Raw genomic sequence first — 71,939 nt, forward strand, 5'->3', positions numbered from 1 at the left:
GAAATTGTTCAATGTTTTGTTTTCAAAATCAATCTTAATTCAATTTCTTAAACTGACTTTTAAATCCTTAGGTAGCTTAGAATCTTACTTTAACATATTTGTCTTTTAATCTAGTCTTAGATTGAAGGTCTACTAACTTTTAGTTAGTAGAGATACTCTTGCATGGTACATAATCTTAAGCTAGTCTTAGTTTAAGTAACCTTTCTTCGGTCTTAGAGTGATTTTTATCTCTAAATTATTATCATTTTTTAACATGGCGCAGTCGAAGGAATCGAACCTACAAAGGCTAGAGTTCTTTTGGAAGAACTCATCTAGCCATCAAGATAGGATGTCAATTGGAAATCGTAATCAATTCTTCACTGAAATATAAATCGATTCAGCCAGCCCAGTAGTTTTTATGAAAAAAGACCTACTCCACGAATTTAAAGTAAGGAACAGACTCCTAAGAATCAAAGCAGTGGACGAATACTCGAAAAGGGCTGATCAAGGTTTCTGAAGCACGATCAACATTATCGTGAAAGTCGCGGTAGGATCCAATCGAAAGAATGGTACTGTAAAAACTAGAATTTATATATCACTAAGGGTGCAGAAAAAAACTTGCTTAACATTGAAATCTTGCCAATTTTGGGGCTAAAGGTATCTCATGAGCAGGCCCAACTCGCACAATTTAAACCATGGGCATCTCCCAAGGAAACTCCTGTCGGGAGAGAAGTAAGCCAGATCAAGTTTGACTCAGACATTCCGTCAAGTTCAACAACCGACACACCTCAACAGCGTGAGTTTAAATTGTACATATCTAATACACCCCCAACCTTTTATTAGGAACAAGCAAACAAAAATTTTACTGTAAATAGATACTTCAACGAACCTTTAAAAGCGATACAGGTTATAAAAGGAAACGCAATCTTAGAGACCTACTGCCGAAAGTTAAACCCTGTATCGATCAATAACTAAACAACGGCCATGTAGAAAAACTCTCTAGATGTTCTTAAGAATGTTCTATATCCCAAATTGTCATAACAGCTAAAAGAGAGGGATCAATTCAACTAGCATTGAATTCGAAACTGCTAAATAAACAGATATTCCGCAATAGATATCAAATGCTTGACTTGTTCAACTAATTGATAATGTCGCCTTAACAATTAGTAGTCACAGGGAAAACCAAATCTGGAAAACCAAATCAAAGTGGATTTTATGGCCTAGGTGGCTGGGTTTTAAGATCAATGCAAAAAGGACCACTCCCTTGATCCTCAAATTTGATGTATTTTGTAGCCTAATAAAGATACAAATTGCATCGAAGACCTTAGATTGCTGATGGGTTCAATCAACCAAGCCAATAAACTTATTCCAAATGTAGCATCCCTATCTACACCGTTCAGAGAAATAATGAAAAAAAAGAAACAGTTTAAATGGTCAGACGTACATCTCACGGCGTTCGAGACAATTAAAAAAAGAAATCTGTAACTTGGTATCAAACCACCACTTCGACGTCAAACATAAAGAATGAGTAAAATGCAATGCATCTCACTTAGGTTTCGGCGCTTCCTTTGAGCAAAACCACTGAAGAGTTCGGAGAATGGTAGCGTTTGCCAGCTGCTTTTTAACATATCCGAATTTAAGCTTATCACCGACAAGCTCGAAAAATTGAAAAAAGTTTTTGATAGCCTCGTTATATCATATAAGTGTTCTCCTTGGTTTCAACAAAAAAATGATCCTTGCTTTTGACAATATAATGACGACAAAAAAAATCGTGATCGCTTTGGTAAATCATATTATTATTCCCCTTGGATTCGACAATATGATGTCTAGATATTCTCGTTCACCAATAAAAGAAAAGTTCTCACAGCAAATAAAATCATATGATCCAAAACACTGCAACTTGATTGGTCTATCGGATAACAAGTTAACAGCAAAAGAAATTGAGTTTTAGAATCGAACTGAGAATGCTGCAGTAATTTTGCAAGCTTTGTATGCGCATTGTAAAATTTCAGTGTGCCAAAGTTCTAACTTGCGCACAGAAGACTGCACTCCATAATGTCAAGCGTTTGATTCTTCCGCAAACTTCAAAATTTAAAAAAATTTCCCAATTAGATCGATTCAATAGAACAAATTCCTTCAGATTCATATAACTCCGCTGAAAACAAATCCCCTCCTACTGTACCCAGTACAAGCAATCTGACGGATACGACAAAAGATCAGATTACACATGACAAGAGCCCGAAACTCATAAAAAAGAAATCAATCCCATTGTCTTGGCTCGAAATTCTTGACACTGAATTCATGGCTCTGCTTACTAATTAAGATCTCGTTTTAAAGAAGATCCTTAAAGCATGAGACGAAGACCGAAAACAGGAATTTTTACAGAAGGGATGTTATTATAAATCTTAATATTATTATCAAAATAAACATTAACAACTTGCACGCCAATGAGGCGTGTCAGTATTTTGACGGAGGATTAGTGATTCCGGTGTGCCTGAGGACTACAATGCTTCGCCGACTACTTGAAGCTCACCTCGGTCATTTTACCTTCAAGAGTTTGGCTACAATGTGTACCTGGTGATTGAAGATCTTCCGCGAAATACAATTGCACGGAAAAAAATGGATTTAATGTGTAAAAGCAGGTAAAAATCTCATACCTTGAAACAAGGAGATCTCGTGAAATTCCCAACGGTCGTCGAACCAAACCAAGATATGGAGTTTAGACTTCGCCGGCCCGATACATCAACTTGGCGTACAAAAAATATGTACTCGTATGCTTACACCGATATTCGGAATTCCGCTTAGCTCAAATAATAACAAGCATATCTTCGAAGTCAGTCAAAAATATCCTTAGAAAAATATGTAGCGCTACACGGGATACCTAGAACTATTAGAATGGACCAAGAGTCGACTATCATCTTAAAAGAAGTTCGTGAGTTTTGTCAAGGACAAAAATTAAACGTTTTATATAGCCCAGTAAGTGACAACAGAGCCACAGGCTTAGTCCAAAGATTAATTAGAACCATCAAAAACGACTTATGGTCATGGCACTGCAAAAACCAAAACTTCCTCTAGAATGTGCAATTTTGAAAATCATAAAATGCATAAGAACCGTAACACAACAATCTCTAAACTGCTCATGCTCACCCTCCGACGCACAATTTGGTTGAACACCTAACATCATCTGGCATAATTTGGTGAAACACCCGTCCTCAAAAAATCTAGTTTGAAACTGTTAGGCCAAGACAGACTACACGAAATGTACGCTCCAGACGTCATCGAGAACGGACTTATCGACGAAGATTCGTCCTCATCAGACGACGTTGCTAAAGCAACAAATTATGTACCCTCCAGCTCGGGTTCTCCTGTCAAGGTCCTCTCGCATGCGGAGAAACGAAAGGTGTAAGGGGTAGTAAATCCCGTACTGAGTGTCCCAATGGGTAAGAACCTTTTTTATAGAAAAGTTCAAGATAGAAAAAAGGATGAACCGTACTATAAAGAACTTAAAGAAGAAATAGAGAGGGAATCAGATCATACTATAACTCTTAAGACTAATAATATATGAAGTAATCCATAAATTTGATTGAGCGGTGAAAAGATCAGCAGAAACAAAACAAGTGAGCCCTCGAAAAAAGCACCAGCTGATAAAGTTTTATGCCACAAAAGGGCTGAATAGGCTTATAGACCCAGGTAGAAACATTGGGTTTAAGACCTCGAAGACGATACAGAGAAAACGAAACCTTCAAGCCAACGTTGAACAACCTGGTCTTGCCAGACGAAATGCAGCCATGAAGAGCTCGATGGAGACCCTTCTGCGAGGAAGAAGAGCAGAGGAAGCGACTTCGTACTCCACTTGAAACAGAAAGCGACCGATCCCCATTGGGACAAGCCGACCAAAACTAAACGTCGGAGAATCCAGATACCTTCCAACCGTTCCCGAACATGTCGATGGAGACAGAGACAGATGATGAATTGAGCGATCTAATCTTATTAAAAGGCCTGAAGCCAACGACTCAATCTAATCCTAGACCAACTTTAGATAGATCATCAAACATACTCATGGAGATAAAGCCAGAAGAACTACACACTGTGGACCTAGAGACCAATATACATAAAATAAGACCCAGATTTGAGCTGGCCCTGAAACCACAACAAGCTCGAACACCGAACAATCCCCAATCCCATATGGGATTCTCCTTGATGGCCAGGAAAAGATGGATGACTGTCAAACCGGTAGCAGACGACAAACCGTTGATATTCTATATAAACTCAACATCCCCCAAAATACCAAAATCCCTGAAGCAAGTCCAGACCCAACAAACTCTAAAAAGCCCTCAACCAAGCCAGAGTTCATTCAATGCTCCTCAAAGATGAAACAAACGAGAATGGCCGAAAGAAAAACTTCGTCGCCATTGAAATCCCCACCACCACAAAATTTATCAAAAACACATATCAGACATAACACAAGACCTCTCCGAACTAGACAGCCAGCGCTCCTACTGGGTGAAGGAATCTTTACCAACTTTGGAGAAGAATCAGACGACAAGCCAGGAGAACATAGATCAACGTGCCTTAAAATCCAGCTTGGAGGCCGTAGCAGTTGAAGTGGAAAACCCGCCAGTAACTTTTGTAGACGTTACTCCCGACTCGTCACCATTGAGACATTCGACTCTTGCCTCTTCAAAACTGAACCGAGAAAACTGAGCTGGCAAAATAAAATTGTTCTCAATAAACTCTCCTACCTCTCCACACAGAGAAGTCAAAATCAACATCAGCCCAAGAACCCAAGAAAACCAGTATGACCCGACGGGCACCCCAAATGAACTTTCAATTCTGGATATCCCTGACTGGATAAACACTAAATCAATTTTCGATGCAATGGATCACCTGGGATGCTCAATGACTCTGGAGGTGCTTAGACTCTGGACCACAATTAAGGCAACTAAACGAGATGCCACTTAAAAGTTTAGAACTGAAACCCACCTGTTAAATGTTCCAGAAAATTCAGTAAAATTGTTATCTGCTATCTTTCGTCTATCAGAAAATTGTTTGTTCGAACACAAAAAACATACAATCAAAAGTTTGTTGTTATGTATGATCTTATTTATTTTGCGCTAACCAGTTTTATCATTCTCACTTTCATTTGGGTCTTAATTACTTTTCAGTTTAATGAAAGTTATCAAAAAGTTCTCATAAAGTAAGTTTTTCTTAAATTCCCTCCTCCGTGCTTATATCTAGTAAATTTAGACATTTTGTCGATATCTCTTTTGCCCATCGATCGTCTACCTTTGTACTCAGTCATAGGTGCTTTTGAGAAACTTCCAAGACAAATGTGAAATGTATGTAATAACTTCCTTCTAGTCTTATTTACGTTCTTAAGTGTGATTAAAATACCTGGCAAAAGCGCATCGTCTTTTGGATCTTTGTGACACTGTTCATTGTTCTTTCGAGATCATTCTTAAATCAACTTTTTTATCTGAGTTTTAAATCCTTATTTAGCTGAGAATTTAATTTTATCATAATTATAGTTTAACCTAGTCTTAGTTTAAAAGTCTACTAAATCTCAGTTAGTAGAGATACCCTTGCCTGTACATATTTCTAAACTAGTCTTAGTTTAAGTAACCTTTCATTTTCACACCGTGATTTATGTTTCCATGTTATTATCTTTTTTCAACATGCTGGTCCCTGTCTGAGATGCAGGATACAACCCCAGAAACCTAGAAGAACTTACAGACAGCGTTGAGCCTGTTACTCTCTCCGTTAGAACAAGCGTTTGCATTGAAAACTTCGTAAAAGAAATATTCCAGTCGAAATAAGATTTGCAATGAACTGTTTTGCAGAAGAGAAGCATAACACTCAAAAAACTAATTACAGATTTTATCAGCTCTTGAAATATTCGGCATGCTAAATATCACCAACGTTTCAATCGCACAAACTTGAAAATTCAAGATTCAAAAAGAGAAAATAATTAATCACCCTGACAACCCGTAAGAGACTTTCGAAATTTTTTGCAAAACAGCTTTATTGTTTATCAAAATTAGCTGCTGATACCTTTTTTCTCTCAACGCACAAAAAGATGAAATTGTTTTTAGACATGACACTACCCGAGTGACCATGATAACACTGTCGAATTTTCGAAGTCGGAAGTTCTTTTTCTTAAATCTTTTAATATGAACGCCATCAAGTGTCATTGTGCAAAATCTAGTAAAACTAAGGCAACTGGCTCATGGCATTCAGTTTTCTAGTTGTTTAAGTCAATTCAACTAATCAGTTTTGAGCTGAAGACTTTCTACAAAAAAGATGGTTAAAATAGGATCGTTTTATATTTCCATTGCGCGTTTCAGACACAATCAAAATTTTCGCACTAAAGCGCACCGCGAAAACTGTACGTTTTTACATTGAAATAAGACTTAACCTGATGACTGAGTTGTCATCTCCCGCAAACATTTTTGCGGCAGCAACGAGATAAAAAAACTTGCTGAACAATTGTTTTAAATTTGTTCAAATGTCAAATAAGGACAAGCATATACAAGAAATCCTCCAAGCACAACTTTTCAGCACAAAACATACAAAAGGATTAGATAATTTTCGAGGTTACCAGAAACTTACCGACCTTTTTTTGCTTTTTTCTCTCCCAACTAAACTTTATCTCCTTTTTCAACAAGTTTTTATTTGCTGTAAGCCAATTATAAAACACTTTCTGATTTACTTTTTTAATTTTAATTTGATTTTTTTGAAAACATGTAGGATCATTCTGCTATTGTATATCTTTCACAATTGAACATATTTCTTTTTCAGAAAATTAACCAAAATATCCTTTCGCAATACAAATAAGATGCAGATGCAGTAGTTTGAAATATATTTTTTGAAAATTTGCGTAAAACTTTTGTGTGTGTTAACACCATTTAAAAAACGTTGTTTATTTTTCAGTATGCAGGGTGAGAAAAACCAGAATGTGACTATTATAGAAACTTCATTCACCAGTAGCCAAAAAAAAACATGTTAATATTTTTAGCGTGATTTCAAGAATTTCAATTTAAAACATCGCTGAAAGAAATCAAAAATAAATTTTTTTTTCGTCAACTTGCTTGTTTAGTAGAAAAAGAGAAAGAAAAACAATTTTTATAAGCTAATTAGAGTTAATGTTTGTCTACTATTTATAAGAGAGGTTAGCCAGTAGAAACAAGGTTTGCTGTGAACTGTCGTGCAAAAAAGAAAACCCATCTCAGAAATACATAAATACTTTATCAACTTTTGAAATATTGGCAGGTTGTTCATCACAAACGCTTCCTTCGCACAAAATTCATAAATACAGAATCAAAAAAAAAGAAAAAAGAATCACACTCTCAACCAGTTAGTAACTTTCACACCTTTTCTCGAAAACTTCTTTGCACTGTATCAAAAAACGTTGCTGATACGTTTTTTTCCCTCAGCGCTCAAAGAATTTACATTGTTTAGCCATGACACTATCCGACTGACCAAAACAACATTTTCAAACCACCAAAGTCGACACCATGTACTAATACATCAAATTACAAGTTTTTCACGTATCTTTGTGCAAATTCCAGTAAAAACTAATACAATTGGCTCATCGCATTCAACTAAAGAAAATAACCACCAACTAAAAAATTTGATCGCCAATTTGAACGAAACACAGTCAAATGACTCAACACTAATAGTTGGAGACACAAATCTACCACAGATAGATTGGGAGGCCATGAGTACATTAAAAGATGAAAATAGCACTGAGTTCACCTTTATAGAGGCAATAAAAGACGCACTACTAACACAACATATCAAAGAGCCTACAAGACTAACTGGCAGAGACAAGGCATCACTGCTTGATGGTGTGATGTCAGATATAGTCTTAAAAGATCTAGACATCACGCTAGAGGCGCCAATCGGAAAAAGTGGCCACGTGCTTGTCAAGATAGATGTGCCAGTAAACAGGGTTAAATCGAAATGTAAAAACCGCAGAAAAAAGGGAGACTACCACGGGATGAGAAACCGTCTAGCTGACCCAAACGTTCAGTTAAATACATGGGAAAAACTGAAAAACTGCTTGAAAGAGTTAGTCGAAAAATTCGTGCCTTTAATTAAGATACGCAGCAGTGGCAACCAAATGCCGCTAGCAAGGGCGGTGCGCATGAAGATAAAAGAAAAAAAGAAAGCCTGGAAAACATTCAAAAATTATCAAACAGCCGACAATTTAACCAAATATAAAACCAAACGAAATGAAGTTAGATCTGCCACGCGATCGGAGGCACGCACACGCGAAAAAGAAATATCATCAGAAGTTAAAACTAATCCGAAAAAGTTCTGGAGTTACGTGCGCCAAAAAACTATCATAAGAGAAGCAATCCCCGTTTTAATAAAACCAAATGGTATGCTAACTGACACAGACGACGAAAAGGCAGAAGTGCTCTCAAACTTCTTTGCATCGGTTTTCTTTGACGAACTCCCGGGTAACTGGGAGATCAGCCCTCCACCAACCGCCAGCATTGATGACAACCTAGAGCTGACAATGAATGACATCCGAGAAGAACTCAATCGGTTAGACACTTCGAAGTCGCCTGGACCAGATGGAATTCAACCTAGGGTCCTATTCGAATTACGAGAATTCATCTTAAAACCACTTTTGATTATTTTCCAAACGTCTTGGGAGACAAACAAATTACACGAAGACTGGAAGTTGGCTAACATTTCTGCAATATTTAAAAAAGGTAAAAAATCGATGGCAGATAACTATAGACCGATCAGTTTAACATCAATATGTTGCAAGTTATTCGAAAAGTTCGTTCGAAAGCATTTAATGGATCATTTCAATGAAAAAGGGCTAATAACAAATGCGCAATACGGTTTTCGATCTGGACGTTCACTGAACTTACAACTGCTGAAAGTAATTGATGACTTCACCAGGGCAATGGACAAACATGAAAATGTCGACGTGATATACTTGGACTTCAGAAAAGCCTGCGATTCGGTACAACACAAAAGACTAATCGGAGTTCTTAGACAGTATGTAGTAACTGGAAGAACCTTGAACTGGATAACAGACTTTCTTTCGGGACGACAACAGAGAGTGGTAATCAACGATTCAAGATCCTCATGGCAGCCAGTAAAAAGTGGGATACCCCAGGGTTCAGTACTCGGCCCAGTACTGCTTTTGATATACATCAACACAATGCGGGACAAAATCGCGTCAAAAATATATCTGTTTGCTGACGATGCGAAATTATACCGTCAAATTGAAGACAAATCGGATGTAACACGCATACATGAAGATTTACAATCACTAGAAACTTGGTCAGGCCAAAGTCTTTTGTCCGTTAATATCGACAAATGTGTTCACATGACAATAGGAACCGAGAAATTGGATATGGAGAGGATTTATAAAACAATGGCGAACACATCAAAGAAGTGCAACTCGAAAAAGACCTGGGTATCTGGCTTGACAACAAACTGACATTCGAAACACACATCACTAAAAAAGCCAATAAGGCAAACGGCATGATAGCAGTTATTAAGAAAAGCTTCACTAAAGTCACCAAAACAAGTATTTTTAAACATCTACAAATGCTTCATACGGCCACACCTTGAATTTGCGAACTTAATCTGGCACCCAAGACTGATCAAGCATCAAAGGATCTTAGAAAACGTACAAAGAAGAGCGACGCGTCTAGTTAGTGGTATGAAAAATCTATCCTATTACGAACGCCTTAAAGAACTGAATCTATCATCGCTGGAATACAGAAGGAAAAGAGGTACAATGATAGAAATATATAAAGTCTGCTATGGTTTGTATGATAGGAATGCCACTGCGGGACTATTCGAGCGGAATGACAGGGATTCTAGAGGTAACGCATGTAAAGTAGTAGTACGTAAAGCAAATCTAGAAACGCGAAAAAATTTCTTCACGATAAGAGCACCTCTCGACTGGAACAATCTGCCACAGGAAACAGTGCAAAGCTAGACCATCGACGAATTCAAGTGGAAACTGGACAAACATTTGAAAGCGATTGGAATTGACATGTACGAATTCGAACGGCGATAGGAAAAAAAACATTTGAAATGACCTCAAGAGGCACTGCCTAATAGTCATAAAAACTTGACTTGACTTGACTTGACTAAAGCGTTTTTGTTCTTCTGAAAAAGTTTCTGTTTCTTAAGTCCATTTGATGTAATTTTGACTGTTAGCAAATATTATGAAAGTAAATAGTCGTGTAATTCAATGTAGAGGCAGCGAGGGAGAATAACGAGGGCTCCTAATCTTTCTCGGCGTCGAATGCCGAATTTAATATCCACTTGATAGCAAATTTTTGCAGTCTTTCAAGTTTGAGCATGATTGATCTGCACGTATACTTAGTTTCCTCTAATTTGATTCAAAGCTTTTAGGTTTTTTTTTATTCGGAAACTACAGTTTTCTGTCAATATAAAGATGCTTGAACCTAGAGTCCTTGATCTTTTAGCGTCTTTACTATTGACAAATAATGATCTTATAAGGTAGCCTGCTAGTTTCCTTTGCTGTTAAAAACATTTGATTATTCAAAATTAAGGAGTAATTTGATTTTCTTCGAGCCATTTCTCGATATTGTAGGCATTTTTAAGACCGTCCTGATAAAGTTGTTTCGCTTCAAAGTCATCCGGCTAACCGTAGCTAATCTATTTGAGGCAATTTGTCCGACAGATCATTTCAGGAAATTAGGAATAATAATCGCCCAATTAACGAGCCTTGTGGGATTACGCTGTTCACAACTCCTGAACTTGATATACTGTTTATTACTTTGACTAAGTGCTGTCTATCAGTTAGTTATAGCATAATAAGCTTCAGTAATTTTCATCCAATTCCATAATACTCAATTTGTCACGTTATGATGCGGGGCTCCATCGAAGGTCTTCGCAATATAAAGATATAGCGGTAAAAACGGCAGATCAATGTAAAATAAATTCCAGAAACGTTTTCGACATAAAAGTCATCATCAGCCAATCTAAAAAACAAAGCACCTGTAAAACCGGAATGGAAATGGATGTGTAGAAATTACAAAAAATGTATAAAAACTAACATTAAAAAGAATTTAAAAATAGCATCAGTTAAGAACCGAGTTAGTCATGTGACTAAAACAAACGGACTTAAAAAACCTCACAACTTGACTGTGAGGTACCGCTGCCGGTATTCCTCGCGCGTGTTGAGGGCAGGTCTTCTCCTCGAAATATAAAGCGCTTCTAAGGTCAAAAGTTTATTCGTGTCTAAGCATCTGTCTAAAATTCTCGCCTCAACTGCAGCCTTGTCTGCTCCGCATTCCTTTAGATGACTACCCACCGGGGCAGAGTCCCTAAGGTGTTCAATTTTTCGGGTGATCAGGTGTCGGACGGTCTGTCCAACATAGCAGGAATTGCATCCTGGACAACATATCTCATAAACCACCCTACTCGTCAAATACCTAGGGAAATCTGTTTTCAAAGTGGGAAGACAGGTTCTGAGTTTGCGGGTCGTGAATATTGTAGAAATACCACTGTTTTGCAGCCTTTTCGCGAAAATATCAGACACTTTTCTTCGATACTGGAGCCGGATAACTGGTTTCTCGATACTTTCAGGCTTTTTTGAATTGGTTGTTGCTTGTGTGGTCGTGTCCTGGTTTTCCTTGATTTTAAGAAGAGAATCTGTCACTATGGTTTCATAAAAAGCCGGAGAAAACTGATTTGCTTCCCAATCATTTTTTGCTTTCCTCAAACCTTTATCAAAGGCCTCCCAAGTGGAAGTGGAGTGATCAATTCTGTGCAAGGTGCCCTGAACAATGTTTCTCTTGTATTTTGTTGGCGCACAGGCGTGAAACCCAAGGGTGAGTCCAGTGTCTGTAGGTTTGCTGTACCATTCTGTGCTGATAGTACGGCCGGACTGTCTAATAGGCATATCGAGAAAAGGAAGCGTCCCATTGAGCTGTAATTCTATTGTGAACTCCATATAGCACTGAAAATTGTTATATTGATTCCTTGTTATATTCATATTTTTCATCGAGAAAGAGAAGTGACTGTACAGTTACTGATCTCCTTTTCCGAAAGCCATGTTGATTCTTATGTAACTTGTTTTTGACCAGCTCATACATTTCATCAAACAGAAGTTTGTCTTTATCAAACAGAAATTTTTGAGCAGCAGCAATGCAAGCTTATGGGACGATGACGTCACTTGACTGATCCTTCATGAGGCTGGATATTTTTATTTGGTTATTCAAGTTGAGAAGAGAGAATCAGGGGGTTTGTATAGCGTTTTGGGAGTTCTTTAGTATCAGCTATTCAATTTTTGCGCATTGATTTTTTGATTTTGATTGCTTGCTTTGCTTGATTGCATTTAAATCTGGACTTTTTGTTCCGACTTTCGATACAAAAGTAACGGAATATTTGTGCTCGGTGGGTTTTTTTTCTTCAGACAAATTTTGACTTTTTAACTAGCCATTTTTGACGCAATTTTTTATATCATTCAAAAGGTATTGTTGTCCTGAGCTCAAATTTGAAAAGATATTTCACCGTTGATCATTTTTCGTAAAGTTATGGGGGTTTAAAGATTGCCATTTTGGCCAATTTGGGACAATTAACGCGCGATATATTTCGCGCTATTAACGTGTAAGCGGAGAGTTAATCCGTCTTAAAATTGTTCCAAATTGGTTAAAAGAAGCTTATTTGCCATAATTGATTTGTTACAAGGAGCTAAATCTATCTTTTTGCATTTTAAATGGCGCATGGGGGGATGATTTTTATAAAAAATTTCAAATTTTAAAAAATGTGTGGGGGGGTATTTTTACAAAAAATCTAAATTTTTTTTATTTATTTTTTTTACTTTTAAATTTTTCATGTTATTACTGCTCCATAAAACGTTAAAAGGCAGTCGGAACATTCAGGGCTTTGCACTGATACGAGCAGTCTTGTTTTGTTTTATGTTCAAAGTTGTGGCTTTGAAGCCGGCACTTTTAGATTTTGGCTTCGAATTATGCTGACAAATTAATCGTTAAACATATCGCATATTTTTTGTTTTTTTATTATTGTTTCGTTCTGGTTGACAACTGGTGTTTTCCGGATGGAGTTTTTCAGTATCTGGCTAAAAGTACTGCTTCTGAGGATCTGTTCTTTAAGTCGTTCTCCATCGTGTGTGCTTTTTCTCTTTTTTTTTGATGGAGTTTCGTTAGTTTGGGTTGATAGTTGTGTGCTTGTTTCTTTGTTTAATGGCTTCATCAGATTCGAAGTAGAGCTAGTATTACATTGAGGGTGTTCGGCCGTGTGCTTCAAGTCGTGGAACATAGTCAGTTTTCAATTGACAAGTTGCGAGCTTCCCAATCTGCGTTCTTGAAAGCATATTGTAAATTTTTGAGGTTTCCCGAAGTGATATCTATCTATCTATACTATATTTAAATCTATCTATCTATCTATCTATATTCTATATACTATATTTAAATGCGAGAGACAGCTATCTCCCATGTTTAAGCAAATAATTTTGCATGTTTAACGAAAGAATTTTTTCATGTTTAAGCTATAGCATATATTGCAATGCTTAAGAAAATTTTTCAATTAGTTTTTCGCAAGGTCATTAATTTCTCAGTATTTTTTTCGAGGCCAAATTAAGTCTGTCTGTCTGTCTGTCTGTATGCCTGCTTTTTAAATTAATTTGATTATGTCTGTCTACCCGTCGCCTAATTTTTTAACTTTCATCTATTATCTATCTATCTATTATATATTTAATTGGGGGCATCACTATCTCGCCATGTTTAAGCTTTTTCAACGTATTATTTTTGCATGTTGAAGGTTTTTTTTTTCAATTTTCCAGTTTAAATTCAGTGTTTATTTCATCAAGTTTGAAATTAGCAACCCAATAGAAGGATATTGTTACTGTCTGAGTTTTCCCAGGTTTTGCGATTCTGGCCTCCATATATGAATAGCCAAATCCTTTTAGTTTACGTGATAGGCAATTTTCGAGACTTTTCAAAAATTTCTAGAGAATTAAATTTTAAAAAGTTTCTCAAAATCTAAAATTCCCATCCCTGTAGTTGGGTGCTGTCAGGGTACTCTCAGGGGTTGCGAACCTTGCCTCCAATTCTCACTTCTCAAATCCTTTAGTTTTCGATATATGATGGTTTTATGATTTTTCAAAAAGTTTTCAAAAACTTAGATTTTAAAAAATTCCAAAACGAAGATCTCAATCCTGTTGTTGGATATTGTGAGGGTACTCTCAGGGGTTGCGAATCTTGCCTCTGATTATGACTGCTCAAATCCTTGTAGTTTTCGAGATATGACGTTTTTTATGATTTTATCCGAAATTTGAAAAAAACTTAAATGTTAAAAAATTCCAAAACTTTAAAGATCTTAATCCTGTTATTGGAATCTGTGAGGGTACTCTCAGGAGGTTGCGAATCTTGCCTCTGAATATCGTTGCTCAAATTCTTGTAGTTTTCGAGATATGACGTTTTTTTAGAATTTTTTCAAAATTTTTCAGAAAACTTAATTATAAAAAATTTCACAAAACTTGAAATTACCATCTTTGTAGTGAGGCTCTGTCAGGGTACTCTCAGGTGTTGCGAATTTTGCCTCCCAATTTGACTGCTAAATTTTTTGGAATTTTCCAGATATGATGTTTTTTTAAATTTTTTTTTTCAAAATTTTTCAGAAAAGTTTATTATAAAAAATTTCGCAAAACTTGAAATTAATATCTCTGTAGTGAGGCTCTGTCGGGATACTCTCTGGAGTTGTGAATTTTGCCTCCAAATAGGACTGCTCAAAAATTGTGCAGCTTTCCAGATATTACGTTTTTTGTAATTTTTTCAAAAAAAACTCACGATTAAATTATTGTTTTTTTTCAAAGTTTGAAATTCCTAACCTGTAGTTGGGGGGCTGTCAGAGTAATCTCAGGGATTGCAAATTCGGCCTCCATTTAAGAATGCCCAAATCTTTTTTGGTTAAGAGATACGACGATTTGTGTGATTTTTTTTGGAAATTTTCAGAAAACTCAAATTACAAAATAATTCGTTAAAGTGAAATTCCCAACCCTGTAGTTGTCTACTTTCAAAGATTGCGAATATTGCCATCAAAAAAGACTACTCAAATATTGGTTGTTTTCGAGATTAGAAAACTTAAGGTGAAGTTTCTCAAAATTTGAATTTCCCAACGTTGTAGTTGGGTACTGTAAGAGTACTCTCAGGAGTTGCAAATCTTGCGTCCAAATGCGACTGCTCAATTGCTTTCAGTTTCCCAGATGTGACGTTTCTTAGTTAATTTTAAATTTTTCGAAGAACTTATAAAAAACTTCACAAAATTTTATGGTTCTTCAAAATTTTGCAAAATGGTTCTTCAAAACTTTGCAAAATTTTTAATTACGAACCACGTAATTGGGTGCTGTCAGAGTGCACTCAAACAATAGTTTTTTTGAGTTGTTGAAAATTTGAAGCACCGGAGGTGCGGTACACGCTAGTTATAATGCTTTTGAGTGGCAAATGCTCCAAAAATGGCTGATTGGTTTCAATGATGTTTGAAGTGCCGTATCAGTTTGAAGGCTTATGAGTTGTTCATTACATGTATAAAATATGACATCTAGTTGTCTAGATGCAAAATGTTTCTAGTTCGATTCAATCATATATTGAAGTATTTCATGTTCGAACTGGTTTTGAGATGACATTTTTTTTCCAATTTGGGCCGAGAAGTTGATATCACTAGTATTTCTCAGTCCAGTGTTCTGAGAGGAGCAGCTGAGATCTGTTGGTATGTTTTTGAGATCAGATAGTGTTCTTTGATATATATACTTGGATATGATGCATTGTACAGACAACATAGGATGACTGAATGCTCAAGTGATTTGATGTACTTGGATATGGTGCTTTTTTCAGCCAAGATATGATGACTGAATAGCAAAGTAATGACTAAATGCTCAAGAGAATTTTTCAGACTTGATGTTGTTACAAAATGCAATAAGCACTACCCCGTGCTTGGTTTTGTGACTTTGTCTTTTTTCTGTCTTTTCTTGATAATCAGGAAGTAAAATTGCGGTGAGAATTTTAAGTGTTAGCCATGTTTCAGTTCAACATTACATCGATATTGATTTGGTGATTTTGTTTGCGAAGGTCATTCTCATTTTGATATCAGCTAGACTTCTGAAGATAAAAATGAGGATTGACAGTGCATGTAGTCAATCCTTCTTGCTTGCGGAGCGACTATTTCTAAATGCAATTCAAGGATTGCTTTCAGAAACCTCTGTTTTGAGATTTGTCTTTCGTTCGCATGATTAATGTCCTTGCTTTGCTTGAGACAGTCGTTTTCTCTCTGTTTAATTCAGTATTTAGCTCAGGAATTCGATATACATACGACCTTGAAGAAATCCATGAAATCTTTAAATGTTTGATTGGAGTTCAGAATCAGGTCTCTGCTAATGCTGCTCTCGCTGTTGAAGAGAATGGTATGAGGGATACTTTTAATTATTCTGTTCTTGCCGACTCTGGTAGCTTTCGATAGTTTCCGGTGGTCAATGGATAGATGCTTCAGGATTTTAATGGCTGTCACGTCAGCTAGCTTTCTTTCATCGGCTCTTTTAGCATTCTTTCATCGGCTCGCAGAGAACGCATTTTCGCGTCTGTGTTAAAAACCGAGAGTTCGTCACAATTTCATCGCCTCTTTTGAGTTGATTGTTAAACAATTCATACTTGGCCTTTTTAGCACTGAATTTTAGGCACCGATCTGAAGTCGAAATTTTAAATGCTACTCGCAGAGTAATTGGACCCTGTTCGTTGCTTGCATTCGTGACATGTGCTGAGAATTTAAGAAAAATTATTTATAGTTAGTCAAGTCAAATTTTTGTCTGCATCCTTTTTTGATCAACGAATCTGAACCAAGTTATTTAAACTAAAACTAACCTGATTGGCGTCGGAAATTTTGTTTTCTCTAATTTCAGCCCAAAAAAACTGTCAGAAAATCTAGTTAACCTAAAAAGAACAGTTTTATGACCGATTAAATTGCTTGAAGTCTCTGATATTGCTAACAATTTGGCATTAACTATAAAAAAAGAACTTTTACGAAAACCCAAATATATTTTAATTATATATTTTCTGCTGTACGTTTTTTTGTCATCTTTTGGGGAAAAAGAGTTGTTGATCAGATTAAAAAGTTCAAGAAAGCAAATATATACTGGAATTGAATGATTATGAAATGAATACAAAAAGTCACTGATGATACTACATAAATCAAGAGTAGAACGTCAGAACGTTTTCTTGGTTGCCCCGCATAAGAATAGTTGGCGGAAGATTCTCCGATAGGGTCTCCAGCCAGCACATGTACTGATATTGGGCTTGATCGAGATTCCTCGGTAATGGCATGTTTATAATAACCATCGTGGACTTGCTAGAGTGCATTCTCACTAACTCCCCGATTCGAACGTTTCTCTTGGTTACTCTCAAGTTATTGGGGTCTTCTTTAGCTTTCGCTGATATATAGGCGTTCTTTTCGTCGTGCTCGGTCTCGAATTCTTTCTGCATAGCTTCGTATTTCTTCCATTCTTCTCTGCTTGGTTTGCTTTTCAACTCAGGAATCACTTTCAAAAACTTGACATTGATCCGAAACTTCTGCAGCATTTTAAGCATAACTCCGTGGTCGTCATCAAGTTTCGATCGGGACCCGCTGAAAAGTTAGGAATTTACGATGATATCTCTATGGCTATTTGTGAAGAAGGATCCGTGAAAATCCCTGTTATCGTGCAAAAAGGTATCCGCTACTTGGTTTAGTGCTCAATTATGCTTAAGTGTTATTTTTAGCATCTACTATTGAGCCAGTAATTTTCGACTAGAGCGAATAGAAGTTTTGTTCATACCTGATGAAAATTCTCAGTTGGCATCCTGACCATTTCCAATTGAGAGATATGAGATGAGGAATAAGAATGGATAGTCCACCATCGTCGTAGAGCCACCAGATATCAATAGTTCCCTTGGATTGACGGGCTCGGAAAATATTCTCGTGCTGGGTGGGGGTTGAAATTGAAATAGCTGTGTCCGGCTGATCATTTTCATCATCTTCCGTCTCATTAGTCTGCTCAATCAACTTCTGAATTTAAAATAGAACGACGGGTAACCTTTAAAGCATATCCATGCCTCTATATTCTTATTTGATAGTTTTTAAGGCATTACCGCAGTTTTCTTGGGTAAGCGCAGAATGCACACGGCGCAGTTGAAATCGAAAGTGTCGTAGATAACATTGACATAGTCCTCGACATCTTTTGGGTGCGCAAGTTTCCAGTTATATTTGTATCCTAAAATTCATTAATGAAACAGTAATGTATGGATTGGATGTTCTGGTGCCACGCACGTTAAATAAAACTCACCTAGAAACAGAATGTTGGGCCGGAACTTCCCGATCCCACAAGTTTGAAGTAGGCAAGATACTCCTTGTCGGAAGTTGCTGCAGAAAAAAGGACAGTAGAAGCTCTTGATCTTGTTGTCCATCAGCCAATCTTTCACCTCTTTGAACTCTGGTACTGATTTATTCGTATTTGCTTTGTCGATGATGTTCCCACATATCATCATGCTCGAGTTCTTTGTAATAGCGCTAGCTAAAATAAACCATTTCGTTTAAAAAGCCCGTACGTTTTAAGCCTCTTTCGCTGATTTGTTATAAGTCTTCTGATTTCGAATTATTAGTTCGAAATAAAACCAACCTAGAGTTACAAGTTCTTGGTGCTTTTTGGGATCCCCAGAAACTGCTAAAATCTGAGGTCGGTAAGTCTTCACGTGGTCTGCGCTGTTCTGAAGTTTGAGTATGGAATGCAACGTGCTCAGATAGGCGAATGCAGACGTTGATGTACCCCAATTAACGTTCGGATCTCTCACAACAAGGTAAACAAACAGAGCACCGATGACGAAGTAGCTGATTAAGGCTGTGAAGTAGTCAATCATGAACATAATTGAGGAACAACTGAGGAATCCTATGAGAGCGAGCCACTTGTTGTAGAATCGGAAGCTGGGTCTCCAGCTAGGGGCTTTGCTGACAGATCCCATGAAACATGCTCCGTTAATGAGGGCATAACTGACCAGAAAGAAGTTGGAGATCAAAGGGGCAATTACATTCAATTCTCCAACAGCTACAAACGCCAGGCCTGAAAACGAGAATTGTTAATTAACTTATATCTGTTTTGTTGCGTTATAATACTGATTAAATGTTTAACCATACCTATGAGTGCCGTCAAAATATATCCACGTCTTGGTTCGTCGTCTTTAGGCGATCCTTTTCCGATTGCGCCGACGTAGGGAAATAGATGGTCTTTGCAGATAGCTTGGAACACTTTGGGGGCGCCCACTAAACTGGCTATAGCACTGGATAGAGACGCAGCGACTATTCCACCCACTAGGATGACATATGTGAAAGAGATGTTAGCCATTACTTGACTGTCTAGGTTTTTGAGTCCCTGGATCATACCATCTGATTCCAATTCTCGCACCATGACAGCTCCACAAAGGAAACTAAGGAAACAATGTTTTTTTTTAAATGGAGACTGAGCTTAAGTTGACTCTGTTGTCAACATTATGAGAGCTTTTTATGATTGTGACAAACATGAAGAAAATTTTCCCGGCCCATCTTTTTAAGATTTAAATTAATTGTTTTGCCACATTTTTTAATGGTCCTTTTATAGAGATTTAGATGAGCTTTCGATAGTTTCAGGTTTTTGTATCAAATATTCGAGATGTGAAACTGACGGATAAAATAAATGGAAGCGATAGAATCTCTGAGAATGAAAGTAGAGGAAAATAAATCTATCTGCGAAAACACGCGACGCCTTATTATTCTGATAGAAGCCAAGAAAGCTCAGAGTCGACCAGTTCAGCAGGAGATCGAAGGCTTCGCTCAAAGTTCAGATGCAAGTATAAATGGAAGTTTAGATAGGAATGCGACTAATTCAAATTCGGAAGCAGGCGAAAGTTATGAAGAAATTGATAGTTTGGACCAAGATTCAGAATTGGAGGATTTGTCAGAGTCAAACGAGCGTTATTTCATTCCGAATATTAAAACTTTCAGGCCGCAAAAACCCTTGTTTGTATCCTTTAAGCGAAAAGACGTGAAAGAGCTCAAAAAGGATTTTGGTAACTGCGAGAAACTAATGTGTGCTGCTCTCAATTCCAATTGTCATTTGAAGCTGGCGCTTTTGGTTGAAGAAGTCAATTTTAGTGAAGATATTAAAGAGCATTTTGGTTCAGAATTGCAGCTCCATCTAAATTCTGACCACCTGAAACAAAAACTAAAACCATCGTCGTTTGCCAAATGTGTTCATTTCGCCTTGGAGTCGTTGAGTGACGCTAGCCATGGATCGAGTAAACTAAACGAAAACCCAAATGGGAAGCTCTTGTCAGTTCTGGAAGTTAAACCAGACGCAGAATCAAGTGTAACAGTTTTCAGGCACCTCGACAAAGTTTGTTTTGTGGACTTCGAAAACGATACTGTTTCCACTTTTGATGACACATCCAAAAACAAAGTTGCATCAGGTCTGGCGTCCATAGCGAATTACCAATTTATTGACATTCTATCTGGTGTCAAATGGGCTCGGTCCTGTAAAACAGGATTTTGAAGCCTGCCTAAACATAACCTTTTTATTTTCATGTCACTATTAGTTTTCATTCTTCGATTCCCTCTATCTCGACTTTTGGTCTGTTCCTATTTTGATCTGAACTATTTTTGCAGATCTGAAATGAGTTCATCTGATTTGATGCATCCGAGAAGTGTGTTTCGGACCAAGCCAAACTTCGCTTTGCTAGCTGAGAAATATCCCGAATTCAAAGAGTTCTGCTCACTGAACATCAAGAACAAATTGAAGTACGATTTCAAGAATCGTGAAGCTATGCGGGTTCTAAGTCAAACATTACTAGAACACTACTTTGGACTGAAAACATGCATACCTAGTAATAAACTAATTCCGACAGTGCCTCTGAGGCTAAATTATATTTTGTGGATTGAAGATCTGATAAACTTATTACCGAATGAGTCAAATTCTGAGAATAGACAAGTTCGGGGAATTGACATTGGATGTGGCTCTTGTGCCATTTATATGCTACTAGGAGCTAAAGTTCATAAATGGAAGTTTTTGGGTCTTTGTTTGGAATCGGACTACGAAAATGTTCACTCATCTTTGGAAAATATATCACTGAATGACCTAAACGATAGAATTGAAGTTCAAAGAGTCGAAAATGGTTACGCATTGTCTGATATATTGGATCCATCTTCAACATGGACTTTCTGCTTAACGAATCCTCCGTTTTACGATACAGATACTTCTTCAGAAGCAGGATCTGCGAACGAATGTTCAACTCCGGGTGGAGAAACGTCAGTTATTTCGACCTTAATCGACCACAGTCTGATAGTTGGACCTCGAGTACAATGGTATACTGCATTGGTCGGAATCAAAAAGAACCTGGCGCCACTTAAACAAAGACTGAGTGCAATTGAAGCGGTGAGAAGAGTTGAAACGACTGAGTTTAGACAAGGGAAGACGTGGCGATGGGGACTCGCGTGGACCTTCTGCGACAACGTCAGTGCTCCTTTGCCGAACTACTCTTCGAAAAAACGAAATGCAATTAAACCTAATGATAAAAGTGTATGCAAACCAGTCGAATGGTCAATTGCTGTAAATGAGTTTGCAAACCTCATGCATTTAGACAAGGATTTGGAGAAGTTTCAATCAATTTCACAAATGGCACAAGAATTGCTGAAAGATTTGAGTGATGTGGTTGTTGAAAGTATATCAGATATACCATCTTGTCTGAAATTGAAATTAGTTGCGAAAAAAGTGACATGGATTCATAGTCGCCGGCAAAGGCGCGCCAACAAAAAATCAAAAGAGTCTCCAGAAAAGATGGAACAGGAGCTAGACAAAGATTTCCCTACTGGAAATGAGGAATCATGTTTGATAAACAATCGAAAATTGAAAAGGAGCTTAATCGGTGTTGATCATTTAAGTGTTTCTACTGACGTCTCTTTTCATCCACCTGTGAGTAAAGTGCGCAGACTTGAAGACGAGAATGTCGCGGAAGATTTAGATTCTGGCATCAGTTTCGAAACCTCAAAAGGAACAAACGCAGACAGCTCTTCATCACCGAAAGAACAAATTTCTTCTCCAAGTTTTTCAGACACAAGTTTTTTCTCGGATGAGAAAGAGATCGCAAAAGATGTTAATGAAGAAATGGTTGATGAAGATGCCCTGAGTTGTTCAATTGTTTTCAAGCTAGCTAAGCAAAGTTTCGTGATGACCTTCTCGACTGTACATACGAACCAGAAGGAAAGCTTGAACTCATTGATGCTGTATGTAAAAGGAGCTATAAACAGATATAAAGATGAACGTGCATAAATTGTGTTTGTTTAGTTTAAATAACGTTTAAAATTCATTCAAAAATATGTCTATTCTCATTTAAACCTGAACTTAACTTATTGAGAACAATATTTTTTATGTTTTTTTTTACCTGAGAGCGATGTAAGTGAAAGTACTGATGACAATAGCAAGCAGAGTTCCTTTTGGAATAGCTTTTTCTGGATCCTTGAGGTTCCCAGATATGTTCGCTCCTGCCAGTATTCCAGTAGCAGCAGGAAAGAAGATAGCAAATACTGTAAAGTAATTTTCCTTCTGTCCATAATCGGACATAAGATTGGTAGAAAACGTAGTGTAGTTGTATCCCGTGAATCCATATTTAGTTCGGTCATCTCTCCATGGAGGAGATACAAAGGATCCTAAAGTGACGTCCAAAATGGCAACGATGAGAAGAACTAGAAGAGAGAGTTGTACTTTGACAACCAGTGAGAGGCTGAGAAGAGCAACGGCTAAGATGACGATACAGGTCACTAGTCCAATCAGCCGGATATCCCATAGGTCCCAGTCGGCTGCCAGAAGTCCTTGCTCAACTGAAATGTCCAAAAGTTAGTTTACATTTCAACCCTGTTTGGCATTGTTTTCCTGTTCTGTGTTTAAAATCAAGCTTTGTAAAACCTTTCGCAGCTTTTGAAATGATCAGTGGTTTTTACAGTAGCTATTGCTTGCTCAGAACTGTTTGCTTTCGGACTGTTTTTCCATTCATTTTTCTGGCTTTGTTGTTAGACTGGTTTGTCTGGAGCTGTTTGTTTTGTACAGACACGAAAGTTCATTAGGTACCACTTACTTAGAACACCTCTAACTGTTTCTGCGAAACCCACGATGTACATTGCAACTGCAACTGCATTAGCAAATGCAAACATTATGCCGACAGCTCCTCCAATTTCGGGACCCAAACTGCGCGAGATGAGGTAGTAAGCGCCGCCTCCTTTGATGAATCCATTAGTGCAAATAGCTGACATTGATAGAGTAGTGATGATGGTGACTACTGTTGAAAGTAAGATGATACTAGTCATTTCCAGGATGCCAGCGTGGCCGACGCACCAGGGAATTCGTAAGAAGATCATGACACCCCAGATGTTCAGGAGACATCTGGCTAGCACCCCTCTGACCCAGTCGAATTTCTCAGGTTCGGACGTGGGCGGAATCGAGTTGACAATTTTAAGTTTGATGTCAACGCTTGAATCTGAAAAACATCATTTTTTATTACTAAGTCTTAATTAGATCATTTACCGGCGAGGAAAAGGACCAAAAAATGAGCTGTTAAGTGGATGGTTGAACATTCTTTCTGCATTAGGAAATGCAACTTTCGGCTGTGTTTTTGAACCTGTCGAGGTTTCACTCAAAATTCAAGGTTAATAGCTTTCATTGACAAGAATCTCTATGGTTGGAAATATAGATAAAAGATGATGATTTTTCAAAAAAGATTTTAGTCGCTTTGAAATTTTGTCGAGTATCTAAATACTTACTGCCACTGTTGTCTCTGATGTATTTCACACTATCTCCATTTTTGATGCTACCTGGCTTCCCCTTATCCGTTTGATCCTTTTCCTCATCTTCTGCCGCCTCCTCATTTTCTGACTCATCCGTATGAAGATTCTCTTCACCTTGGTGCAGGAGCTGCCGAAGAGACGGTCGATTACCGATGTCAGTGTAGTTGTCCTCTAGAGGTCGGATCTCTTTGGTTCCATAGGTGAAGCTGAATTGACTCCAAGTTGACCCGGTCGTATCGATTCGCCCTCGGAACTCTTCGTCAACCCCAAGACGAGACCATTGGCTTGCCGAACGTGCTCGGTGTGATTTAACGTTAGCGGCGAACGAGATTCGTCTGTTTTTACCCGACTGCTGCGAGTCGCCTAGACCACTGTGGCTATCTTCGTCGCTGAAACATAAATATTCGTCTACCGATAAATAGTTTTGATTACTTACCTAGGTTTAAGAAAAGGTTCCGGGCGATATTTTGTTTCCAGCAAATTAAGATGAATGATTTAAACGAAGTCTAAGGGTTTTTGTTGTTGAAAAAAAAGTGATACAATTTACATTTTGTTTCAGAAGAATGAATAAATTGTTGTCAAGAAGCAAATTAAACGGTCTTGCTAAGCGGAGCTTCACTCCTTTCGGAGCTTCTCTGCCAAATTTATGCCAGCAGCACAGATCAAGGATTTCACAATCAGCCATTTTGAGTTTTCACTTAACTCATGACAGATATATTATTGGTTGCTGCCTTCAGAGACGGCTACAAGGTACATCTACTTCTGATGGTGGTCAGAAATTAGGTCAGATTAGTGGCAAACTGGCAATTTCTTTTACATGCAAAGTGTGTGGAACAAGAAGTGAGATGAAAATGATGTCGAAAAGAGCGTACACTGAAGGTGTGGTCATTATTAAGTGTGAGAAGTGCGAGAACAACCATCTAATTGCCGACAATCTGGGCTGGTTTTCGGAAAAGGGAAAGACTATTAACGTGGAAACGCTCATGAAAGAAAAAGGAGAAATAGTGAGAAAGGATTCCCTTAAAGAGAAGATACAGATTTTATGATCAAATATAAATTGTGCAGATGACGATATGGCTGGAATATTAAACCAGTGGTGAAAGTTCAGGGCTCTAGCTTCGAGATGTGGAGCTTGAGAAGATATGCTGCGGAAAACAAAGTGTCTAGCATGCATAATTTGTTGACATTTTAAAAGGTCCTCCGCTCTTGAAAAATTATTTGAACTATATCTCGTTTTCAACTAATGGTTTTTACTTTTATTGAATATTGAAATAGTGCTCAACCATTATGATGTTGAACAAGAGCTACTTTTCTGGTTAAAAAACTCCTTTTAATCTACTATTTAGCACTTATTTTCTTGCAATAAAACGCCAATTTTGAGAATTTTTAAGGTTTTGACAAATTGAAAGGAGTGCGAGTGCATGCATTTGAGGTGATCCAGTTGTAAACTAGCAATACTTACAATCTAACCGAGTGAGACTTTTTAATCTCAGTCGTTTTCTGCTGGCATCCCACCGAGTGACTCTTCATATACTTGGGCGTATCAGACATTTCGGATTACTCGTTAAGAAGGCTGACTGTAACCAATTCTAACTTATTTATCCAGAAGTAACTCTGTGTAATGGGTTGTTTACAACTTTCAGATATTTACTGAGGCAGTTAGCCTTATTTCAAGGAGATTTTAAAAGTACGCCAGATCAGTGTTCAGTTACAATTACACCAGTTTTTACTAGACAACTAGGAGTTTGATTGACGTTTTTGGCGGAAACAATAATGGCTAGAACTAAGCAGACTGCGCGGAAGTCGACTGGAGGAAAAGCCCCCAGGAAACAACTGGCAACTAAGGCAGCCAGGAAGAGCGCGCCGGCTATTGGGGGAGTGAAGAAACCTCACAGGTACCGCCCAGGGACAGTAGCTTTGAGGGAAATAAGACGCTACCAGAAATCGACCGAGTTGCTGATCAGAAAACTGCCGTTCCAGAGGTAAGTTGTAAACAAAAACTTGTGTTAAGGGATCGTTAAATAATTTGATTCTTCTGTGGGTTGAGAGTCCAAAACAATCATTCAAACTTTGCAGTTGCAAATTATATTTGAAACTGGATTTTACAGGAATTAAGCAAATATTTTCTGAAACGCTATAGCCATTTAAGGGTCTGTTTTGAGCGAGCAATTTGCGGAAAGTTAACAGCCTAGTAAGCGTGCTGTAGTCTGAAATGAAATATTTTCGGTAACTCTAGGGATTAATTCAATAAATGTATCCTAGTTCAATTGCAAAAGTTAATGCAACGTATGGAAATACTTGTGGGTTTTATTTCTCAGCTAACGATAACAGTTTTAGAAACGGGCTGAAGGGTATTTTTAAGTCCGCCTTCTTATCTTGTCCGAGGAAGAAAAAATTTTATTAAAGAGGAAAAGACGAGCAACAACGGACAAAAATGTAGTGTTGCGAATCGAAATCTAATCATTTCACCCCTTAGGCCCAGCCAATATTTAGAGCAATTGAAGGCTGTTTGACATCAATTCTCATATTGAAGATGAATGAGAGTTCTTCTCCATTAAAAAAGTATAAAGAGAAATCGCTGCTATTAAAATTGAAATGGGGTTTCCCGTCTGATGCGTTCATTTGAACTCGCTTTGAAGACAAGGTTGTAAGAATAGCATGTTAAACTCAAAAAGAAGGTTGATTTTAATTTTTAAGAGTAACGAACGTAATGAAAACTCTTACACAGGTCTTGCTGATTTTTTTTCGTTTTTTTTCAGGAAAAAGTCTCAAAATTTGTTCACGCTCAATTTTGATTTTTCGCGGTTTGACTTGTGATTTCTTTTTAAGTTCAGTGCATTTCTATTGTTAAAAGGAAAGCAAACGCCACTATCGAACAGCCAAATAGTAAAGGTCACGAAAAACCTTAATTATCAGATTTCCCAGCGAATTAAAAGTTTTACCTATTGATCCAGTTTTCTCAAATTGGGTTAAGCTTAACAAAAAAGTGTCCATCATAAATTGTTCTACAAATTCGAAGAGCTTTAAGGCCATCCAATTTTAATTCGAAATTCAAAAGTTGAAGATTTTTGAAAAAAAAAGTCGTTTTTTTTTCAGTTTCCTTGCGTTCATTACTCTTTTTCAACTGTCAGTTGGCTATGTTTAAATTGGCAGTGCTTCGATAAATCAAAATAATGCCAGAAGTGTTCAGGGTATTTGTTCAGGATTGGGTTTTGAAGCCTTTTTACTCACACCGGCAACTGGTTGTCACCTCCAGGTCTTAAGGCGCGAGCTGGGATAGTATTTTGCGACATGCTCCTGGCTTTTACGTTGGAATAGACGGCCTTTTTAATGTTATACTCCGTTTTTCTGCCTTGCAAATAGTCAAATCGAATCAAAGTGAACCACCTTTTTGGTGATAAGTGAAGGGGAAACACATCAAAACGTTACCATTGAAGCAAAAAATTGTACGCATTTTTATTGTCTTTTTCATAGGGTCTGCAGGGCTTAAACTTGTGAAGTTTTCACGTCCTTTATTTGCATAAATGTTCAATTTTTAGACTGGTGAGGGAAATTGCACAGGATTTCAAGACTGACCTCAGGTTTCAAACAGCCGCTATCGGAGCACTTCAGGAAGCGGCCGAGGCATACCTTGTCGGACTATTCGAGGACACGAACCTCTGTGCAATTCACGCCAAACGCGTGACTATCATGCCCAAGGACATTCAACTTGCGCGCCGAATCAGAGGCGAAAGGGCATAAACTAATCGCACAACATAAAGTGGCATATATTGGGCAGCGGGAAAATGAGACAAGCTAGCCAATTATATATAAACTTCAATCTATGCTGTTTTGTAAGACTGAACGGAATCAAAACTAAGCTTATTGATCTTTTGCGCTTTTCAAGGTCTTTTAAGACCGATAATATTTTTTTATTTTTTTTCAAGTCCATTTTTGAATTTTCTTCTAAAGCTGATTTAGAGAAAAAATTAGTGAAAGTGTTGTTGTTTTCGAGAAACATTTGAAGTGTAGTAAAAAAATATATAGCAGATCCAAGATGCTTAGTTCAGTTTTTGAAACCTTCAAGCAGTTTTGTGCAATTCTCCTCGGAAGTTTTAATGTTCCATTGTTGCATTCTCTATTCAGTGTTTCCTATTGAATTTATTATTTTATACTGAAATGCAATTTTGATTTTAGATATATTTTGATGTGTTTTCACTAATAGTTTTCCAATGTTGAATTGAATTTTTTCGTTTCAATGAGGAGCTTCTGATATTTTTAATTTAATTTTTTGTTGATGTAATTGAAAGTTAGCTCCTCAATGAGTGATCAGTCGTTTAATTTTAGAAGTTAGTTATGATAACTGTATTTTAATCAGGTTTTTGATTTCCATTTTCACCGATTGTGTATCTGATTCTTTTATGACAATAGATTGACCGGGTGTTATGTATTACTACGTTTGTGCATTATGCTTCTCCTCAAAACGTAATTTACTTTTTGGGCTGATTTTTTGCGGCTGCATACTCCAGATTATGAACTTAGTTGAAGATTTCTTCTTGCCGACTATAATAAAACTAAGTGTAAAACAAAATGAAAAAACCTGGCCTTACCTCTCAGTTAGTTCTTGAAGCCAACTTGTCAATTCTAGGTTAAAAACATTCGAAGCTATTTTTTTCATAGCCTCACATGAATAGAATGTAGAAAAAACGTCTTCATTTTGTTGCTGAGGCAAACTTAAAAAGCAAAGTTTTCTGATAGTTGTACTGAGTGTTTAAGACTTTTCGGGACTAACGAATGGTTTTCATGACAACAATTTCTCACGTTTTTGTTTAAAAAAATTCTCAGGATTGCCAAAAAAGCTTAAAAAAATAGATATTATAGTTCAAATTTTTAAAGAAAACTATTTTGTTTTCGGTTCTATGGGAATTTACCCAAGTTTTAGCGCTCAATTGCCGCTTGATAACTGTTTTTGATTTTTCATTAAATGTCGTAGATTGTTTTTGGCCGCGAATACTTTCCGCGAATAAACATCATTCCAGGCAACATTTTGAAATTCTTTAGTTGTGGTTTTTTCGAAGTTAGTTCAGTTTTTTGGACTTAGTGGCTTTGTTCCCGTCCTGTCAACTAGCTTGCGATGCTATTTTGCTCTGGTATCGCAAGTGGTGCAAAGTTCCGCTTCGCCTCTGTCTGATGATTCATTCTCTGTATTGTAAGTTGTGCCAAGCGCCGCTGTGTAGCAAAAGCTAAAGTGAAACTTGTTTTTTGTTCCTTGAGTAGATTTAAGTTAAGTATCTGTCGGCTATGTTTCAAAGTTGAAATTTAATTGTGGGGAAGTGAAATAAGTTTACAGAAGTACGGTTCTCTTATAGTTTCCCTCCTGTTCGTAAACTTACCATATAAAGTTGTTAAAAAACCTTACATGTTGCATGTAGGAAATGTTTTAAAAATCTGTCCAATAGTTCACTTGTTTTTTTTTCTTCCACAGCAGTTCAAATTTTCCATTTGATTAGTTGTTTTGACCTATAATTATGGAAAATGCGTGATGTTACGATAAAAGTATGAAAAACAAATTTGTTAACAGAAATTGATTTGAAGCAAAATAATTTCCTTCCATCATGGCAACGTTAAGAGTTTAAAAACTTGAAGTTAAAGAGTTTAAAAACTTGAAATTTAAATTTTGGGAGAGAAGTGGGGAAAGGCCATTAACTTAAACACGCTAACAGTTAAGAATATCAAAAGTTATTTCAAATCCTAACAAGGCAATTTTTCCGCCTTCTGTGGCGACTGGTTTGCAAGGTTAACTATGAAGAGGTTAAGTATAATCTAGTTAGTTCGTGTCCAAGCTTTTATTATAACCGGGAATAGCGACCCAAAATTTTGCAGGCGAGAAAAATAAATCCCGAAACCAAATGTTTTTCAGGCCCAGCAATCTATTGAAATTGACAAATTCAGTCAGTTTGTTCATTACTCGAATTTAGGCGAATTTTTCAAAACAAAATGTCTGTTCACATTTCCGATTGTTATGAAAAATGACCTGCGGACTAATTAAGACGGGTCTAGTGCAAACATTCAATATTTCAAACATTCGAAATTATATAATAGCTATCAAGGATAGCCGGTTACTGTGCAAATACCACAGATTGTTCCCCACCACAGACCTATGAAAAATTTTAAAAAGTTGGTGTCGTTTTTTCCACAAGATTACAAAGTCTAAGCGAAAAATAGAATTTAGGCATATTTGAGAGTGATAAGTAAATAGGTCAATTGGAAAACAGTTTTAGAAGAAAAACACTGGAAAAACGAAAAAAAAAAAAAATAAAAGTTTTTTTTGCATTTTTTTTGAATTTTCAAGTTTTTGATTCTCAAATTTGCGCTAAAAACTCCAGAAACTACATTAATTTAATAAAATTAAACTTTCACGACTGAAATTAAGCACAAATAGGCTATTGTAAGCATTTACGTTCACCTTATCAGCTCGAAATTAGACCAACAATCAAAAAGTTCAAACCGGTTTTTCTCGACAATGTGACACACAATTTCTCATAGTTGTTATAAATGAGCTATTATAAACGGCGAAAATTAAGCATAAATAAGCGTGCTCGCTTGATTTACTCACTCGAGCTTAGAAGAAAAATCAAATTTCAAACCGGTTTTTCTCTTCACCGGAAGAATTTTTTGGAAAATTTTTGATGCCATTCGAACCACGACTGAAAGGGCTTTAATATGATATATCACTGAACCCAGTTCGATGATTATTTTTGGTGCCTGATTTTGCGTGGAAGGCAAAAAAAATAAAACACCCGAATACAAAGTTCCTTCCCATTTTCAATGGTCGGAACAATTACGTAATAAAATGACGTTAGAGTTTTAAATAAAAGGCGTAGACCAATTAGCCGATTCCAATATAGCAGACTCTCGGTTTAAGGTAGCCGGTGACCGCTACGCCCACATTGCCGCTTTGCTGCGATAACCGGCCCTAATTTTCATATAGAGATTTGCTGTTGGCAAGCTAGCAACAAGTTGACGCGATGGTGGCGGTCAGTAGTAAATCGGCCAGTATTGCATATTTTCAGCGAACGCTAGAAAGCGGATTTTTGGGCTCTTACTCATTCCCCTACCCCCATTTTTGATTTTCAACTTTGAAAATGTATTTTTACGTTAACAATTAAATTTTGCATGATGAACAACTTAATTGTGAACACATTTGTTCTTCATTGTTTACATCACGCATTCAGCCATAGTATCACGTGAAAAAACAAAAGAAATTTTTTAAAAATGTGTGTGCGGGAGTGGAAAAGAGCCGATCTTTGCGGATGTTAGACGTATCTATTTTTCGGATGTTAGACATCGGATGTTTGCCCATTACCCAATTAAAAGCCATGACAAGCATATTCGGTCTTCTTACTAAACCTTTTAAAATCGCTTATTAAGCCACAAAACTGATGCTCATATGAGGTAGAGGGAGGGGGATCCTCATATGTAAATATGAACATTTCAAAATGTCAGCAAAAGAGAACATGTCTGACAATTTTTCTAGCATAAGACATGGGTGTAAAATGTGTTTTTTGACCAATTTATCTTGGTGATTGGGAAACTGGCTAAGAGCTTAATCGTATAACTACAGCGTTTCACATCGCCTTAGCTCCTCCACATTAGCTAATTTTTGGATATCAAAACATGGTGATTAGTTATCGAAGTAGGGGAACTGTAATGCGACGTCTAACTATGAAGTCCTAGTTGCAACTAGGTTGTCTTCTTTGACTTTTATGTCACAACATGGAGTTTTACCGCCACAAGAAGTCTTGGAAAATGAGTCATAAATAATTTTATAGCAGCTTCAGACGATCTATTATTTATTCAACTAAAAGGTAAAGTTTTCCTAATTTCATTTCCTTAAGAGACTTTGGGATGCGAATCTCTCACAAGTAATTAATATTGCATCTGTCTGTTTAGGTGTTGTTTTCATAAAGCCCTGAGTTGTTAATTAATTTGAACCAAAATGCGAGAAATTGTTCACATTCAAGCAGGCCAGTGTGGAAACCAAATTGGAGCCAAGGTTAAATTTTTTATTTGCCTTAAATTATGCTTAATGTTGTTTTTTGGAAATTTTCAGCATAAGGAGTTTTTTTCTCAACCTCTAGCCCCGCAGCTTATTGATAACAGTTATAGGATCAGAGTAATGTGTCAAGTTTTCAGCACCACGGCTCACCTCAAAACTGGTTACATTTAATGGACAAAATGTTAATTACTAGACAGTTAAGTGATACTCGAGTGATAAACTGAAGATGTATGAAAATATGCTTTCTGAATGTCTAGTTCTGGGAAGTGATCTCCGATGAGCACGGAATTGACCCAACAGGAACTTATCACGGAGACTCCGATCTGCAGCTGGAGAGAATCAATGTGTACTACAACGAGGCTACTGGCGGCAAATATGTGCCTAGAGCTATTTTGGTCGACTTGGAACCAGGCACAATGGACTCGGTTAGATCGGGACCCTTCGGACAGATCTTCAGACCTGACAATTTTGTATTTGGTTAGATATTTTTGTAACAGGATTTAAAAAATGAAGTTTCGAGATAATTATGATTTGATTTTCAACAGGGCAATCTGGAGCAGGAAACAATTGGGCTAAAGGGCATTACACCGAAGGAGCCGAGTTGGTCGATTCAGTTTTGGACGTTGTTAGAAAAGAAGCCGAAAGCTGCGATTGCCTTCAAGGGTTCCAAATGACTCATTCTCTTGGAGGCGGAACCGGATCAGGCATGGGAACACTATTGATTGCCAAAATTCGCGAAGAGTACCCTGACAGAATAATGAACACCTTTTCGGTGGTACCTTCGCCTAAGGTATCCGATACAGTCGTAGAACCCTACAATGCTACCTTGTCCGTCCACCAGCTGGTCGAAAATACCGACGAAACTTACTGCATAGACAATGAAGCGCTGTATGACATCTGCTTCCGAACTTTGAAGCTCACCACTCCAACATACGGTGACCTGAATCATCTGGTGTCTGCTACAATGTCTGGAGTCACCACGTGTCTTCGATTCCCTGGTCAGCTGAATGCTGATTTGAGAAAACTGGCTGTCAATATGATCCCCTTCCCGCGACTACATTTCTTCATGCCAGGATTTGCGCCCTTGACCTCCCGAGGGTCTCAACAATACAGGGCTTTAACGGTTCCCGAACTGACTCAGCAGATGTTTGATGCTAAAAACATGATGGCAGCTTGTGATCCTCGTCATGGTAGATATCTCACAGTTGCAGCCATGTTTAGAGGTCGAATGTCAATGAAAGAGGTTGACGAACAGATGTTGAACGTGCAGAACAAGAACAGCAATTATTTCGTTGAGTGGATCCCGAATAATGTCAAGACTGCGGTGTGTGACATCCCTCCCCGAGGTCTGAAAATGTCAGCGACTTTCATCGGAAACAGTACCGCAATTCAGGAGCTCTTCAAGCGAATTAGTGAGCAATTTACAGCTATGTTTAGGCGAAAAGCGTTCTTGCATTGGTACACGGGAGAAGGTATGGATGAGATGGAATTCACAGAAGCTGAAAGCAACATGAATGATTTGGTCTCCGAGTACCAACAGTATCAGGACGCTTCGGCCGAAGAGGAGGGAGAATTTGAGGAAGGAGATGAAATGGAAGAAGAAGGCATGTAGGCATTGAAAGAGATATAACAAGATTTTCAACAAAACGAACGGAAATGTAACAAACAGACAGTAAAACTTAGGCTCTTAATAAGTTTGCTGAATTGGTATTACCTTGTTACCAAAGTGAAAATGAAGGTTTTATAACACTCTGTTTTGAGTTATAGTGGGTAATCTTCGAAAAAAAAACATATTATTTATTGCAAAACCATTGCATATTTAATCTACCATAGTGTAGTGGGGATATCCTTAAGATCGGCTCTTTTCCAGCCCCCCCCCCCAACCTTTCAAATTCAATTTTGAAAAGCTTATTTAGCGTTGTCATAATGCAATGAAATTTGGCGTGGTGAACAAATCGACAATTCTGAACAGATTTGTTCTTCATACTTAACAGCGTAACATCACGCATTTAGCCGTAATAGCACGTAAAACAAACATAAAACTCGGTATTTTGAAAGGGGGGAAACTGGAAAAGAGCCTTAAGATCCTAGTGTGGTGAGGCTACAATTTTTGTTGATATGGTGAGCGACTATAATGGGAAAGAACTGATAATTCAAAATCCTGGAAATCTGATTTTAGGTGAAAAAATACTACTTCTTACGCTTGTTGCTATTAGCAAGCATTACCAAATCGGAATAAAGACTTTTTTCAGGTATACAACTTTATTTCAAACTGAAAATGTTCCGTTTCCAAAAATAATTGAACTATCGTGTATCTGATCATGTTTTGTCGGCCTAGTTGTCCTCATCGCGGATATTTCCTGGTCTGAAAGATTTTTTTTCAATGTAGTTGCAAGTGTTTTCGATTTACTTGTGTTTGTAAATTTACTAGCCCTGACTTGGTATATTTTCATTTTTTTTTCGCTTGGAAGTTATGGTTTAATCTTATGGTTTAGACTTATGTTTAATCGGCTTAGTCATTTTAGTATCTTTTCCCCAATGCCACCCCCCTCCAGTTTGCTTTTCAAGTTGTGAAAACTATGTTAAATTTTTCAGAATTCAATGAACATTTGAATGGTGAACAAATCAAAAATTTTGAAGCGATTTTGTCTTCATGCTTTAAATCTTAATATAACTCATTTAGTCGTTATAACAAGTAAAACAATTGTGAAAATGAAAAATTTCCATTTTGGGAGAGGGGGTGAAAAGAGCCTCAACTTAATTTAGAGTCAAAAATTGGTTTCTGTTTTAAAATAATTCGGGTGTTTTAGTTGTAAAAGTTCTAAGTTTGAAAGTTAATAGCTCAAAATTTTTCTATAACAATAATTTCGTATGGCATTTTTTTTGTTTTTCCTAATGGGAGTGTACCTATGGCTCATCGGCTAAGTGACTGCACGGTAAAGGTTAAAACACAATATAATACTGTTTTCCTGAAATTGATATTTTTTCAAAATTCAAAACAAATTAAGTCATTTCCGTCTCATTTTCTATCACTAGGTTGCAATATATCGATTTTGAACTTTAAATGCAGCTGCAGCAATTTGTTTTCATATTGTCATATAGTTTGTTTTCACCGATACATGATGTACACGCATAATTATAACAGTCTTTAGACTTAAAAATTGTTTACGCTTGCGATAAGCAAGCGTTATCAAACTGGAATATAGACTTTTTTCGTGTTAACAACTAGTTTAACAGAATCATTCGAATCCTTTGGTGTCTTGGCTTATAATGAGTTCAAATTTCTGAGCGTCTCCGGCACATTTAGTCTGGAGGTAACGAATACGCCTGGGACAACAAATGTCCTGGGTTCGAAACTGACCGGACCTGTTTTTTTTTAAACTGGAAATAATCAGTTTCAAAAAAATAAACTGTCGGCTGATGATTGTCTGATGATCTTTTGTTGGCTTAGTTGCCAATTTGTATAGTTTTTTAAAGATTTTTCCACATTATAGTTGCTTACAGAGTTCTGATTTCACTCTGTTTGTGCTGTTTGTATTTAACTTGACCTCGTATATATATTTTCGTTTAAAAACTATTCTGCCGATATGATTTCGGTCTATTTTTTATCGGCTCAGTGACCTAGTTTTGAGTCGTTTCAACGCAAATACATTTTTAATGCTCATCACTGGATTGCACAAAATGCTAAATTTCTTATAGAATTATAGTTAAAGTTTTTCATGCTAACAATTTTAAACGACTTTTTTCGGCTTGATAGGTTTCTGCCTATAATTTGTCGGCTTATTGGCCTGATATTGGATCTTTCGACGAGCTAAAAAAAATTGTTTATGCGTGTCTGTGTTTTGAGGTTGAGAATGACTTTATAACTTTTTATTACTCTTAAATTATTATATATTTTTTTCGGCTGTTTTTATTTTCTTTTTTGGGCTTAAAATGTTTCAGCCTATATTTTACTAGCCTAGTGGGCTCATAATGTTTTATTTGACGAGCAAATAAAGTGTTTTGAGAGTGAAGTGGACTTATTAACTTTTCAGAAGTTTTGTTGATTTTTTTTTGTGACTTCGGACAAGGTTTCTGACGAGGTATTTTCGGTTTTGTTACCGCTAGGTACATTATCATCCGATGCTTTTTACACCTTCTTTTTGTCTTGGTATGTTTTTGTTTCAAAACTAGCTCTATTCATTTAATAGATCTAGTTTTTTTGATCTTTTCGATTTTTTAAAACTTTTTTCTTTTGTATCGGGGCTGTTATATCAATCCTGGGCTGTTATATTTTATTGCGAAAGCTTTAATTGTTGTTGCCTAATTCTGCTTACGCATGCGAGGGCAAGTGTGTGTAATCACCGGAATTAGACTTTTATCGGGCAAACAACTTTCTTCCAAGTCTCTTCAAAAAAAACTTGTGTTGTTCGGTTTAACTTCGATACTACTGACCTTTTTTCTGTTTTTAACCTTTCTTACTATAATTGGCAGTCGTCCTGTTATTTCGTCGTTTTACAATCTCGGGTTGTGATTTATTTTTTAAATTCTAATGGTTTCAACTAGTGGTGTTTTTCTTAGACAACTTATTGTGTAGTTTAAAAGGAAAAAAGTATTAATTTATTAAAGAATAATTCAGGACGGTTCTGATGCAAGTTTAAGTTTTAAAACTTAATCGCTCATTTTTTTGTGATAATATTTTGTTGTGGCGTTTTGTTGTTCTGACCATTTTTTTTGTTTTCCACGCAAAGTTGGATAACACAAATAATTATGGGAATGGGTCGAGTGATATATCATATTTAAGCTCTTTCAGTCGTGATTTGAACGACAATTAAAATTTTCCAAAAATTGGTCCCAGTATCGAGAAAAACAGGTTTGATTCAACGAAGCGTTAATCGATTGATCATTTTACAGGACTTTCAGTCATCGCTTAAACTTTTTGAAAAATTTAAATTGCTCGTTACTTGTTATAATTTGAAAATTAAGAGGTTCTATCAATGAAGGTGTTGAATGATTTTAAGTAAAGGCATAAAAACTGTCCATGATTTCGACATATTGCAAAGTGCCCTTCTGAACTGTGTTTTGTAATAAATACCTTTGTAATAAGCAAGGGTATTGCAACCGGGTACTAGTTTTTTTTTCTCTTAAACAACTTTGTCCACAGGACTCGTCTGGTTTCATCGCTACCTTGTTTCATGATGTATTCAACTTTCTTAGCGTTCACGGCTAATTTAGCCTGGAGGTAACGCATTTGCCTGCGACGGCAAAGGTCCTGGGTTCGAATCCTGGGATTCGACCAGGACCTATTTTTTTTTCAAACGGGAAATTTTCTGTTTCAAATAAAATTGTCTGCGAATTATGTGGCTGCTCATCTGTTGTCGGCTTAGTTGTCACATCTTGGAATTGTTTTGTTTTCTGCGCGGATTTCAAAAATTTAAGTTTTTCTCCAGCCTTTGAAAAGTTGTGGGGGAATATTTGAACCATGTTTTTGTTTTTTTTTCATTTTCTTGGAAACGACCCCTGTCAAAAATGAGTTTTTAGTTTTAATGAATTGAAATGCCTTAAGAAGTTTTACTGCATAAGTGGTTACGACCGTTTTTTTTTGTACATAAAGTTATGGCCCTAGAAATAGTCAAATTTTTGATTTTTGACCGTTTTGTGAATCTTTTTGCTTTTCTCGAAAAATAACCTCTCAAATCTGATTTGAGGTTTCAATGAGTTAACGGGTAGTGGAAAACTCCTCTGCATTATTGGTGCAAACAAAAAAAATGTTCACAAGAAGTTATCGCCTCTGAAAAGTCAAACTTTTGGTTTTTGGACCGTTTTTTAACTCAATGAATATTATCGAAAACCACCCTGTCATACCTGAGATTTTAGATTGAATTCTCCGAGCAGGATTCGGGTAGTTCATTTGCTTATGCGACTACGCCAAAACTTTTTTAATCCAAAAGTTTTGGCCCTCGCAAAAGATAACATTTTGATTTTGTGACCGTTTTTTGGACATTTTTGATTTTTCTCGAAAAATACTCTCCCAAATCTGAGATTTTGGGTTCAATCGGAAATAGAGGTTGCGCGAATCCCTTCTGCATAGCGTTTCTGCATAATTTTTTCTCATGAAAAGCTATGATTCGCAGATTCGTCAAATTTTTGATTTGTTGACCGTTTTTTGGTTTTTCTCTCTAAATATCCTGCTAAATCTGATATTATCGGTGCAATCGAATAAACAAATTGTTGAAAGTTTTTTTTTATAATTGGCCACGTCCAGTTTGTTTAAGAAAAAAGTTACGTCTTCAAACAACTCAAAGTTTTGAAACGTTGACTGTTTTTTTGGAAACTTATTGACTTAACGCGAAAACTACCGGGCCAATTCTCAGGTTGTATTTAATCGAGAAACCCGGCTTTGGAAATCTTCTCTGCTCAAGCGACCATCACCTGCTTTTAATATAAAACCGTTATGGATTTTGGAAAGTCTTGGCGTTTTTTAGAACTTTTTGAATTTTACTCAATCAAATCTGAGATGAAAAGTTCCATTGAAAGAATGGGCCGCGGCAATTGTTTCTGCAGAAGCGGCGATTCTTTATTTTCTTGGGAAATATGATTATCTCAAAACTTCTTACTTTTCTCACTTATTTTAGTTGAGAAACAACTAAGGTTTTTGGCAAGTCCAATTTTTGAAATCCCATTTTTCATGCTGCATCAGTATAGCAAGTTGATTCAATATCAACCACGTACCTGCAGCTTTAGCTGGGCCCGTAGTTGTTTTTTATCGAGACATACGAAAATTTTTGTTCACCTAGGTTTTTTCAGCATCTAAAACTTTTTTCGTCAAATGTTTTTTCATGTTTGTGTTGCATCGCAAATAGAGCGAAGCTCCGCTTCGCGTCTGTGTAATAATATGTCGGGAAAAAATTGAAAGTTCTAACCTGTTGCATTCCATGGAACTGAACTGGGGAATGCTACTATGGGATGTATTGATAGCTGTTGGCTTCAAAGAGGGTACCATATCTTTTTCTTCGTCCGCATAATTCGAGATCTTTCTGATCTTTTTCAGATCAGGAACTGTCTCTTCAGCTGGCTGTACCTCAAGGCCGAGATCAAGTTTCACTGGTGCTTCTGAGGAATTCATTTCTGTAAAATGTAATAATCAGGGATTGACTATTTGTCTGACAATTAGTCGTTTTCTAAAAAGTGAGTCAGTTTTAAATTGCGTCAAGTGGTAAGTTATGGATTGTTAGCTTGTCGAGAATAACGAGTATGGTCTGTTAATCAATTTGATGAACTTACAAATAATTTCAATTGTGTGGGACAATAAGTTGTTCAAATCAGCTAGCGTCTTAACAAAAAATGTCCGTAAAGGGAGTAAGGTCAAGCTCAGAATCGTACACCCTGCATAGCACGCTAATGATGATTTGAAGAATTCATAAATACAACAAGGATAGCAGGTTGTGGTTTAAGTGGCACAGAAAATTCAGTCCTCATCTATAAAAAAAAATTTAAAAAAAAATCACATTTTTCTTCCAAATTTTTTTTTTTTTTTGCGTGGTGTGATGAGAGAAAAAAGCTTTGAATTTATGTAAATCAATCAGATTCGACTACAGTTGTCTTCGAAAAAACTCGCTCGAAATTAGACTTGAAAGCAAAAATTTCAAAAGGTTTTTTCTGTTTTATCGATCGATTAACAAATAAAAAGGGCTTTGATATGATACATTCATTTTAATGATTGTTTGTGGTGTCTGATTTTGTGTGGAAAAAACTAAAACCGACGCACCCGAAGACAAAGTTCGTCCCCAGTTTCAGCAGTCGTAACAAAAAAATTAATCGCTAAAATTTTCTTAAAATGGTAGGAGCTAGAAATGGTAATCATAAATAGGATAGTGAATTTTTTGCGTTTCAATCATTCAGGTATGTCTAATATTACATTTAAAATCGCTTGCTTGCATAAAAACTAAATTTAAAAATTTGATGAAATTTTGTTGAACATTTTTTTCTCTTAAGATAGATGAGCTCGGAACATTTTGTGTCACTTGCACTGCAAGCTGCCATCCTGGATTTTCACTCAAACATTTTTGTGCGCTCGCACAGTAGAAATTTCTAGGCCCTTCATTAAACGTCAAATGAATCAATCTTGTTTAGTTTTATTCATTGACCTGACGGAAGACTTGAGATGAAATATTGACTGATGTTATCTACTTGAAAACATATTTTAGCCTAAAATGTAGGCTACAAATTTTACCCTTGTCAGATTTAAGTTTAGGATAAAATTTCCACTAGTGTGAGCAGACCCAAAAAGGGAAAAGAAAATTTTAGGTTACATTTTGTTCTTACAATTACCAGAAGTACAAAGCAATAAAACTGCGAGGGCGGAAATTTCAGTTGTCCTTATTGAATTTGTTACAGCTCATTTTTCAATTTGAAGTTGTAAAATAAGGTTGGATAGTTTAGACCTCCATTTGTTAATGCAATGTTGCCGCAAGTTTAATCCTACTTTAATTCATCATTCCGCGCTTGTGCTTGTCTACTTTTCTATCAGCATTTGAAATTCAAGCTCTGTGAACATTTCAAACCATTTTTCGCAGTGCTTTTATTTTTATTGAAAAAAAAAAAACGCCGATTAAAATGAATTTAGCCTAATTCGTTTGAACTTAGTCTACCTTTCTGTAGCTTTTAGAAAACAAACGTCAAATGAGTACTTACGGATGGTTTTGAAGTTGTTGGGTTATACGGATGAAAATTTAAGATGCCTAGAGCTATGCTTAATCCAACAAAGTTTAACTATTGAGGGTGAGGTTGGAGTATGAGTCTCGGGCTCCAATTTTGAAATAAATGAAAGTACGAAGAAATAAAATAGCGCGAGTTTAAATGTCCTAATGTTATAATGATTTGAAATCTGGTAGAATGCAATGTAAAATCTTTAAAAGCTGCGAGGAAAATAAGACTGGTGAACAATAATGACAAAGAAGACTAAGCCATAATTCAAACAGTCAATTCTGATATAAATTTGCGCATCTTACCTTGGAAAAGTGAACTTTGAATCTACACTGATAAGAGTTATGGCGACAACATGCTTCGAATCGACCTAGAAGCACCAATAATTTGTATTTTGATTGTCAAATTTTTTCTTTGCGTTGAATTAATCCTTTGTTTGTTGCCAATTTTATCTAAAATCAACCCCGAGAATAAATTTAAAAATCTTCAAAAGGGACCGGAAGTTGAATTATGACTTTATGGACGAAAATTTAGGTCCGCGATTAATTTGAAACTCTAGAATATTCATCTTCTTCGATTTGAAGTTCTTTTTATCTTTACAGTATTCTATTTGCATAGTAAAATCTTTGATTAATGAAATACTAAAGATAATTTATTGTTGTCTTAGCAGCTCAAAATCTAAATGTTTATACTTGAATTGGATAGTAAAACTAATGAATGAATCATTCAGAAAAATATTTTGTGCTCCAGATTCAGCTCAAAAAATGCCCCGCGTTTGTAAGGGAGCTATAGTGATTAGCTATTTGAAAATTCAGGATTTTGTGTCGTGGATACTCTGCAAACGCTAGTTGAGAAGAAAACGTTGTAACAAATAAGCACTGCTTTTTTTCTTGTTTAAATTGCCCTTGGAAATTTCATATAATATATGTTTATCATTGTGATGAACATAATTTTTTAATATAATTTTCAAGTCTTGTGACAAAACGATGGTCGCAAAATTGCAGCAAGATGCTATGTCAAACGGTTCTCCGCTTGATATGTTTAAGCAAAGGTAAACATTGTTTCAGTGGCGAAATGGTGAAAACGTTTGAAGTTGGACAGTGAACGGTTTGATTCCTAATCGGATTAATCTGTGTTTTCTTTCAATGCTGAGCAGCTCCATATTGATCTACCCACAGCCAGCTATTGTTCTGAAACATGTAGGATCTCAGCAATCGAATGAGTTGTCATCGCAGAATAAAAAACTTATGATTGACAGGTTTCCTCTTCAGTTGCATATTGGAATCGCTCTTAAAGAGGGAATCGTGATACATTACACCAAACAGAAGGGAGTAACATTGGATGAATCGTGGGTCAATTGCTGGGCCATTCCATCTAAACTATGTCCTGGCTTATCCAATGAAGTTTCAAAGGGAGCTCTAATTCACTTTTGCACAGAGTTGACTAAAAAAGAGAATCAGGATAAAGAAGGCAATCGAAAGTGGTCTCCCGAAATGTATGAAGAGTATGACCATAACTGTTTAGATTTTGTCCTTGATTGCCTCAAAAGAACTAGAATTTTAAATAATGAATTAACTAAATCTCAGTTCGCGGAGTTTTATATTTTACCTTTTTATGGTGATAAGTAACATGAATGACGATTAAAAATTTGGTAATAAATTAAAAGAAATTTAGTTTACATTCTTTTTATTCGACTTTCGAAGAAAGTGACTAAATTTTGATGCTTGTGAAGGTTTATCTTTTATTCAGACTAGTTTCAAGTTTTTTATTAACCGTTTCTTAAGAATGTTTGTCTACCATCTGAAAAGTTTAATGTTATGAAGCTCCAAATTAAAAAAATGTTTCACCTGCGACCCCTTTTCCTTAAGCTATGGAGGTTTAAAAATTGCCAACTTGGGATAATTGATCCGCGCTTTTTATAGTTTTCTGTTAGGGCGTAGCGTGAGCGGTGCTTAAAGTTGTTTCAAATAAAACTGAAGCAGCTTAATAGTTACAAATGGCTGGTTACTTCATTACACTTGCGAGATCAATTCTCTTGTAATCGGGAACAATTATTTTTCCCGTAAACAACTTTTCTTACAAATGTGTAAGAAATTGAACTTGATTTATTTTTGAACCTTAAGAATTTTTTGGCTCCCTCCCAGCCGCTTGGACCCTTTTACAGTTGTTAATTGGTTGTCAGACTTTCTTTTATCAGCTTAGGGTTTGTCGCTTGCCACATCGCGGATTTTTTGTGCTGTAAGCAATTTTTATTGTAGTTGCAATCTGTATCAATTTAGTCCTGTAACTTTTAAATTTACTAGTTTTGGCTTAGTATAGTTACTTTTTTCTGCTTAAAAGCTTTATGCGGCTTTAATGGTTTAAATTTTTTTTCAAATATTTTACTTAGTTATTTCCGTCTCATTTTTTATTGCTAGCTTGCACTACATGTTTTTTAAACTGTAAACGCAGCTGCAGCAGATCCGTAGAGTTCCGTGTAAAAAAACGGCCTATCGTTTATCTGAATCTGTTTTGTGGGCTTAATTGCCATGTCAAGGAATCCTATTGTGCAGTAAGCAATTTTAATAATTGTTGCAAAATGTCGTGATTTATTTCTGTAATTTGTAAAATTACTAGCCCTGACTTTGTATATTCTTTTTTTTGCTTGCAGCCTTATCCGGTCTGTTTTGTATCAGTTTATGTTTTATTAGCTCAAGTCAACATATTTAAAGCGCAAAAGTTTGTTTTTGTTTTTAAAAAAATTCAGGTGGTTCGTGGTGTAAAAGTTCAAAGTTAGAAATCTTAATTGCTGAAAATTTGTTCTATGACAAAATTTCTTAGGATTTTTTTAAACTGTGTTCATTTTTTTCAACTTAGTTACTCGGTCTCATTTTTTGTAATAAACGTTAAACGGAATTTTCTCACCATATGCTGAAAGATTGATCTCCTGATCACAAGCTTAAAAGAAATGTTAACTGTGATATTTTGAAGTTATGCGGGTTTGAGGATTGCAGTTTTTGCCAATTTGGAATTGTCAATGAACGTGAACATTTTTTTTATTAGCGCATAGGAAATTTTGCTTCTTAAGGCGGAAGCGAGTAGCGCTATTTGATCCAAATAACGTGTTAGTAATTGCGACAAATTTTTTCCTGTTCTTTACTTTGAGTGTGGATATAAGATTTTGCGAAAGCTAAACATTTTTTCAATAATTGTTCCTTAGAGGACAGTCGGATTCAGGGCTTCGCCCTTGTAGTAGTAGTAATCGTATTCAAAAATAGTTGCAGTAAAATAAAAAGCGTTTTTTAAGTCGTAAAAAATTTTCTTGATTCCGTAAAGCAAGTTTTCGAAGCTTCATTAGTCGATTTTTTGTTTCGGTTGATTCACTTTTTCCAGACATGTGTAATCGATTATGATTGGCTTAGTAAAGTTCCACGCTTTAAATTTTGTCTTCATTACATTGCGCACAAGTGACACAAATTTGAAAAAGTTTTTGTTGTGAATGTGTCGGAACTTTTGTCAAAGAATGAGAGGTGCCAAATGTATTTCATTCATAAGTCAAACAAGCCAATATAGGCCATGAATTTAAAAGCAAAAGCAAAAAGTGCAAATGGCGCTGACAAAACCGGGTTGATTGTGTTTCAAACGTGGATTTAATTTTTATATTTTCGTGCAGAATTAAAAATTTTTCTCAAATTGGGCTTTTTCTAGCAGCATTTGCGTCAGCCACGACTGATTTTTGAAATTCGCAGCGCTCTAACACTATGTTTTCTTCAAAAATGCTTTAAAAATTGTTTTTTTTTGTTTCCTGGAGTTAATTAATACTTTCCCAACTGTCTGCTGGTTCTATTCAGAAGAAGATTTTAAAATGCCAATTTTCTGACAACCAGGTGATGACTGGATAAGCTGATTTAAGTGCGACATAGGTGCGACACAATAGATGAAAAATTGTACGTGACAAAAGTTAATGTGAATTAATGTGAATTAAATCCAAATTTGAAAACATATTTTACCACAACCAAGTTTAGTATACTAGTTAAGTACGAAAGGTTAAATCAAAAAAAGAGTTTCTACTTTGCTGGCTCATTCACCAAGTACACTTTGTTGGATGACTCGACGTTTTTGGAACCTGTTTAAAACTAGTTTTTATAAACAATTATATTCTTGATAAAAACGATCTCTATAAAATATTTCTTACTAACCAATCATGATCAAAAACTAACACTGGCAATTATTTGTAGTGCTGAAAGTACTCGTAGTTTCAGCACCAGAACAATTTGAATATAACTTAGAAGACAGTTGTTCTCCTTTGGAACAGGTTTCAGAAATCTAACCCGCAAATACCAGTATACACTAGATCTATTGAGACTAGGAAAGATAAGAGTAAGATTAAGCAAAAAAAAGCTATTTAAATACGCAATTAATCAAGTGACACAAGGCGAATCTGAATCACAAGACATTGAATCAACAACTATAGTAGCTACACTTTACTCAAAAGCCCGAGCTACAACTCCAACAGGATATAAATTTACTGCGAAATTTTCAGAAAAAGAAAGTACATTGTTCACAAGTCTCGAAAAGCAATAAAAAGAGACTCGACCATGAATGCTTTTATCCAAGTAATTTCGAAAGACTTTTACATATTATTCCTGAAGTTTGCAAAAATGAACTGCAACGATTAAAAATAGTCACAAATAAAAGCTCAAATCGCAAATTGGTAAATTTTAAAGTCTTCTCAGACTCTGTACACCAAGCACAACTTGAATACCATCAAGGTCATATACAGCTAGACAAAAAATTCCCGTATTACGGCACACACGGTAGTTTAACATATAATTTACACAATAAAAACTGGATACCACACATCGGAATCAATAACCCATCAAATTGTAAAGCCGACACAAAAAACACAGGCTATCAAGAAATAATGTTTTTTGATTGGAAAATCGAATTAGAAAAAGTACAACTAACACGAGATTTAAAAGTTGATACCATATTGTATCAAGGAATACGCTTACTTTGTAAAAATGATCAAGAATATTGCGACCCCAGAACCCGAACACAGGCAACCACCGTGTACTATGTTCCATGTACTACATTTCAAGTCTCCAAAATTCATGCAAGAATGATAAAAGTTCACCAAATTTTTTTTTTACAGAATCTATACTTTTCGACAAAATTAACCGTAAGCGAGTTAAATCAAACCCAGAGAAAAATAGAAATATAGAAGCTATAGAAAATCAATTAACACGTTTTCAAATTTACCCTGAAACGGAAGAAGCATGTAAATAAACCAAAGCACTTTCCAAAACGCAATATTCAGAACTTCGTATTGAATACGACAAAAGTTTCGACATGAAAACAGGCAAATTGATTAATGAAACAGCCCACCCATATCAAAATTGAGAAGACAAAAAATCCTACATTCGAGTAACTTTTTACAAAAATGCAGGAAACACTGGCTGAAAAAGTCATCCAGAAATTAAAGATAGTACCCGCCTACAAAAACTTTTACCAAGGTTTAACACATATTTTGGTTCAATTCGCTACGATATACATCTTGATATGAAATTAGATTATATAATAGGTAGAATTTGTCAGGAAATGTCACTCTCCGAATTAGAAACATTCATCACTTAAGTTAACTCGAAAGGACACACATACTACAATCGCTCGCTTTAGCAGTACTTGAATACCCTATGCAGGTCACCTTTAATCAGGCAACCGCTTCAACTTCATTGATTATGAAGGAAACAATCTTTGATATTACACATGCACTAAAAAACTTTCACCGATTTTGGGTTTTGAAGACAAAAGATGTTACCAACGAATCCCTATATTTTCTGGAAAAAATAAAGTACACTTTGTGAAGTACATGTTTGGGATACAGATGTCACGAGTGGATCTGAAAATAGCCACAACGTAGTACAGCTTAATCCAAACGAAGATAAATATTAGCATCTCACCACATATCCTACACTAATAGACCTACAATCAGTAGTCAATTACTCTAAATCCGACAACAACATCACATTCGAACACAACATTTTCTAGAACTCCTCACTAAAATGGATACAATACAAAGGCAATCAATCGACCAGAATTTACGAAAACTAGCCAACATAGCAGGCTTTTCAGATGTTTATAGACAAAACTATAGCGGGTACCTTAAAGATATTAAAGACTATATATATATATCAACGGTGAAAAACACCGTCCACACGATAATTCACCAATTAATTTTTTTAAAAATTATTTAACATCAAAAACGAACTCCTAGCTTATCTAGGATGGCCCTACTATATATTAGAAAGATTGACTATATTATACGCAATGATTAAATTTATTGGATTTCTCTTTTCACTACTAAAAGGAATCTATTACACATTTGATATACATACGCAAGTCAATAGACAAGCAAGCGTAGCACGCATTTTGGAGTTTTTTCTACCTGAATTAATAAAATCCTCCTTGACGCTCAGATTGACGATTTTAACAAAAAACTAGCTACAAAAACCAAACACATCTGACACTCCACAAGACAATACAAATTCAACACCTGCAGCACCACCACATTCACACAGCCTACATAAAAATCACACTATATCTTTAGTCCCACAAAATTATAGAAAAATAATCGTAACTACTGAAGTCACTTCTCGAGGTAGTTATTTCCCACAAAATCCAATTTCTCATTTAACACTCCATCAATCAAATATTGACGACACATGAACAAATTGTAGAACAACCGTTCTAATTTCCGTTCTCAAAACAATCATCTTTTTAGCCCACGATGAGCCGAAAGATTGGATACCCCAACCGTTCACTCTCCTAACCATCAATTCTCCAACGCCACTCCTCTCGCATTTCACTCTCAGATCTCACCTCTTCTCCCCCACCCAGTTTTTCTTCTTACTCACCGCACATGGACTCAGACGGTTCAAACAAAAAAATTCTTAACATATCTTATTTTATTAATTCTGATGTAGAAATCCCTGATGAACTCCTTGACTCCAAACCTAGCCCTACAAACTTTTCCAGCCATCTTTCCAACCCATTAATTCCCGAATTTCTAATGAAACTTCTCCACCCCCCTCTTCATACACTGACCCTACCCCTATCCTTTCCCCAATGTCAAGTAGCCAACCCGACGCACCTAGCCCCATGACCGACAATCAGCTCGACCTTGAACTAAATAACTTTATAACTCAACAACAACACCTTCATGACACAAATAACGCATTAACAACTCACCAGCTAACCCACTCAGCCTCAACATCCGAATCCTCAACTCATTCGGTTCATATTGCATCCACAAGAGCCCAGAGTTTTTGAACGAAAGCACCCTAAACTACACCTCAATTCCTTATTAGCCGTCTACGCTCATCCCGATTATATTCCCATCACCCGCAACACACTAACACCCCAAAGTTATTGATTCACAACTTACCATTTTCCACCAATATACATATTATACAACAGACAATGCAAACCAACTGAACTTTTTCGTTGATGAAAGTTTGCTAGTTTCCACACCCTTCTGAATCACCTACTTCAATTTTAATAACCCACTGAAACTTCCCTTGAAAAAAAACTCCGAAGACAATGAACTCTGTGATTCCATTATACGCCAACTCACCACCGCCTTTAACGAAAATCAATTCACTACCATTAGCTTAAACCAGACACTGAATAGATTTATAGCACCCCGCGCTAATCGGTTTTTCATTAACCATTACAATCATGGTGTCACCAGATATATGGAAGATACTCCTCACGAAGATGATTCAAACGCAAATCCCACACTAACAGAAAAATTTTTAAATAAATCAGAATATATTTTCCACCTAGATAACATTATTAAGAATTTTGACAACATAATTGCTCGAGCCCATAACTTACAGAGCCCAGACTTCGCCCAAACCCTTCCTCCCAAACAGGACCCCAAGACCTCCTTGTTACACATTATGATTGCGAGGAAAACCAACAAAAAAAGCTCTAAAAACAGTCTCTAAAAGTCATGCAAGTATGATAAAACTTCACCAAAATTTTTTACAGAATCTATACCTTTCGACAAAACTAACGGTAAACGGTTAAATCAAGCCAGCAACACGTTTTCAAATTTACCCTGAATCGGAAGTAGCATGTAAATAAACCAAAGCACTTTCCAAAACGCAATTTTCAGAACTTCTTATTGATTACGACAAAAGTTTCGACAGGAAAATAGGCAAATTGATTAATGAAACAGCCCACCCATATCAAAATTGAGAAGACAAAAAATCCTACATTCAAGTAACTATTTACAAAAATGCAGGAAACAATGGTGGAAAAAGTCATCCAGAAAATAAAGATAGCACCCGCCTACAAAAACTTTCACCAAGGCTTAACACATATTTTGGTTCAATTCACTACGATATACATTTTGACATGAAGTTAGATCGTATAATAAGTAGAGTTTGTCAGAAATTAGAAACATTCACTGTCAGAATTAGAAACATTCATCACTTATGTGAACTCAAAATGACACAAATACTATAATCGCTCGCTTTAGCAGTACTTAAAATACCCTATGCAGGACACCTTTTATCTGGCAACCACTTCAACTTCATTGACTATGAAGGAAACAATCTTTGATATTACGCATGCACTAAAAAATTTCACCAATTTTGGGTTTTGAAGACAAAAGAAGTTACCAACGAATCCCTATATTTTCCAGAAAAAATAAAGTACACTTTGTGAAGTACATGTTTGGGATACAGATGTCACGAGTGGATCTGAAAATAGCCTCAACGTAGTACAGCTTAATCCAAACGAAGATAAATATTAGCTTCTCACCCCTTATTCTACACTAATAGACCTACAATCAGTAGTCAATTACTCTAAATCCGACAACAACAACATCACATTCGAACACAACAATTTCTAGAACTCCTCACTAAAATGGATACAATAAAAAGACAATCAATCGACCAGAATTTACAAAAACTAGCCGAAACAGCAGGTTTTTCAGATATTTATAGACAAGACTATAGCGGGTACTTGAAAGATATTAAAGACTATATATCTCAACGGTGAAAAAGACCGTCCACACGATAATTTCCCAATTAATTTTTTTTAAATTTTTTTAACCACAAAAACGAACATCTAGCTTATCTAGGATGGCCCTACTATATATATTAGAAAGAGTGACTATATTATACGCAATGATTAATTTTATTGGATTTCTCTTTTCACTACTAAAAGGAATCTATTACACATTTGCAATACATACGCAAGTCAATAGACAAGCAAGCATAGCACGCAATTTTACTCGCAGGATTTTTTTCGAATTTTTTCTACCTCAGATTAACGATTTTAAAAAAAACTAGCTACAAAAACTAAACACATCTGACACCACAAGACAATACAAATTCAACACCTGCAGCACCACCACATTCACACAGCCTACATAAAAATCACACTATATCTTTAGTCCAAAATTATAGAAAAACAATCGTAACTACTGAAGATACTTCTCAAGGTAGTTATTTCCCACAAAATCCAATTTCTCATTTAACACTCCATCAATCAAACTTTGACGACACATGTGAACAAATTGTAGAACAACCACACCCAATAAACTTCCGTTCTCAAAGCAATCATCTTTTTATCCCACGATGAGCAGACAGATTGGATACCCCAACCGTTTACTCTCCTAACCATCAAACCTCCAACGCCATTCCTCTCGCTTTTCACTCTCAGATCTCACCTCTTCTCCCCTACCCAGTTTTACTTCTAACTCGCCACACATGGACTCAGACGATTGAACCGAAAATTTTTTTAACTTCATATCTAATTTTGATAATTCTGATGTAGAAACCACTGACGAATTGCTAGACACCAAACCTAGCCCTACAAATTTTTCCCAACCACCTTTTCCAACCCATTATTTCCCGATTTTCTAATAAAACCTCTCCATCCCCCTCTTCATACACTGACGCTACCCCTATCTTTTACCCAATGTCCAGTAACCAATCCGACGCACCTAGCCCCATGATCGACAATCAGCTTGAGCATGAACTAAATAACTTTATAACTCAACAAAAACATATTCATGACTTAAATAAAGCATTAACAATTCGCCAGCTAATTCACTCAACCTCAACATCCAAATCCTCAATTCATTCCTACCAGAGAACAAAGAGATTTTGAACGAAAGCGCCCTAACACTATACCTCAATTCCTTAATAGTTGTCCACGTTCATCCCGATTATATTCCCATCACCCGCTACACACTAACACCCCAGACTTTTTGATTCACAACTTATCATTTTCTCTCAAAATACATACTATACAACAGACAATGCAAACCAATTGAACCCTTTCGTTGATGAAAATCCCACACTCTTCTGGATCACCTGCTAAAGTTTTACTAGCCTACTGAAACTCCCTTAGAAAAACCCGAAGACAATGAACAATGTAGTTTCATCATTCGCCAAATCACCACCGCATTTAACGGAAATCAATTCACTATCATTGGCTTAAAGCAGACACTGAATGGATTTATAGCACCACGCGCTAATCGGTTTTCCATTAACCATTACGATGATGCTCTGGCTAGATACATGGAAGGTACCCCCACACGAAGACGATACAAACACAATTCTCCAACTAACAGAAAAAATTGTCATTAAATCAGAACATATATTCCACCTAGATAACACTAATAAGAAATTTGATAAAATAATTGCTTGCGCACTAACAATCACCAAAGCTTACGAGCCGTTTTTCAATAAGTTTAACCACTTTGCACTAATATTTCACTTCCTCACACCAAAGAAAAGAGACATTCACTGCTCACACGAAGTCATGCTAACGATAAAACTAATCCACACATACAAATGTTATAAGTTCAAGCAAAAACATTATATAACCAACGCACCAGCCCGTAACCCACAGCTTTGTTTTATTTTTATTAACTCAAAGTACACATCACGATATTTGTTAAGTTTCAACTATTGCATTAAATCTACTAACTTATACGGCATCCTCCGTAATTATGATCCCGTCAGACAGATGTATATATTTTGCCCACTGACTAACACTTCCCCAATCGACGACTCCCGTCCCATAATAATTATCCACGAATATAGATAGCCCATTGAAATCACCCTACTCGAACCCATTCACAATACTAATATTAATCATAAACTATATAAGCTAATTCAGAACACGAATCATGAGTTTTCATCACTTGCCGAAGAAGTGAACATAATCAGAGCGCTTGAACTTCTTTGGCCTCTGCTTCGCCCTAAAAACATATTCCGCATGCTTGTCAAGCGTCTAGTATCATCAGACACAATCAAGACTATCTTCCTCCATGGAATTTTCCCCGATACCGAACCCTCGTAAGTTTGAATTTTATTATTAAAACTAACGAATAAAACCTGACATTTCTTTTTTAAGTTTCACCAGTCACTCATCTGAAAGAAAAAAACCCAAAAAAAAATCACAAACTCTTTTTACAGTTTTAAAATCTTAATCTAACAATGAAACTGACCAATATAAGTGAAGTAAACTTCATAACAAATACGTTAAATTAAAAATTCTGTAGTAAAATTTAAAAAATTTTCAGTAGTAAGTTAATAAGATGCAAGAAACTAACCTTTTTATGTGCGCTTCTTTTATAACTGAATGTTTTTTTCACTCGACCACATTTCACACACTCTATTCAACAAACTCGAACAACTCGCCCACGTAGAATTGTTTATTAAATGAGTTTCAAGTTTCAACAATAACTGATAACAATTTCAACTTGTTTTCACGCGTTTCAAACTTTTCTTTAACTCGGTTGGTAAAATTTATAAGTAAACTTAAAGTAAACAACGCAGCTTACTAATACCACAAAACCAACCGCATGTATAAGAAAGTCCCACGGTACTCAGACCAAATTAAACCCAGGTTAAAACTGGATAAGATTTTCTTTTGAAACCCACTTTCAAGTTTTTTTAAACCCACTTAAACACCAAAATGTCAAAAGAAAAATCCAAAACGCAATAATGCGTTTTTGATAAAAGGACACAACCAAAAACAAAAAAGAGAAAAAACACCTGATAAAATAGAGCAAAAGAGAAAAAACACCTGATAAAATAGAACAAAAAGTTGAACACGAAAAGAGACTCTGCTCAAAGAGACGGTAAAATTATACTCCCTCAACTGGCCTCACCATCTAGTAGGACGTGCTAAACATGCCCTATTGCCGGTTTAACCAACCGCGCTACAACCACGCTTGCGACACGCACTCAACTTTTGATGAGAGTTGCTTTAGGGTGGAGGCGAAAACAGGTGAGAGTTGCTCTTGCTGAGAGGCGAAAACAACTAATGAATATCATAACTAAAACTGATCTCACTAACATGATGTAGATTTAATATGCAATGTAAAAAATTTTTCCCTGTGCAAACGGAACGAGCAGCACAGGGAGATAAAAACTCGACGACATTCCGACTTTGGAATGACAAATCTGTTGGTTTGTTGCCGTAGTCACAACCCTCAAAGGATTTGAAATATGGACCCATCATCGCAGCAAATGAATCCATTGAAGAATAACAATGGCCAACTCGGTGTTGATTTCGCATACCGATCCTAGTCACATGGCGCCTCACACAGAGAAGTCAACTTCACCTTGCACGTAGTCTCGCTCTAGCTTAACGAAATCAAAACATCATTGCAACAATCTAAAATCTTGACACGATCACTCAAGACGACCCACAATCAAACGAGACCCACTTCTGGAACACGAACAACTCTTTTCCTTTTCTCTACGAAGACAACTACATCTCCCCTTCTTTCATGCAGTCACTGCTTCAAAAGAACACTACTCCAAAAAACCAAGAAATATCTCCATCAATCCTTCACTAAAATAAACAATTTAAAAACTAAAAACTCTAAGCCCCAGATGGTTGGAACCAGTTTAAAATTAGTAATTATAACCAATTATTTTCTTGATAAAACTATCTTTTTAATAAATTTCTTACTAACCAATAATAATCCATAACTAACACTGGCAATTATTTGTAGTGCTGAAAGTACTCGTAGTTTCAGCACCGGAACAATTTGAATATAACTTTGAAGACAGTTGTTCTCCTTTGGAACAGGTTTCAGAAATCTAACCCGCAATTACCAGGTTACACTAGATCTATTGAGACTAGGAAATGTAAGAGTAAGATTAAGATTGGTATTAGACTAAGAAGTTGCACGAATCTATCCGGCCGAAAATAAGATAGCGTGACGAACAGACGATGTACTTTGTCTGAAATTACTATATAATTGACCACTCCCGGCAGTAACTCATTCGGTCCAAATGAGTACTCGTCCTAAACCTGGTCCCAATCGGCCTGCGATCCTTGCTTTCCGTATCTTGGCTCGTTCAGGAACGCAGACACAACATAGTTGCAAGCTGAGATCACTCCCACACGGGCAATCTCGAACACTCCCGGATTGCGTTGGCACAAGGAGGCAATTCTGTGCACTCAATCAGAATGGCTTTGACATTTGGGCTGTTCTTTGGGCTTTTGTTCTCGAGAGATACCATTCCTGGTTGCACCTTAGCGACGTCTACCTTCTCGGCCAAAGCCACGGTTGCTGAGAAAGTTCACTGTGGAATAGGGAATATGGAATATGTTAACGAAGTTTAGAAACTAAAAGGGAAGCAAATGATTCATTTAAACGAGCTGAGTGGAAAAAGACTCTCGGAATCGGTATAAAAATGAGAAGCCAAAAAGTTTTATAGTTAAAATTTGCAAAAAGCAGCAAATATCAGTTAGTGGCCTGTTACAATTCGAGAATGTCAACAAATTATCAAAAGACTTGACTTATTTTTTCTGGCTGTCATTGAACGATGATTTTGAGTCATGCTGTTTTCAAGTATTCAAATAGAATAGATTACAGCATCGAATCGCTCGCTACTATTGCACGACGTACAACGAATTAATTATTCAAGCAACTAGGAAGAAATAATGGTTTATCATGTTTGTTTGAAAAATGTTTTTCTGAATAAAAAAATCAAAATAACGACAGCACAAAGAAAGCCGATGTCTATTTCAAAAAATATATATTCGATTAAATTTTCTTGCGAATATAAGTTTAAGTATCTGAATGTGTTCTTGCAGTGAAATTTGTTTTATATGAAAATTGCCAGTTCAGAGAAAAAATTGGCTTTTTTACGATGGAGCGTCAATTACTTGAAGTTTGTTTGAAGAGCTAATTATTGGTGTAACGCCTTTCCATTTCTCATTTCACGCTGCAACAAAAGAGTGAGGATTGACAACATATACTTATACCAGGCTTGTAACATGATTACATTTTAGCTAGAGACTTATCTGGGATTTTTGTGTGGCGAGGGTGCTGACAATGACTCTGATAACGAGTTTTGAAAAAAAAACATGAAAGGCATTAAAGCAAGGATAATCGGTTGCTGTGCAAGTGTCAAATAAAAAAATTTGTTTGCAAGTTTTTGACATTTTCTTTGGCCTCTGCTTCGCCCTAAAAACATATTCCGCATGCTTGTCAAGCGTCTAGTATCATCAGACACAATCAAGACTATCTTCCTCCATGGAATTTTCCCCGATACCGAACCCTCGTAAGTTTGAATTTTATTATTAAACTAACGAATAAAACCTGACATTTCTTTTTTAAGTTTCACCAGTCACTCATCTGAAAGAAAAAAACCCAAAAAAAAATCACAAACTCTTTTTACAGTTTTAAAATCTTAATCTAACAATGAAACTGACCAATATAAGTGAAGTAAACTTCATAACAAATACGTTAAATTAAAAATTCTGTAGTAAAATTTAAAAAATTTTCAGTAGTAAGTTAATAAGATGCAAGAAACTAACCTTTTTATGTGCGCTTCTTTTATAACTGAATGTTTTTTTTCACTCGACCACATTTCACACACTCTATTCAACAAACTCGAACAACTCGCCCACGTAGAATTGTTTATTAAATGAGTTTCAAGTTTCAACAATAACTGATAACAATTTCAACTTGTTTTCACGCGTTTCAAACTTTTCTTTAACTCGGTTGGTAAAATTTATAAGTAACCTTAAAGTAAACAACGCAGCTTACTAATACCACAAAACCAACCGCATGTATAAGAAAGTCCCACGGTACTCAGACCAAATTAAACCCAGGTTAAAACTGGATAAGATTTTCTTTTGAAACCCACTTTCAAGTTTTTTTAAACCCACTTAAACACCAAAATGTCAAAAGAAAAATCCAAAACGCAATAATGCGTTTTTGATAAAAGGACACAACCAAAAACAAAAAAGAGAAAAAACACCTGATAAAATAGAGCAAAAGAGAAAAAACACCTGATAAAATAGAACAAAAAGTTGAACACAAAAAGAGACTCTGCTCAAAGAGACGGTAAAATTATACTCCCTCAACTGGCCTCACCATCTAGTAGGACGTGCTAAACATGCCCTATAGCCGGTTTAACCAACCGCGCTACAACCACGCTTGCGACACGCACTCAACTTTTGATGAGAGTTGCTTTAGGGTGGAGGCGAAAACAGGTGAGAGTTGCTCTTGCTGAGAGGCGAAAACAACTAATGAATATCATAACTAAAACTGATCTCACTAACATGATGTAGATTTAAAATGCAATGTAAAAAATTTTCCCCTGTGCAAACGGAACGAGCAGCACAGGGAGATAAAAACTCGACGACATTCCGACTTTGGAATGACAAATCTGTTGGTTTGTTGCCGTAGTCACAACCCTCACAGGATTTGAAATATGGACCCATCATCGCAGCAAATGAATCCATTGAAGAATAACAATGGCCAACTCGGTGTTGATTTCGCATACCGATCCTAGTCACATGGCGCCTCACACAGAGAAGTCAACTTCACCTTGCACGTAGTCTCGCTCTAGCTTAACGAAATCAAAACATCATTGCAACAATCTAAAATCTTGACACGATCACTCAAGACGACCCACAATCAAACGAGACCCACTTCTGGAACACGAACAACTCTTTTCCTTTTCTCTACGAAGACAACTACATCTCCCCTTCTTTCATGCAGTCACTGCTTCAAAAGAACACTACTCCAAAAAACCAAGAAATATCTCCATCAATCCTTCACTAAAATAAACAATTTAAAAACTAAAAACTCTAAGCCCCGGATGGTTGGAACCAGTTTAAAATTAGTAATTATAACCAATTATTTTCTTGATAAAACTATCTTTTTAATAAATTTCTTACTAACCAATAATAATCCATAACTAACACTGGCAATTATTTGTAGTGCTGAAAGTACTCGTAGTTTCAGCACCGGAACAATTTGAATATAACTTTGAAGACAGTTGTTCTCCTTTGGAACAGGTTTTAGAAATCTAACCCGCAATTACCAGGTTACACTAGATCTATTGAGACTAGGAAATGTAAGAGTAAGATTAAGATTGGTATTAGACTAAGAAGTTGCACGAATCTATCCGGCCGAAAATAAGATAGCGTGACGAACAGACGATGTACTTTGTCTGAAATTACTATATAATTGACCACTCCCGGCAGTAACTCATTCGGTCCAAATGAGTACTCGTCCTAAACCTGGTCCCAATCGGCCTGCGATCCTTGCTTTCCGTATCTTGGCTTGTTCAGGAACGCAGACACAACATAGTTGCAAGCTGAGATCACTCCCACACGGGCAATCTCGAACACTCCCGGATTGCGTTGGCACAAGGAGGCAATTCTGTGCACTCAATCAGAATGGCTTTGACATTTGGGCTGTTCTTTGGGCTTTTGTTCTCGAGAGATACCATTCCTGGTTGCACCTTAGCGACGTCTACCTTCTCGGCCAAAGCCACGGTCTCGAAACCGGGGTTGTTTTCATAGCCGAGAATCTTAATTCTGGGATCGACGATTGAGAACCCGCGTGCATTTTCGAATGCTGCGGCTATTTGTCCCAAGGCGAAGCCGTTTGCAGTCATGACAATGATTAAGTCGGTTTGTGAAGGAGTAGCTTAGCTTGGATTGACTTCAGTTGTATGCTCAAAGCCACATCGTAAAAGTACGCCATGAAGTACACCAGTCTCTAGTGATCACGTTCACTTTTTTCTCGTTGATAAGTTGACGGACTCGATGAATCTGGACTGGACCTCGTGAGTCATCTTTCCGGACTGGGCCATTTTGAAAGTGAGCCCTGGGACTACTTTGTAGTGGTCATCCTATCCGTAGGTATCTGGGCAATCATTGTCTCCACATGCGGGAGAGTAGTCATAGTCCAATCTGATCACGCCAAGAGTGGGAGGAGCTGCTTTAAGACTCATTTTGTATTTTTGAGCCTGGAGTTTTTTTGCAAACTGTAAATTAAGTGGAAAATATGATTTGAGAGTGAAAGTTGGAAAGGCTGGATTCCCTTCTAAAGGCAAAAATCCATGTATCATAGTGAATGTTGCAGGAGCATATTGCATACCATTCGATGTCCAACTTCCATTGCTCTGCTATTGAGAGTATTTTTGTCGACATGCTCATAACTGACTGCGGTGAAGTGTATTCTTGGAGAACAACGAAGTTATCGGGGCACTTAATGGTCAATCTCAAGTTGCTGAGAAAGTTCACTGTGGAATAGGGAATATGGAATATGTTAACGAAGTTTAGAAACTAAAAGGGAAGCAAATGATTCATTTAAACGAGCTGAGTGGAAAAAGACTCTCGGAATCGGTATAAAAATGAGAAGCCAAAAAGTTTTATAGTTAAAATTTGCAAAAAGCAGCAAATATCAGTTAGTGGCCTGTTACAATTCGAGAATGTCAACAAATTATCAAAAGACTTGACTTATTTTTTCTGGCTGTCATTGAACGATGATTTTGAGTCATGCTGTTTTCAAGTATTCAAATAGAATAGATTACAGCATCGAATCGCTCGCTACTATTGCACGACGTACAACGAATTAATTATTCAAGCAACTAGGAAGAAATAATGGTTTATCATGTTTGTTTGAAAAATGTTTTTCTGAATAAAAAAATCAAAATAACGACAGCACAAAGAAAGCCGATGTCTATTTCAAAAAATATATATTCGATTAAATTTTCTTGCGAATATAAGTTTAAGTATCTGAATGTGTTCTTGCAGTGAAATTTGTTTTATATGAAAATTGCCAGTTCAGAGAAAAAATTGGCTTTTTTACGATGGAGCGTCAATTACTTGAAGTTTGTTTGAAGAGCTAATTATTGGTGTAACGCCTTTCCATTTCTCATTTCACGCTGCAACAAAAGAGTGAGGATTGACAACATATACTTATACCAGGCTTGTAACATGATTACATTTTAGCTAGAGACTTATCTGGGATTTTTGTGTGGCGAGGGTGCTGACAATGACTCTGATAACGAGTTTTGAAAAAAAAAACATGAAAGGCATTAAAGCAAGGATAATCGGTTGCTGTGCAAGTGTCAAATAAAAAAATTTGTTTGCAAGTTTTTGACATTTTAAGCGTGATTTAATGAGAGGAAAGACAAAAATTTAGAACTTCGATTAAAGATATCATAAGAAATACAGCCGTCTTCGTAAAAAAATTAGGTGAAAAAAAAACAAAAAAAAACTTACTCAGAAAATTCTTTTTTTTTTTGTTTGCAAGGAAGCTCAAAATGAAGCTTCAAAAATCGTTTTCCTGGAAAAATTACGCAACTTTTGACCTAATTACGCAATTTTAAATCAATAATACGTTACTCGCTCGCTTTATTTGCTAAAATTACTCTGAAAAGCAAAGTTTTTGAATCCAAGAGCTTTCTCGAACCCAAAAATTCTATTTTTTTCTAAGTAATTTTATTATATTTCGAAATATGACAGGAGCGTTTAATACAGTATATCAATCGATCCATTTTTTTGATATATATTTTGGTATCTCGTTCGGAAAACCCTAATATAAACCCGAAGACAAAGTTCATCGCGGCTTTCGCGTAAACAAACACTTCTGCGTTTGTGCTTCCAAAATTGATTGCCGGAATTTTAAAAATCTGATAGAAAGAACGACCTAAAGAAATTATTGTCGATTTTTTTTCGGCTTGGTGTGATAAAAGGAGCTGAACAAACAATTGATAATTAGATTTGTTCGGCAATCATAGTTAAATAAGCAAATAAAAACAATTTTTCTAGAAAAATTACTAGAAAAACAAAAAAAATGTCTGCAGTTTTTTCAATTTTTAAAAGTTTTGATTCCAAAACGGCGCTAAAATGCTAAGTTCACTCATATCAAACTAAATTGTTACTTTTTAAATTAAGCTATCATAAGCTTTTAAGCAAATAAAATAAGACTTTTCGCTAACTTCATTAAAATAAGACTTATCGCTCGAAATAAGACAAAAATCATTGAATTCAAACCGGTTTTTCTCGACACTTGAAAAACTTTTTTGAAGGTTTTTTAATTTGATTGGAATCACGACTGTAAAGGCTTTAATACAATGATATATCACTCAACCCAGTCACCACATCACCTTGGTACTCAAAAAAGATTTATCTCATCATGTCGGTACTCAAAAAAGAATAAAATGTTAGGCAATTTTCAAACGCTAATTTTCTTCATGTGGTCCAATTTTTATGGATCAAGTGGCAAAGCGAACTGTACAGGGGGCTCATAAGTTGGTGGCGGAAAAATTATTTCGTACTATTTTATTCCCATATCGCTTTATTCAGTTCCAGAATATCCCATTGGTCAAAACATGACCAGCCATTAAAGCAAATTTCAATTAAAATTTTCCACAGTTAGGATTCAGAAATGTTTGTTTCAAAATTAGTTATTATTGAGTTTTTTTCGAATAAAAATTAATTGAAACTACGGTTCTTTTGAATAAAAACGTCGTTAGAATTTTAATGAGCGCCCCAAGTGCAAAACTTTTACTTGCATTTAAAATGTAAATTCTAACTAGAGTTGGAACCGGGCCTGAATTTGAAATCCGGCCCGGCCCTATTGGGAAACGAAAATTTCAAACGCGGGCCCATTTTTAATGAAAACACGACTTTCTTACCAAAAAGTAAATCTAAATTTAAATGTGAACTTAAAAAGTGACAATTCAATAAGTTCGATTTGCCCAGCCCTGCTGAAGTCACGCTCCCTCTGGGCGTTTGTAGCTTGAACGGTGAAAGGTGTAAATTTTTCTGCAAGTCAGGCCCGGTTGCTTGTCCTAAAAATGAGGCCAGAGCCCGGCCCGTAAACATCCCGGGCCCGGTTCCAACCCTGATTCTAGCAAATGAATTTCAGAGGAACTATTTTTATAATGACACGCTAAACTGGGGCTAGTTGTCTGGCAACCTCTTTCTTATTGCGTTTTTTTACAAAGATGATTTTTAAAATCAAAATGGTGAAAAACGATCAAATTATTGAACGATTGATTTCTAACCAAAATCCTTCAAAGCGAATTAAAACAATTTTACAAAAAATTTTATTTCCTTATATCTATACCGACTTTATTGTCTGAAAAAACCTGGACGTTCTTAGAAAAATTTTATTTATTCAGTTGTTAATGTCTGGGAATGAGAAAATACTAATGATAAGTTTTTTGAGGCTGTTTTTTTCTAAAATAGCAGTCCTGCGGGAAAATTGAACTGACCTATTCGTCTTTTTCCAACGTTTTGATTACCAGTGCCTTTGTATCGATATGTTTTAAGACTTAAGTCAAAACCAAAGTTATCAATCAGTTTAATGAATATTTTTCGATGGTCGTTTCCGTCTAAATATTTGTAAAATCGTTATTTTAAAAAAAAAGCTGTCATGAAAACTATCAAATATAGCATTTAAATGTTTGAATTTTGATTTGAAAGTTTGAAGTCGTTAGACGCAGTCAGAATAACTCTAACGTTTTAATCGGCGCAGAGTTTTTCTTACAACTATTTCAGATCTTTTTACCGTTTTTGATTTTAACATTTTAGGCGAAATTCTTATAAATGCTGAAATTAACATTAGTAGTTTTTTGGACATTTGGGTTGCGAACTGACAGCTCCGACTACCAATTGTCTTCTGAATCGCGGGGGTAAATGATGCCTTCTTTTCTTGTCAATGTTTCAGTTCCTTTGTGAAGTGTGATTCAGCTTCTGATCAAAGTCTTCGATCGCCCCTTCTGAGTTTACGTATGTCCTGAAAAGTCCAATTTGGAGATCGCTTTGATGTTATTAAGCTTAATTTTTTAGTAGCTGCGTTTAAGATGTCGTTTTGGAAGAAAAAGATTTTTTGTTCTACTGTCACGTTTAAAACAGTCGACTTCGAGCAATTGCATATTAGATTTGTTCTCCTGCTACGTAGCTCACTTTTAATCTATTTCACATCGGCGACAGAGTCTTCCTGGTTATTCTGGCTTATGAAATGTCCACTATTTCTGTGTGGAGCAAACAGGAACCGCAAGGGTTTGCGATCTGTGTGTTGAGTGATTTGCGTTCCAGCAAGATTTGCTTTAATGGTGTCATCACTAACGGGATTGCTTCAGCCTCTTGTACTGTGGCTGGTAGCTTCCTTGAAGCGTAGATTACCGATTTTCCATCTTAAGAGAGCGCCAGCAACTGGTGTTCAGAAGTGTCAGTTGTCGCTGTCAATTCTATCTCCCAGAAAACGGTTGCAACATTTGTGAAAGTTTTTTAAAAAAAAACTTAGTCGGTAAACTCAAAGTGCTGACTACGTAAGTTACTGACCGGAAGCACCTTCGCGGCAAACTCGGTTATCATTCGTCCGTAAAAGTTTCATAGTTGTTTGTTTGAAATCCAATCACAAAGGCAATCTTCAATTTTGATTCCAGTAACTTATACGCAGTAGCTTGAAAGGAGTTGGTCATAAGTAGTTTGGAGTTTTTTTCAATGATCTTGAAAATCTTATCTCAAAGTTGGTCGATGCGCGCTATCATAATTACTTTTTAGGGCTTTTTTTCTTACAAAAAGAAGGTCGTCTTGTAGGCTAATGACGCCTTTGATTCTTTCCTGTGTCTTCTTAGAACGGCTTTGAAAAGTCGAGGAGAAGTTCTTGAAACCTTCAAACAATCTGCACATCTTGCACAAGTCTTACTGGATTTTGATTGTTCACACTTCTTTGTCTGTTTCGCCTAGTTTGATCTAATGTTATGAGATGTTGAAGTGTCTCTATGTCGGGTAATCAGTATTCTTCGTCAATTTTTTTTACCATTGAGCTTAGGTTTGTAGTCGGCGCAAAGTCTCAAGTGACTTGTTTTCTATCTCTCCAAAACGACTTGTGATGCCTTACCCACTTTTGCATGCTCCACAGGAGAATGGCTGAGTAACGGGCCTCAGATTCACTTGGGTTTTGTAACCTCTGATTGTTGTTATTTTTGTTCTTTTGACATATAGTTTAAGTCCATGGCATGTTTGCGTTCCTTGATTTTTAATTTTGCCAATGGCATGTTCCATGGCATGTCCATAGATTCCGAGCTATCCCATCTAGAGTAAGTTTTCTAAATCTCTCCTAGATGCTTGGCAAAATCACTGTTCTGTCAGCAACCACATCCGAACAAATATTTACTTCGTTGCCATCTATGATGACGTTTTACCATGTAGAACCCATTCCATTGATATTTGAAGCAAAAAGCATGACTATTTAAAAGTCGTTTTTGGAGATTTTCACTTCTTTCTAATTTGAGAAATGGCCCCATCAACATAATGGCCTACTGTCCTACTGTTTCTACTATTATCTTTGTTGTAGGCAAACTCATTTCAGCTCACTTACTCAAAGGGTTCCAAAATTATAGGGGTAAGCCTTCAGCTCTAGTTATTTCGTTGCCTGACCCATAATATATTTTTTTGGGGTTTTGCGTGAGGTTCATTACAAATAAAATTATTTTTTTTTTTGAATTTAAACAGTTTAGTTTTTTAAAGAAAAACATTCTCATCGAGTGTAAAAAGTCAATCTGATTCTCCAGAGTTTCATTCTGATGCGAACACTTCTGTTTGAACGACTGCTTTTTTTCATTGATCAAACAAACACCACTTACAATCAATGGAGGAGAAAACATAGTTTCGGAGTTTTTTGATTTTGCGAGTTTTTTGTCTTGGCATATATTTTTGTGTTGCTAACCTTTTCGATGATTATTTGTGTTAGCTGATTTTGCGTGGAAAACAAAAAAAAGGAAAAAAAATTAAAACATGCCCGGATAAAAAATTTCTCCCATTTTTCAAATGGTCGGAACAATGACACCTAAGACAGTTTTAAAAAGATTTACGGTTTAGTTGGCTAACCATTGATGTGCCAAGATAGTACTTAAGGAGACAAAGTTTTGAGTGGGCACAATACCGGGGGTGCAACCGGGGGATGATCTTCTAAAATTAATTTTTCTTTAAATTTTTTAGTTATTTTTAAATCTCATCAATAATTTCACTTGAAACTACTCAAAAGGTTTTAAACTGCAGTCGGACTAATCTGGGTTTCACCTTGATACGAGCAGTCGTGTTTAACTTGCAATTGAAATTCTACTTTAGAAAATAATTTAAGTTGTCATATCATAACGCACTAAAATTTTGCATGGAGAACTGAAAAATTGTTCAGAACACATTTCTATTTGATCCAATTTGTGAAGAAAAAGAGGAATATATATACCTGGGGTGATCTATGTGCTTAATGTTTTTGAAATAAATGACGGATTATTTGTGCTCGGGGTGTTTTTTCTCCAGACAATTTTCGACTTTTTAATTAACCATTTTTGACGGATGTTTTTTCTATCATCCAAAAAAATATTGTTTTGAGCTCAAAATTGAACAAATACTTTAGCTGGGATCATTTGTTGGCCTTTTCCCGCGCACCTCACATGAGCAGCAATTTTATGATATAATGAGTGGCCTTCCAAGGTTGAGTATGAAGACCAAATATGTTTGTCATGGCCTAATTCTACTGTATGGCAATTTTTATAACAACAGGACATAACAAGATATTTTTTTGTAAAATTTGCAGGTGGGGGATGGGGTAAAATGAGCTATTTTTGTTAATTTATGGAAGTTTAAAGATAGCCGGTTTAGTTTGGCCCATTCGGGACAATTAACGCTCGATACATTTTTCTCTATTGACGCGTGAGTGTAGGTTTGATCCCTCTAAGAAGTCTTTTTAAATTAGACTGATGTATGCAATTCGGATTTTTTGACGTTTGCACTTTATATGTCGTGTGGGGGACTGATTTTTAAAAACTGCAAGAAAATTGTTAATCATTTTTTCATTTCTTTTTTGAAATGTCATCAAATTATTTTTCTAAAGCGAACACTATACTCCAGGCAACCTAAAAGTCAGTCTGCTTTTTCAAGGCTGAGCCAAGATACGAGCAGTTTTTTTTTAATTCAGACCGATTTGACAGCGTATGGCTATCAAACCTTGTCAAGGCTTGGATTGCCAAGCGAGTATGCTTGCATTAGAGTTGGCTTATCGAATAATAGTCTCATAGTTTCAATACCAGAATTAGTTTTGCATGGCAATTTATTGGCGCTCAAATCGAATCGTTCGGAGCTTCAACCTTGATATACGAACAGTCGGCTCTTTTCCACTTTCCCCCCACCTTTCAAAATATCGATTTTATGTTTGATTTACGTGTTATTACGGCTAAATGCGTGACGTTACGCTGTAAAGTATGAAGAACAAATCTGTTCATAATTGTCAATTTGTTCACCATGCCAATTTTCATTGCATTATGACAACGTTAAATAAGGTTTTCAAAAATGAATTTGAAGGGGGGGAAACTGGAAAAGAGCCGAACAGTCTTGTTGTATTTTTTATCAAAAAAACGCATTCTGGCTTAAGAAATTACGCGTGCAATGCAAAAATAAAATTTGGAGTGTAAGCGTACGCAGTAGAAAAGCTAGAAAAGCCTGGTTAAATTAATAAGCATTTAATTGCTGGCTGGTTTTTTTTTTCGTTTTTCAATTAATTAGTTCAAAGTTCACACTGAAAATGGTTTTGCTCTAATCTTAGTTGCCTTCGTCAGTTTTTTTGTTTGTTTTTGGGGCTCTTTTCCAGTCCCCCCCTTTAAAAATACCGAGTTTTATGTTTGTTTTACGCGTTATTACGGCTAAATGCGTGATGTTACGCTCTAAAGTAAGAAGAACAAATCTGTTCAGAGTTGTCGATTTGTTCACCACGTTAAATTTCATTGCATTATGACAACGTTAAATAGACTTTTCAAAATTGAATTTGAAAGGGGGGGACTGAAAAAGAACCGTTTTTGGAATGGCCTAAATTCTTGTCGTGATGGTTTTGTCTGGAAAGTCAGATCCGCTGCTCATTAGCTCTTTGAATTCATCTCCGAACATTGCGACCCACTTTTTACATGCTGCGCTTACTTTTGGTGGAAATTTTAAAACGTTTTCAATTTTTTCTTCACAGGTTGCAAACTCATCATTGCTCCAAAAACACACAAAGAGCCACATTTTGCTGTCTTTATCCACTTGTGTTACAAACAACTCCGCGTCGAGACAATCTGCGAATTGGTCCACCGGACCATTCATTTTTAAAATTCCAACTTGAATCAGATTTTTCCTATTGAGCAGAATAGCTAAAGTCCAGTAGAGGTCAATTCGTTTTCTTATTGATAGTTCAAACATGTCGGTCACAAATGCTCGATAAAAAGGAGGCAGTATCACACCATCAGTTGCTAATTGACCCAAATACTCGAAGAAAAGAAGGTAATTGCGTTCGGGATACTGCACAAGAAAGTTTCCCTGGTTGAAAGTATTTGTGAAGAACAGCGTACCGGAGACGTTAAAACTAAGTTGGACGTTCGTGTTGTTTTCTGTCACTAATATTGCATCTTCCAAAAGAGCATTTTTTTCATCACGGAACGTAAGAGCAAAACGAGGTTTGAAATTCGGTTTGCTGTTGAAACAAGTGCTGTTTGCAAAGTCGTCTTTAACACAAATGAAGTCGTAAGAAAAGCTGACTACACTAGTTTTGTCGTCTTGCATGCTTATTTTCAGGACTGGAATTTCCTCGTCAAATAGCCAGAACCGCATGAAATCAGTTGCGTTTACAGTAGAGTACGGACATTGCGACAGTTCGTCAAGGACGAACTTCGAATTGAAAGAACGGAAAGGATAGTTTTGGAAAATTACCCCGAGGCACACCATCAAATTGTTGCCCATTGCTGCGTCAAGCAGGGCCACTGCTCGCATTGAATTCATGTAGAACTCTTTATTGAACCCCCAAAAACTCATAGTGTCTTTGGCGAGCGCCAAGTCAACGTTTTCGACGACTGAAAATGGCTGCAAATTGTGGGTCAAGTCCACTTTGTTCGACTCTAAAGGAAGTCGGCTAAACTTTATCAATTCACGAGTGATTTCTGACTGCAAAAATGAGGTGAAACCTTCGTTCAACCAAAAGTTTGACCACCAGTCATTAGTCAGTAGACCACCTGTCCATTGATGAATGATTTCATGAATTATAACAGTGAAAAGAGTGGCATAATCTGCAGGCTCAGAGGGAAAATCCGGCCCTAGTGCAGCGCTAATCAAAATCAATCCCGGGTGTTCCATGCCTCCTATAATGGTTTGCATCTCAGTTATCAGGAAGTCGATTTTCTCTGACATTTTCCAGGGGACCTCGAAACGACTTTCGCAATAAGTCAGAGTGAATTTAATTATTTGGTCTAGTTTTTCTTGACTCTCTGGACTTTTGAGCCACCTATCATAATACTTGTCATCTGAAAAAACTCTAATAGGAAACTGGAAATAGGATGATTCCATGACTGTAACGTAATGTGTTGGGTTTAGAACAGCTATTTCTACTAAATAAGCGGGCATAGGAACCGTTTCTTTGAATTGGAAGTACCTAAACTCTTCAGAAGTGTAACTATTTTGCAAATCAGAGTTGAACAAAACCAGTCCTAAATCCCTGAGCGGATCTTGATGGATTTCTATGCTGAAGCTAAATCTGAAACGAAAAAGTGGCTCGTCAAAAGTCGGGAAAACAGTTCTCGCAAAAGCTGGCTCAAAAAACGTCACCAATTCTTTTGCAGAGGCATAACGCGAATAAAATGGCGAATATATGCCCCAAGTTTTGCCATCCTTCTTGATAACAAGTTCATAATCGATTATAACTGTTAGCTTAGAACTTCCAGGGCGAATATCAGTTCGAAATTCTATTTCCAAAATTTCGAACCAGTCAACAAGTCTATAGCTGGTGGGAATTTCGTCACCCTCTTGTGTCATGACTTGAACACTGCTGATGTTCAGCTGGTAGGCGTGTAGAGTTAGTGTTTTCCAGTTATTTTCATCAACATTTGTTACTTCTAGAGAAGTCTCAGCGACTACTTTGCTATCTTCAGCTAAATATTTGAACTTCAAGTTTTGTTTTTCTGGCACATAGTTCTGCGGGAGTCTGTATCCTGTATCGAGTCGATGTAAAGCTTTTACTGGAACCAAAGTTGTCAACACTTTGAGAAGCGCGAATGACAAAAATAATTTTTTCATTTCATTAAGCTTCAAATGTGAGTTTTTTGGGCTTCTAATTTCAAAATTCAGATTTGCTTGGTTTACAAAGAAAACTTTTTTGAAATAATAGTTATCAGCGGCAAAAATCACAAGCCACCTTCCTAATTAAATAAAAAGACAAAAGAAGTCAGAAAGTCAACAATGACGCATGAAAATATTAGAAAAAATCGGCATAATGTGGTGAAAAGAAACCGTGGCTCTTCTACCGTTTCCCCGCCATATATGAGAAGGATCTTTCTATAAATGAGGTTCAAAAAATCGCCCGAAAATTTGGGATAGTTGTTCCAATCACTTGAAAAACAGCGACAAAAAAGTTTTTCTTAGAAAAATTTGTATAAAAAGACGAGGGTTGGGAAATTAGGCGACAAGCAATTTAGACGACTCCAATAAAATGGAATTTAGACGTTTTTTTGCACAACTAGCATGTTGGACTAAAATCAAAGATCTAACAAAACTTATTGCTTGAAATACACTTTCACAAATACAAAAAGAGTTAATGATCCCTTTGCAGATCAAACTTTATTTTAAATGATTTATTAAACGTTAATACAAATATGGATCAAGTTGACATCCTCCCCCCTCCCCCCCCCCCCCCCAAATAGACCAAGTTACGATCCTCCAGCCCAGCGTTGAAATTAAATTAAACTTTCTAAGCGCTGCGAGTATAATGTTCTATTCTTATTGGCGCTGAAAATTCGAACTCGAACCAATTTAACACAATCCCCCTAAACGGCTTTGGGGGGAGGGGGAGATTTTCCACTTGGTCCCCAAATAAAAAAACTTTTTTGAAGTGCACAAGTTATACAATTGCTACATGAGAAAAACTGACTCTCATTTAAAAAAGCTCGAACAAAAATTAGTTGTAGTCAGCGAAAGATAAGTTTGTAGACAGTAAACAAACTTCACGCACAATAGCAAAAAATTGCGTCTAATTTCCCATATTCCTAGTTTTTCACCGACGTTTAAATTCATTTTTTTATGACGTCTAATTTGCGTTTCGTCTATTTTCCAAGGCCCCTAAAAAGACAGCTGACTTAAATTTCGTGGAGAAAACTTCAACTTTTTTGAGAAAGGTCGTCCAACCTCTGAATACTGCACTACCTTTATGAAGCAGTCCAACATCTGAATAAGAAGCTTGTATTAACTGGACGCAAACACAGATAGAAGACAAAAAACGGTTGTTAATGGAAGTTTGTTGCGGTACAACAGAAAACTCTGTAGCATAAAAAGGTACTATATAACAAAACGCGCAAATTTAAAAAATAATAAGAAAAGAGCGCGTATAGAAAACTTCCCGGATGAATAATCATAAATTTCGCCAGCAAACGAGAGTGGAGAATGATGTAAAAACAAGTTAGTGGTGGAGTAGCGAGGTTAGGAAAACACAGACTTCTGCAAAAGTCTCTCGCGACAATATTGGGAGTAATCATGTTTCTAAAACGGAACCCATGAACGACACTGGAACAAAGCGTTTTTTGAAAAATCTGAACAAAATAATCTTAATGATACGGGATGCCGGTGTATCTCTATCTGGATGGTGACGACCCAAAAAATGAAATGGAGCAAACGAAAGTTAACTGTTCACCAGTAGAAGAGGCAATAGGAAACTGAATGCAATATGCAAGGTCGGTTTCAATCACAGCGTAAGGAAAACTGCATGAACTGATATACAGAGTGCTGCAAAGACTGTCATACCTCTGAGTATGAGCATCTAATTCTCGAATCCGAATGGATCGATTAACAATGAACCTCGACCGAAGCGGTGTAAAAACAACTAGTTGATAGACCATGATAATTCCGATTGAACGATAGTTCAGACACAGTTCATGTTCTGTGCCTATCAAGTTCAACCTACCGATCAACTGAGCGAGTTTAACATAAACTATAAATAATACAAATAAACATGTATACACTGAGTTTATCGATCCAGGCCGGATGACATTCCCCCTCAGCAAGAGATTTTTAAACGACTGTATTGAATGTTTGAGTTTTGAGTCCCCGTGGGACTTTTTGGTTTTGAGTTTTTATAGTCGCCGTAGGACTTTTGATCCTTTTGATTTTCTCTTAGCTAGTTTCTGATTGTTTTCCATCTCTGTTGACGTCCTCCCCATTGTTTTCATGTTCGTCGTCTTCCTGCAATTTTTTGTCTTTCTTTTCAATGCCCCCTTCTTTCTGTTCTTTATCTTTTACGAATAAAATATCGTTGTTGTTATCGATTGTTTTTTCTTCTGTTGGTGAAGTTAGATCAACCACGTCTATTTCCTTCGTAATGTTTTTCGGACTAATGGCTTCAATGAATTTCAAACAGGCTTGATATTGTGGCGATTTCTCTGCGAATCCCATTTCTTGTATGAGCGATTTTAAGCTCGGGTAATTTTCCGTTTTTGATGTATCTGGCGGAGAATCAATTACGAAGTGGAATGATTTCTGCTGTCCATCGTTGTTCTTGTCACTTATTGTGTTAATCGGTACGGGGTTTCCGAAGGCAGTTGACAGCGCCGATTGGCGGTTTTTTCATTTAGGAAGGACATTGGGCTACCCGAATCGGCGATAGCGAAAAGTTCTTCTGTATTTGTTTTTAGTTTAACAAGATTGTAGATGATTTCGACCGTATTGGTTTAACAAGACTGTAGATGATTTCGACCGTATTGGTTTCCACATTTGTAACCTTGTTTTTGGGTGTTTACGTTGTTGTTTCGTTGTTGTCCTCTTGGTTCGTTGTTGTACTCGCGTTTTGTGATCCACGTGGATACGGTCGTCCGCGAAAACCACCCCGGCCTCTTTGTGGTTTTTGATTATTTAGATAACTGTATCGGCCACGTGTATTTATGTAGTGTACCAGTTCTTGTTTTGGTTGTTGTAGTTTGTCCTCCGAACGGATTTATTTTCATGGTACGACTGTGTTCAATGCCTTTTTCCGGACGTATTGCATATTCGTATGCATCTTGTGGACTCAATGTTTGTGCTAGTAATTCTTTCGCAATTTTTTTATTACTCATATGCGCTGCTAACATGTCTTTTACCCACTCGTCTTCGCGGTCACCACAATCAGCTCGTGAAGCTAGCTCTATTGAGTCTGCATGGAACTGTTCAAGACTCTCTGATTTCTTTTGTTTTCTCCAAATAAAATGGTATCTTTCGAAGGCTACCATTCTGTTCGTAACAAAATCATCCTCCAGTAACGTCATGAGTTCTTGTGTGGTAACAGTGTGGAGTTCCAGAATGGGTCTTTTCTGTTGACTTTGTCTTTGTCCTTCGGCTCCTAAGCATAAGAAAAGATAGCTGCGTACTTTCGCGTCTGCGTCGTCCCATCTCAATGAATTGCACAGCACTCCTTTCTCCCGAGCCTTTATGACATGGTTTTCCCAACCAACTCCTTTCTCCTGATTCCGAACCTCCCGGTTTTTCTTTCTTCTGTGCCTCTGTTTCACCTGTTATTTCAATTTCGTACACCGGTTCTGAAGGTTCAACGAATGGTGGTCTGGCTCTTAGTAAAATTCCTACCTCAATTCCGTCCTTTGCGAATACTGCCATCTCCAGTATTGCTGCCCACTTTGACTACTCTAATGGCGGTACGACAGATCCCTTCTCCCAAAATGGGTTATTATTTAATGGGTTTTTGGAATATCTTGTTGACTGCGGAGAATTTATCTGTAGAATTTTTTCATTTTTTGCTTAATTTCATTTTTTGGTATTTTGAAATGAATATTTATCTGTACATATCTATATTGAAGTCAAAACTTAATCGTAGGAAATTGTCTACTGAAAAAAAATACGATTTGAGAATGGACTTCCTGTCACCCCTCGAATTGCGCTCACGTCTTCTTTATTTGGAAAGCACCTGCAGGTGCTGCAGCCAAACCACTTCCTGAGACCTTGTAGCTCAAAGCATATCTGTCCCCTCTCTCATATGATTTGGTAAACCTCCTCCGGCGTCTTAGTAGATCTACATAACTCCATTTGCAATCTT

At 36.5% G+C, this 71,939-nt stretch overlaps 5 protein-coding genes across 6 annotated transcripts; 3 read left to right on the forward strand and 2 right to left on the reverse strand.

The window, feature by feature from the left end:
* Positions 1 to 16,931: 16,931 nt before the first annotated feature.
* Positions 16,932 to 41,152, reverse strand: LOC134847592 (solute carrier family 12 member 2-like). 2 transcript variants are annotated; one of them, XM_063864706.1, is made up of 12 exons: positions 41,074 to 41,152; positions 40,547 to 40,813; positions 38,776 to 38,980; positions 23,812 to 24,224; positions 23,130 to 23,528; positions 22,440 to 22,875; positions 19,165 to 19,454; positions 18,653 to 19,090; positions 18,320 to 18,547; positions 18,126 to 18,247; positions 17,813 to 18,042; positions 16,934 to 17,622 (listed from the first exon to the last, which is right to left on the reverse strand). In XM_063864706.1, exons 3-12 carry the CDS (start codon positions 38,976 to 38,978, stop codon positions 17,190 to 17,192), a joined length of 3,192 nt encoding a protein of 1,063 aa, XP_063720776.1. In that variant the 5' UTR covers positions 38,979 to 38,980; positions 40,547 to 40,813; positions 41,074 to 41,152; the 3' UTR covers positions 16,934 to 17,189. The 2 variants fall into 2 exon arrangements, with proteins under 2 accessions (XP_063720784.1, XP_063720776.1); XM_063864714.1 differs by lacking the exons at positions 40,547 to 40,813; positions 41,074 to 41,152 and adding an exon at positions 25,298 to 25,412 and having other exon boundaries at positions 16,932 to 17,622; positions 38,776 to 38,888.
* Positions 19,498 to 22,429, forward strand: LOC134847608 (RNA N6-adenosine-methyltransferase mettl16-like). Its single transcript, XM_063864727.1, has one exon. It carries the CDS (start codon positions 20,585 to 20,587, stop codon positions 22,325 to 22,327), a length of 1,743 nt encoding a protein of 580 aa, XP_063720797.1. The 5' UTR covers positions 19,498 to 20,584; the 3' UTR covers positions 22,328 to 22,429.
* Positions 25,443 to 28,337, forward strand: LOC134847620 (histone H3.3). Its single transcript, XM_063864755.1, has 2 exons — positions 25,443 to 25,817; positions 27,375 to 28,337. Exons 1-2 carry the CDS (start codon positions 25,609 to 25,611, stop codon positions 27,574 to 27,576), a joined length of 411 nt encoding a protein of 136 aa, XP_063720825.1. The 5' UTR covers positions 25,443 to 25,608; the 3' UTR covers positions 27,577 to 28,337.
* On the forward strand, positions 31,773 to 33,538 carry LOC134847612 (tubulin beta-4 chain-like). Its single transcript, XM_063864741.1, has 3 exons — positions 31,773 to 31,870; positions 32,131 to 32,350; positions 32,419 to 33,538. Exons 1-3 carry the CDS (start codon positions 31,814 to 31,816, stop codon positions 33,483 to 33,485), a joined length of 1,344 nt encoding a protein of 447 aa, XP_063720811.1. The 5' UTR covers positions 31,773 to 31,813; the 3' UTR covers positions 33,486 to 33,538.
* Positions 41,153 to 65,716: 24,564 nt separating the features above from the next.
* On the reverse strand, positions 65,717 to 67,948 carry LOC134839182 (puromycin-sensitive aminopeptidase-like). The gene has a single exon (XM_063854653.1). The coding sequence runs from the start codon at positions 67,946 to 67,948 to the stop codon at positions 65,717 to 65,719; it is 2,232 nt and encodes a 743-aa protein (XP_063710723.1).
* Positions 67,949 to 71,939: the final 3,991 nt, after the last annotated feature.

This window comes from Symsagittifera roscoffensis, chromosome 1 (genome assembly GCF_963678635.1).
Source record: "Symsagittifera roscoffensis chromosome 1, txSymRosc1.1, whole genome shotgun sequence".
In the NCBI taxonomy this organism is placed as follows: domain Eukaryota; kingdom Metazoa; phylum Xenacoelomorpha; order Acoela; family Convolutidae; genus Symsagittifera; species Symsagittifera roscoffensis.

Bases quoted from the DNA above. Each gene is read 5' to 3' on its own strand.
- LOC134847608 (XM_063864727.1), top strand. From the start codon at position 20,585: ATGTCACTATTAGTTTTCATTCTTCGATTCCCTCTATCTCGACTTTTG.
- LOC134847620 (XM_063864755.1), top strand. From the start codon at position 25,609: ATGGCTAGAACTAAGCAGACTGCGCGGAAGTCGACTGGAGGAAAAGCC. The intron at 25,818-27,374 runs GTAAGTTGTAAA...TTCAATTTTTAG, and splicing joins AGAAAACTGCCGTTCCAGAG to ACTGGTGAGGGAAATTGCAC.
- LOC134847612 (XM_063864741.1), top strand. From the start codon at position 31,814: ATGCGAGAAATTGTTCACATTCAAGCAGGCCAGTGTGGAAACCAAATT. The intron at 31,871-32,130 runs GTTAAATTTTTT...CTGAATGTCTAG, and splicing joins GAAACCAAATTGGAGCCAAG to TTCTGGGAAGTGATCTCCGA. The intron at 32,351-32,418 runs GTTAGATATTTT...GATTTTCAACAG, and splicing joins ACCTGACAATTTTGTATTTG to GGCAATCTGGAGCAGGAAAC.
- LOC134847592 (XM_063864706.1), bottom strand. From the start codon at position 38,978: ATGAATTCCTCAGAAGCACCAGTGAAACTTGATCTCGGCCTTGAGGTA. The intron at 22,876-23,129 runs GTAAGTGGTACC...TGGACATTTCAG, and splicing joins AACAGTTAGAGGTGTTCTAA to TTGAGCAAGGACTTCTGGCA. The intron at 19,455-22,439 runs GTAAAAAAAAAC...TTGTTTCCTTAG, and splicing joins TTCACTTACATCGCTCTCAG to TTTCCTTTGTGGAGCTGTCA.
- LOC134839182 (XM_063854653.1), bottom strand. From the start codon at position 67,948: ATGAAAAAATTATTTTTGTCATTCGCGCTTCTCAAAGTGTTGACAACT.